General features: G+C 40.8%; 1 protein-coding gene across 1 annotated transcript; it reads right to left on the bottom strand.

The window, feature by feature from the left end:
* Positions 1-19,335: 19,335 nt before the first annotated feature.
* Positions 19,336-39,639, bottom strand: SDR16C5 (short chain dehydrogenase/reductase family 16C member 5). The gene is made up of 7 exons (XM_032758435.2): positions 39,523-39,639; positions 35,167-35,513; positions 31,323-31,454; positions 28,278-28,377; positions 26,003-26,147; positions 24,919-25,044; positions 19,336-20,903 (listed from the first exon to the last, which is right to left on the bottom strand). Exons 2-7 carry the CDS (start codon positions 35,497-35,499, stop codon positions 20,810-20,812), a joined length of 930 nt encoding a protein of 309 aa, XP_032614326.1. The 5' UTR covers positions 35,500-35,513; positions 39,523-39,639; the 3' UTR covers positions 19,336-20,809.
* Positions 39,640-72,089: the final 32,450 nt, after the last annotated feature.

The following is a 72,089-nucleotide window of genomic DNA, read 5'->3' as shown; positions in this document are numbered from 1 at the left end:
CATAAAACTGGGCAGCTGTTCAGGCAGCCACTGAGCTAGCTGCAGGAGTTTCCAGTGGTGCCTGGAACCCCAGTGAGACAGAGCCGTTCACTGCCCTGGAAAGGGGGCTGAAGCCAGTGAGCCAAGTGGTCTTTCTCAGCAGGTCCCACTCCCATGGAGCTGACCAAACTAGGAAACACTGGCTTGAAATTCTCGCTGTCAGCACAGCAGTCTGAAGTTGACCTGGTACAATCAAGCTTGGTAGGGGAGGGGCACATCTGCCATTACTGAGGCTTGAGTAGGCAGTTTTCCCCTGACAGCACTAAGGAGGCCTGGAAGTTTGGACTGGCAGAACTCAACACAGCGCAGCAAAGTGGCTGTGGCCAGACTGCCTCTCTAGATTCCTCCTCAATGGGCAGGGCATCTCTGAAAGAAAGCAGCAGCCCCAGTCAGGGGCTTAAAGATAAAACTCACATCTCCCTGGGACAGAGCACCTGGGGGAAGGCGCAGCTTCAGTGGACTTAAATGTCCCTGCCTTTGTGCTCTGAAGAGAACAGTGGATCCTAACAAGGAGGGTTCTCCCAGTACAGTGCTTGAGCACTGCTAAGGAGCAGACTGCCTCCTCAAGTGGGTCCCTGACCCCAGTGCCTCCTGACTGGGAGAGACCTCCCAACAGGAGTTGACAGAGACATCACAGAGGAGAGCTCTGGCTGTCATCAGGTCAGTGCCCCTCTGGGATGAAGCTTTCAGAGGAAGGAGCAGGCAGCAATCTTTGCTGTTCTGCAGCCTCTGCTGGTGATACCTAGGCAAATAGGGTCTGGAGTGGACCTCCAGCAAACTGCAGAAGAGGGGCCTGACTGCTACAAGAAAAACTAACGAACAGAAAGCAATAACATCAACATCAACATCAACAAAAAGCACCCCTACACAGAAACCCCATCTAAAGATCATCAGCCTTAAAAATCAAAGGTAGATGAATCCAGGAAGATTAGGAAAAACTAGTGCAAAAAGGCTGAAAATTCCCAAAATCAAAATGCCTCTTCTTCAAATGATCGCAGCTCTTCTCCAGCAAGGGCATAAAACTGGACAGAGAATGAGTTTGACAAATTGACAGAAGTAGGCTTCAGAAGGTGGGTAATAACAAACTCCTCTGTGTTGCAGGAAGTCAGGGACCCTGAATGGAGGGACCGGCTGGAGCCGAGGCAGAAGAACATAAATTGTGAAGATTTTGTGGATATTTATCAGTTCCCAAAATTAATACTTTTATAATTTCTTACACTTGTCTTTACTGCAATCTCTGAACATAAATTGTGAAGATTTCATGGACATTTATCACTTCCCCAATCAATACTCTTATAATTTCTTATGCCTGTCTTTACTTTAATCTCTTAATCCTGTTGTCTTTGTAAGCTGAGAATGTATGTTGCCTCAGGACCACTATTGCACAAACTGATTGTAGAACATGTGTGTTTGAACAATATGAAATCTGACTGTAAAACATATGTGTTTGAACAATATGAAATCAGTACACCCTGAAAAAGAACAGAATAACAGCAATTTTCAGGGAACAAGGGAAGATAACCATAAGGTCTGACTGCCTGTGGGGTCGGGCAGAATAGTGCCATATTTTTCTTCTTGCAGGGAGCCTATAAATGGATGTGCAAGTAGAAGAAATATCGCTGAATTCTTTTCCCAGCAAGGAATGTTAATAATTGAGACCCTGGGGGAAGGAATGCGTTCCTGGGGGTAGGTCTGTAGACAGCCGCTCTGGGATTGTCTGTCTTATGCAGTTGAGATTAGGACTGAAATATGCCCTGGTCTCCTGCAGTACCCTCAGGCTTACTAGGATTGGGAAATTCCAGCCTGGTAAATTCTGGTCAGACCAGTTGTCTGCTCTCAAGTCAGACCAGTTGTCTGCTCTCAAACCCTGTTTCCTGTTAAGATGTTTATCAGGACAATGCATGCACAGCAGGACATAGACCCTCATCAGTAATTCTAATTTTGCCTTTGCCTTGTGATCTTTATAACCCTTTGAAGCATGTGATCCTTGTGACCTACTCCCTGTTTGTACACCCCCTCCCCTTTTAAAATCCCTAAAAAAGTCTTGCTGGTTTTACAGCTCGAGGTCACCATCACGGTCCTACCAATATGTGATGACACCTTAGGAGGCCCAGCTGTAAAATTCCTCTCTTTGTACTCTTTCTCTTTATGTCTCAGACCAGCTGACGCTTAGGGAAAAATAGAAGGAACCTATATTGAAATATTGGGGGCTGGTTCCCCTGATACCTCTGAGCTAAAGGAGCATGTTCTAACCCATCGCAGGGAAGCTAAGAACCTTGACAAAAGGTTACAGGAACTGCTAACTAGAATAACTAGTTTAGAGAAGAACATAAATGATCTGATGGAGCTGATAAACACAGCACAAGAACTTCGTGAAGCATACACAGTATCAATAGATGAATTGATCAAACAGAAGAAAGGATATCAGAGTTTTAAGACCAACTTACTGAAATAAGGTGTGAAGACAAGACTAGAGAAAAAAGAATGAAAAGGAATGTACAAAGCCTCCAAAAAATATGGGACTATATGAAAAGACCAAACCTACAATTGATTGGGGTCCTTGAAAGTGACAGGGAGAATGGAACCAAGTTGGAAAACACACATCAGGACATTATCCAGAAAAACTTCTCCAACCTAGGAAGACAGGCCAACATTCAAATTCAGGAAATACAGAGAACACCAAGATACTCCTTGAGAAGAGCAACCCCAAGACACATAATCATCAGGTTCTCCAAGGTTAAAACGGAGGAAAAAATGTTAAGGGCAGCCAGACAGAAAGGTCAGGTTACCCATAAAGGGAAGCCCATAAGACTAGCAGTGGGTCTCTCTGCAGAAACCATACAAGCCAGAAGAGAGTGGGGGCCAATATTCAACATTCTTAAAGAAAAGAATTTTCAAACCAGAATTTCATATCCAGCCAAACTAAGCTTCATAAGCAAAGGAGAAATAAAAGCCTTTACAGGAGCAAATGCTGAGGGATTTTGTCACCACCAGGCCTGCCTTACAAGAACTCCTGAAGGAAGCACTAAATATGGAAAGGAAAAACTGGTACCGGCCACTGCAAAAACACACCAAAATATAATGACTATCGACACTATGAAGAAACTGCATAAATGAATTGCAAAATAACCAGCTAGTGTCATGATGACAGGATCAAATTCACACATAACAATATTAACCTTAAACGTAAATGGGCTAAATGCCCCAATTAAAAGGCACAGATTGGCAAATTGAATAAAGAATCAAGACCCATTGCTGTGCTGTATTCAGGAGACTCATCTCATGTGCAAAGACACACATAGGCTCAAAATAAGCAGATGGAGGAATATTTACCAAGCAAATGGAAAGCAAAAAAAAGCAGGAGTTGCAATCCTAGTCTCTGATAAAACATATTTTAAACCAACAAAGATCAAAAAAGACAAAGAAGGACATTACATAATGGTAAAGGGATCAATGCAACAAAAAGAGCTAACTATCCTAAATATACATGCACCCAATACAGGAGCACCCAGATGCATAAAACAAGTTCTTAGAGACCTACAAAGAGACTTAGACTCCCACACAATAATAGTGGGAGACTTTAACGTCCCACTGTCAATATTAGAGAGATCAATGAGACAGAAAATTAACAAGGATATTCAGGACTTGAACTCAGCTCTGGACCAAGCAGACCTAATAGATATCTACAGAACTCTCCACCCCAAATCAAGAGAATATACATTCTTCTCAGCACCACATTGCACTTATTCTAAAATCGTCCACAAAATTGGAAGTAAAACACTCCTTAGCAAATGCAAAAGAATGGAAATCCTAACAGACAGTCTCTCAGACCATAGTGCAATAAAATTAGAACTCAGGATTAGGAAACTCACTCAAAACTGTACAACTACATGGAAACTGAACAACCTGCTCCTGGATGACTACTGGGTAAATAACGAAATTAAGGCAGAAATAATGAAATTCTTTGAAACCAATGAGAACAAAGAGACAACTTACCATAATCTCTGGGACAGAGCTAAAGCAGTGTTTAGAGGGAAATTTATGGCACTAAATGCTCACATCAGAAAGCAGGAAAGCTCTAATATCAACATCCAAAAATCACAATTAAAAGAACTAGAGAAGGAAGAGCAAACAAATTCAAAAGCTAGCAGAAGACAAGAAATAACTAAGATCAGAGCAGAACTGAAGAAGAGACACGAAAAACCCTTTAAAAAATCAATCAATCCAGGAGCTGGTTTTTTGAAAAGATTAACAAAATAGATAGACCACTAGCCAGACTAATAAAAAAGACAAGAGAAAAAAATCAAATAGACACAATAAAAAATGATAAAGGAGATATCACCACTGATCCCACAGAAATACAGTCTACCATCAGAGAATACTATAAACACCTCTATGCAAATAAACTAGAAAATTGGCCAGGCATGGTGGCTCACACCTGTAATCCCAGCACTTTGGGAGGCCGAGATGGGCGAATTACATGAGGTTGGGAGTTCAAGACCAGCCTGACCAACATGGAGAAACCCTGTCTCTACTAAAAAATACAAAATTAGCCAGGCATGGTAGCACATGTCTGTAATCCCAGCTACTCGGGAGGCTTAGGCAGGAGAATCACTTGAGCCCGGGAGTCGGAGTTTGCGGTGAGCCGAGATCGTGCCATTGCACTCCAGCCTGGGCAACAAGAGGGAAACTCTGTCCGCCCCCTCCCCCACAAAAAAGAAAAAGAAAATCTAGAAGTAATGGATAAATTCCTGGATGCATATACACTCCCACGACTAAACCAGAAAGAAGTCCAATCCCTGAATAGACCAATAACAAGTTCTGAAATTGAGACAGTAATTAATAGCCTACCAACCAAAAAAAGCCCAGGACCAGACAGATTCACAGCTGAATTCTACCAGAGGTACAAAGAGGAGCTTGTACCATTCCTTCTGAAATGAATCCAAACAATAGAAAAAGAGAGACTCCTCCCTAACAGGTGCGATGTCATACCAACAGAAAGGAAAGATGCCCCAAAAGGATAGTTGCTGAAGCAAATACTGCCATGCAGTGCCTTCTGATGACTTGAGTAAGAATTGTGTGTGTGATGTGTATGAAACCTCTTGAGTTTTAAGGATTGGCCCATTTTCTTCAGACAGGGTTCAGGTCACATTCAGCAGTGTGTGGCAGCCTCAGTTCAGAGGTGTGCACTGAACTCTGTGCTGTTTGGGAGCAGTCACAGAATGCTGTCCTCACACTCAGAAGCCTCATATGCTGCATGCAGGTGATAGATTAAGAAATCAGGTTGTACAATCACAGCATCTGGGTCTCTAATCTTTTAATCTCAGTACTTTCTGAATTTTGGCCCTATCGAATCATTCTTGCAGCAGCCTTAGCCCTTACCTCAGCTTCAAATTAAGTCTCAGGACCTGGCTACGCTACTTGCCTTGGGAAGGTCAACAGTGAACATCCCTGTTGAAAAGGCAGCCTCTTTAACAAGGTCAAGCTTTATTTTTTTTTTTCTAGAAAAAAACTATGTACATGTTAAAATAAATACGGGAACGTCAACTTCTAATAAGGGCAATATAGTGTAGAAGAAAGAGCTGCATTAGCCATCATTTTCAATACAGAAGAAGGGGAAACAATTACAGAAAAAAGAGATTTAAAATTAATAAAAGACTATTATAAATAGCTATATGATAACTGAAAACTGGAATGAAATTACTACATTCCTAGAAAAATATACAGTTTAAAAATTAATGCAAGACAACAAAAGAAACTATCAACAGAGTAAACAGACAATCTACAGAATGAGAGAAAATATTTGCAAGCCATGTGTCCAGCCAAGAACTAATATCCAGAATCTATAAAGAACTTAAACAAATCAACAGGAAAAAAACAAATAACCTCACTAAAAGTGAGCAAAAGATGAAAAGACGCTTCTCAAAAGAAGACATAGAAGTGACCAACAAACATGAAAAAATACTCAACGTCACTAATCATCAGAGAGATGCAAATCAAAATCACAATGAGATACTATCTCATACCAGTCAGAATGGCTATTATTAGTCAGCAAAAAACAGATGTTGGTGAGATTGCAGAGAAAAGGGAACACCTATACACAGTTGGTGGGAATGCAAATTAATTCAGCCATTGTGGAAACAAGTTCTGAGATTTCTCGGGAACTAAAAATAGAACTGCTATTTGAGCCAGTAATCCCATTACTGAGTATATACTCAAAGGAAAATAAATCATTCTATCAAAAAGACACATGCACTCATATGTTTATAGCAGCACTATTCACAATAGCAAATACATACCATCAACCCAGGTGTCCATTAACAGTGGATTGGATAAAGAAACTGTCGTACCTATACACCATGCAATACTACGCAGCCATAAAAAAGAGCAAAATCACGTACTTTGCAGCTGGACGCCATTATTTTAAGCAAATTAATGCAGAAACAGAAAACCAAATACTTCATGTTCTCACTTATAAGTGGGAGCTAAACATAAGGTACATAAGGACACAAAAATGGGAATAATAAACACTGGGGATTCCAAAAAGGGGGAGGCAGAGAAGGGGTAAGGGTTGAAAAACTATCAGGTACTATGTTCGCTATTTTGCAACAGAATCATTTAGAAGCCCAAACTTCAGCATCAGGCAATATACCTACATAACAAACATGCACATGTAACCCCTGAGTCTAAAATTAAAAAATAAAATTTATGCAAGAGAAAATAGAGAACTTGAATCAACCAATGTGAATTAAATGAGTGAAAATAATGATCAAAGTACCTCCCTCTCAAAAGCCTACAAGCCCATGCAGTAAAGTTTGCCAAACTTTTTATGTACAAATTTGGTAAATTTGTCCCAATTCCAGTTTTATACAAGTTATATCACAAAGTTGAAAAATCGTATTTATAAGTTTAGAAACCCTTGGAAAATTTGGACTGGGAGGAAACTTTCTTCATTTGATAAAGTTTATATAGCAAAAGACCTATAAAAAAGTTTAAACTTAATTAAGAAGCTTTATGCACATTTCTTTTAAAAACAAGAAGATACATATGCTCACTATTACCACTAGTGAAGATCCTAACCAATATTGAAAGGAAAGTGAAATAAGAGATGTAAAGATTGGGCCAGGCGCGGTGGCTCATGCCTGGAATCCCAGCACTTTGGGAGGCCGAGGCCGGCGGATCACCTGAGGTCGGGAGTTTGAGACCAGCCTGGCCAACATGGAGAAACCCCGTCTCTACTAAAAATACAAAATTTGCCGGGCATGGTGGTGCGTGCCTGTAATCTCAGCTACTCAGGAGGCTGAGGCAGAAGAATCGCTTGAACCCAGGAGGCGGAGGTTGCCGTGAGCCGAGATCATGCCGTTGCACTCCAGCCTGGGCAACAGGAGTGAAACTCCGTCTCAAAGCAAACAAAACAAAACAAAAAGAGAGATGTAAAGATTGGAAGTGATGCAGATGATATGATCACCTACCTAGAAAACCTGACATGTTCAACAGATAAACTATCAGAACTAATGAAAAATCAGCAATTTTCTCAGATACGAGAACAGCCTATAAAAATCAAAAGCATTTCTCTAATAAGTAATAATCAACTTGAAAAAAATTGTTAATAAGATTGTACTCACAATAGCAGCAAAAACTGTAAAGATATCTAGGAATTAACCAAGGATGCACAAGACCTCTATGGAGAAAAAATTTAAAACTATTAAAAGACATTAAAAATCATTCAAATAAATTATCACTCTATTCTTTTGCATAGGATGAGGGGGTGATTTAATATCATAAAGATGTCAAATCTTCTTGAAAGAACGCATAAATGTGTTCAATACCCCTAAAACCCAGATTTTTAAGTGAACTTTTATACACGTAAAAATTATATGATGGAATTAAAGTCTAAAGTCCGTTTAACTCAATCTTAAAAACAATGCCTTTTCTACGAGACATTAATAAAACTACAAAGCTCTACTTAGAAAAACCATTGGTACTGGTGCATGGACAGACAAGACCAATGGAACAAAATAGTGAGTCCAGAGACAGACTCACATAGATATAACAACTTAAAATATGATGAAGGAGGACTAATGAGGAACAAACAGATAGGCTCAACATGCGGAGAATATCAAAAATAGATTAGTACTCAATGCCACATATAAAGGTGGAATCTAGATGGATTAAAAGCCTACATGAAATATAAATTAAAAGCAGAAAAATATATTATTATAACCTATGGGCAGGGTGGAACTTCTTTTTTTTTTTTTTGAGATGGAGTTTCACTCTTGTTGCCCAGGTTGGAGTGCAATGGCATGATCTTGGCTCACCGCAACCTCCGCCTCCCGGGTTCAAGTGATTCTCCTGCCTCAGTCTCCTAAGTAGCTGGGATTACAGGCATGCGCCACCATGCCCGGCTAATTTTGTATTTTTAGTAGAGTTGGAGTTTCTCCATGTTGGTCAGGCTTGTCTCGAACTCCCAACTTCAGGTGATCTGCCTGCCTCGGCCTCCCAAAGAGGGAGGAACTTCTTAATCAAAACTTAGAAAACAAACTAGTGGCTTGATTCCATCAAAACGACAGAATTAAGAAGATGGTAAGCTGGGAGAAGATATTTGCTGTATGCAATATCAGATGAGATAGGGTGCATTCAGGGTGGTATGGTCATAGGTGGCTGTATGTAATATCAATAAGCAGTTAGTGCCTGGCATAGAGAAGGAACTGCAAATGAACAATCCTAGCAGACAAAAAGGGAAAGAATATGAACTGGCAATTTACAGAAGAGGAATCACCAAGGGCTAATAAGCATATCAGAGATGCTAAAAAATTAGAGAAATGTTAATTTATTTAAACAATGATATGACTTGACCATTATTAGACAGAGTAATACTGAAAATCAGGATAATGGCAAGTGTGGGGTTTCAGGTCTCCTCCCACACCCCAGATCCAGCATGTACAGTTCATCCTCATTATTCATGAATTTCGTATTTGTGAATTTGCCTACTTGCTAAAATTTATCTATAACTCCCAAATCAACACTTGTGGTGCTTTCATGGTCATTTGTGGACATGCTAAAAGCAATGAAAAATTTGAGTCTCCCAACATGCATGGTTTTAGCTGAGGTTGAACAAGATTGAACTCTGTGCTTTCTTGTTTGTGCTCCCATACTGTAAACAACTGTCCTTTTTACAATCTATTTAGTATCACATTTTTTGCATTTTTGGAATGTTTGTTTGGTGATTTTGGTGTTTAAAATGGCCTCCAGGTGAAGTGCTGTCTAATATTGCTAAGCCAAGAGACTGTGATGTGCCTTGCAGAGAAAATATGTGTGTTACATAAGCTTCCTTCAGGAATGAGTTACAGTGTATATGTATCAACTATACATACATATGTGTGCATGTGTGTGTTTATGTGTATACATATATACATATATAATATAAAATAAGGTACCTTTAAACAGAAACAGACATAAAACAAGGTTGAGTACTGATGGGTTGACAAAAGTATCACCAGAGGCTTTTAGGAACCTAAACTCGTATTTCCTGTTGGGAGCAATGGTTCAGTATTCACAAATTCAGGGTTTGTACAATTTTCTAGAACTTAACTACTGTGAATAATGAGAATCAACTATGTGATAGCTACAGCCCTTGGTTTTCAGATGTCCAACTCCCTCTACTATTCTTTAAGCAATGATTGGTAACGTGATTATTTAGTGGCTCCACTCAGTGGGACAGGTCAGCAGACAGCTGCCTTTTCTTCTCACTCCTGTGTTCTGCCGGAGCACCCTTTCCCAACTTTTAATAGCATAATTAGCAGATCTCATGGTTTTCAGTCATTTTTAATCTCATTTTTGGAGATTTTAAAGTTGAATCCACTCTAAATCAAAGACTCTTTAAGATCTGTCCTGGAGCGGGTGGGTGGGGAGGTATGATCTACTTTTTCTCTTCTTATATCTTGTTCTGTTGATGCTTTCCATGCACGCTTCAGTGGTGAGGAGGAAACAAACAGGCAGGAATAAAGTCATAAGAACGGTGGGATGGCTGCTGATGTGACGCAGCTGTCAATGTCTGCAATAACAGGTGTCCAAATGCTCTCTCTCTTAGGGGCTCGATTTTGGCAGTCTTGGGAAGCCCTGCCCCTTTATGCCATCATTCTCCAATGAGGTAAGATTTCTCATTGAGCTGCATGCATATCCCATCTCCTGTACACCAGTAGTAAATGTTTACAAATTCTTTCTGCAGGGGTCTCTTTTACCTGGCTGGCAACCCTCTTTGCTTTAAGGAGGCTTAAACATCCATTTGTGCTTCTTGACCCACCACATTACATTTCTGCTTGACCAACTGCTGAATCGCTTCCCAGGATCCTACCATACTGAGCAGCTCTAATCAGTCTTCTGGAGTTAGAATTCTTCAACCAAGAGGCAAGAACCTTTTTCATGTAGGCCTGAAACCCCTGTGGACACATGTCAAGTTCTCTCAATAGCATTTCTACCCAAATGCTGCCCATGATCCTGGCAGCTTAGCAAGCCTCCAGCTGGACCATGACATTGTAAATTCCCTATCTTCATGGACATCTCCTAGTTTGCCACCAATAACCTGTTTGGAGAATATGCCGTCAGAACGTGGTGGTGGGGAAGGACAGTGCAGGAAGTGGTGGGGAAGAGAAATGTAAAGTGCTCTCTGATCTGAGGAACTCACACTTCAAAGTGCCTCTTCATTCAAGCTCCTTTTAAAACTCCAGTTCTCTTTTGTGGTTGCTGAGAAGAGTAGTTGCTGAACTGGCTTTGCTGTCTTTGATTATCCTTTTAATTTCCACAGGATTAGTAGTGATGACTCCTTTTTCATTTCTGACATTGGTAATTTGTGTCTTCCTTTTTTTCCCTTAATCTGGCTAGAGGACAATCAATTTTATTGATCACTTTTTCTGCCTTCTCTGGTTTTAATTGAGCATTTTATATGATACAATTTTATCACTTAGCATTTCATTGATTTTAAAAAATTGTTTTCCTGTTTTCAATTTCATTGATTTCTGTTATAATTTTTATTATTTTTTTTTCTGTTTGCTTTAGGCTTAAATGGCTCTCTTTGTATGGTTTCTTAAGGTGGAGGCTTAGGTTACTGGTTTGTGAGCTTTTTTCTTTTCTATTCAATACATCTAATGAGATAAATTTCCTTTTAAGCACTGCTTTTCTTGGATTTCATACATTTTGGTAAGTTGTATTTCCATTTTTATTTAGTTTGAAATATTTTTAAGTTTCTTTTGAGAGGTCTTTGATCCATCGGTTATTTAGAAGTGTGAGGCTAACTTCCAAATATTTAGGGTCTTTCCAGCTATTTTTCTGTTATTTGTTTCTAGTCCAATTCTACTGTAGTAAGGATTTGGTGTATGCCATTAATTTTGGAATGTTCTCAGCTATAATTACTAAGTATTTCTTCTGCTTCCTTCTGCCTTATTTTATCTTTTGATATTCTAATTACACATCTGACACAGCTTTTGAAGTACAGTTCTTAGATGTTCTGTTCTGCTTCTTTTTAAAAAAAAATTCATTATGTTTTTCTCTTGTGTTTCACTCTGGGAAATTTCTATTGACCTGTCTTCACTCTCACTGAGTTTAAAATTTTTCCTCAGCTGTATCTAGTCTATTGATGAGAATATCATCAAAGGTATTCTTCATTTTTGTTATGGCATTTTCGATTTCTAGATTTTTTTCTTAGCATTGCCATTGCCCTGTTTTCATTATCCATATGCTTGTGAATATTATTTACTTTTTCCATTACAGTCCTTAAAATACAAATCATAGTTATTTTAAATTTCCTGTCTGACAAATCAAACAATTGTGTCATATCTGAGTTTGGTTCTGACAATTTATCCCTTGAGGCTGTACTTTTTCTTGGTTTTGGTATGCTTTGTAACTTTTTCTTGAAAGCTGAACATGTTTTATTGGGTTATAGGAACTGAGGTAAATAGGCCCTTGGTGTGGGGATTTATGTTAATCTGGCTAGGAGTTGGGCGATATTTAATGTTTGCCGTAGCTTTAAATGCCAGAGGCTTCAAATTCCTCTTGGGTGCTTGTTTATGCCTCCTGTATTGTCTTTGGGTTTCCATAAGTGTTTCTTTTCAGAGACAGCCTATGTCTTGTAGCTTTTGCAGCTGTAATCCACTGTTATACTGGAGCTCTGTTGGTGAAGAGGCAAGGTGCAGGGGGAGGGATAATATTGTATTATCTTTTGTTTAAACCTTAGCCTTGGAGGCCCTGCTTCTGAGAGCTGACATTCACAAGTGTTTGTCCAGGTGTATAGCTTTTCCCATCTCCTCTTCCTCTCCTGAAGCCCTGGCCCATTTTGAATCTTGTTTCCCCTTAGGTGAGACAGCAGGGCTGGAGAGAGCCAGCAGGGAGGAATACCCTTCCTGCAGCTGGGCTAAGGCTGGCAGACTCCTTTTTCCTGGAGGGTAAACCTTTGCATGGGGAAGGTTCTGGCTCTATTTCACAGTGATTGCTCCAGAGCCAGGAGGGCATCTTTCTCAGAGCTTTCCTGTGAGAACCTGCTGGGATTCCTGGATGTGAAGCCCACATTTTTGTGGAGGTCCTACTAAGACTTTGATCCCAAGAGCTTCTCACTCTTATGCTAATTCACACTCCTCCAGCAATTTGTTGAAATCTTCATGTCAAGGCTCCCACCAGTCAAGAGCTCCAGGCAGCTTCTGCTCCAGATGAGCAAATCTTGGCTGTGTGTTTCTAAACAAGCCTGTTTCCCCAGATTTTTTTGGTTGGCAGTTTGTCCTATGGCCTCTATTCTCTGATGGGTCCAAGAAAAGTGATTTATTTTCCATTTATTCAGCTTTTTATTATTGTAAGGAAAGGAGTGGGACTTTCAAGTCCTTTACATGTTGGAAATGAAATCCGAAGTCTGGTTTTGATATGTTTTTCACAAGCTCTACACAGATAAGTAACCCAAAGGTGACTGAAGCAAACCTCAGTCGATTTAGAAATTTATTCTGCCCAGTTTGAGAATGCAACCAGGAAAAAGAAACACACACAGCACGATCTGTGTCCCGGGCTTTTTCCAAAGAGAGTTTTGAAGACTTCAATATTTAAAGGGGGAAGAGTGAGCAGAGGGGAAGGAGGAAAGGAAAAAAGAGGTGAGTAGGCAATGACGTCAATGATTGCATTCTTGTGAGGCTCTGATTAACACTCAATGGACCTACAGTTTACATGTGAAAAGAACGGAGTTGGGAGGGGGGTGTCAATTACACATTCATCTTGCACTCAGTAGATCTATATTTTAGGTTAGATAAAGTAAGCATGTGAAATCACAGCTGTTTGGGAACAAAAGGAAGACGGTTTTTGCATGACTCAGTTACAAGCTTAACTTTCCTTTTGGCAGAGTTTGGGGTCCTCAGATTTTTATTGTCCTTTCTCAGATATGTCTACGACTTTTTTTTTTTTTTTTTTGCTCTGTCGCCCAGGCTGGAGTGCAGTGGCGCGATTTTGGCTCACGGCAACCTCCATCTCCTGAGTTCAAGCGATTCTCCTGCCTCAGCCTCCCGAGTAGCTGGGATTACAGGTACATGCCACCACGCCCGGCTAATTTTTGTATTTTTAGTAGAGATGGGGTTTCACCACATTGATCAGGCTGGTCTCGAACTCCTGACCTCATGATCCATCTGCCTCGGCCTCCCAAAGTGCTGGGATTACAGGCATGAGCCATCGTGCCCGGCCAGCACCATTTTTTAAGAACATAAAAGTACTTACCATCCATATTCTTTCTCAGCTTTGTGGCTTCAGCCAAAATTTCAAGACATCGAAAAAGTTCCATTTGACATCCTGTAACCTATATTTATATACCTATTTTGTAACAAGTGGTAAAGGGACTGAAACGTAACAGGCACTCACTGCATATTTTTGAATGGAAAAATAAGGAGAGGAAAAGAGACAGGGCAGTGAGAAGGGAGCAGGTGAGGAAGAAATGGAGATAAAATAGGAAGCATAAGGGCAAAGAGGGCCAAGATTCAAAATTTATCAAAAATTGTGTCAACGTAAATGGCATACATAGAATATGTTGAATAGCAGCATAAGCAGAAGTTCAAAGTGAGGCATTATGTTTTCTCTTTTTTAAATAAACATACTAAAAAAAGAGTGAGGCAAACACTTTTCTATTAAAAAGAATTAAAATCCATAGCTTTAAGCAATTCTACTTCCCACAGTGAAATATCAAAATATTCTTAACATATAGAGGGAAAAAGTGAATAGATATATAAATGTTAATATAAAGAGATTTCAAATGATACCAGAAGTTCAAGGTCAGAGTTTAGATAGGGGACACAGTAGATACTGATGTCTGTTGAGCATTAGCATGTGTCAAACCCTGCATTTGGCAATTTACAATTCTCAACTCATTTAATCCTTGGGACAGTCATATGAAGAACTGCAGCCAATTACAGATATGGGAAAAGGGTCTCAGAAAGTTCAAATCACTTGACTTCAATCAGTTTAGTTGCAGCTAAACTGATTTGAATCCACGTCTGTGACTTGAGAGAGCCCATGGCCAAGATTACTAATGCCTGCTTTCCTACTCTTAGAAATCTTCACAGTCATTCGACAGAATCATGGCTACTGTTCTAGAGACTACGATCACCCGTCTCCCTCGCATCCTTGCATCTCAACTAATAGTATTTGAGGAGAGTGTTGTGTGAGCTTCTAGAAATAGTCTTTTTATTGTGTTTATTTTTTTTTTTTAATATGGGTCTGCTTTCTAGGGAATAGAAATATTCTTAAAAGGCAAATCGGTGCCTTGATTGCTTTCATCTTTATCCTTTCTTAGGTCTGCTGCTGTCTTGACCCTAATGATGATGGTCACATTCTTGGGATGGCAGAGCGAGGAGCTGTCAGTAGCCTGGGTTCCTTCTTCTTATAGCAGAACCAACATAAAAGACATGGTTTGTCTTCCTCTGGACTTTCGCCTGACAAGAGCAGACTTTCATAGCTCTTACATGGCTGTTTACTTGGGGCCACAGTTATAGTGAATATAGAACTTAGTACCATACAGGAAGTGCTGCCCATAATGGAAATGGAAATATGTGATATAATGAAGGTCGTGTCGTAGGTGAGAGGTGGTAAGTGTTCAGAATCTTCCAGATTCTGCAGAAATCTGGGCATACTTGTTTGGCAGTGGAAACATTTGGCTCAGATGGATCCTGCTCTACCTTGGAAAATGTATTACCTGCTGAGTATGACTGTAGCATGAAGGGAAAAGGTAAGACAAATTCAGAATTTTTCTGTGGCTTGGGTGCTCTGCAGCTTTGAGCAGAGACTCACAGAAGGGAGCAAAGTCTGGAGAGCATAGTGTGCGAGCAGAGGAGGGAGGGAACCCAGCCTTCTCTACCTGCAAGCCAAGTTGACTGAGAGCATGGCAATTTGGAGCCTTGGAGGGTTGAAACAGCCAACACCCTCTGTGCCTGATGGGAGGCCCTCAGAAGTGTAGATCCCAGACAATGGCCTTAGGGGAAGAAATACTGTGGTCCTAAGTTTTTCCCCAGCACATTCCATTAAGGATTGACTGCCAGACCTGGGATCCAGTCAGCAATAAACATCACACCATGGGTGTGGCCTTTCCCCTTAACCTTTCCCACCACATCCACCAAACAGAGACAGAGGCAGGCATGGGCAGAGCACAGGTGCCAGTTACAGAGCAGCTTTCAGTCTTAAATCTTCATCCAAGCAAGATCTGTGGCATTGGTTTAAATGGCCAATGAGGAGGATGAAATAAATACACAAGAAGCCAATTGAGTTATTGGAGGCAATTGTATTGCAAAAGTGAAGACAGCCTTGACACAGGCTATAATTCTTCTTCCCTGTAGTTTGAGACTATACAATCTGTGTAGCCTTGAGAGAGAATATAGTCTGCAAAGCTCACCTCAGCTGCGGGGAAAATGTTAAACAACCAAGAACCCTCTAGGTTCATGGAGGACAATGGACAAGATGGCATATCACAGAGTAGAAGCAGGCAGGGCTGCCTGTTTAAGGAAGCACTTGTGATTCCTGCCCAGCAAAATCCCATCATTGTGGACCATCACTGTGTTTCTTCTGTCCCCTTCCTGGTTTTGAAGGCCTCCCTTCATTCTACTCCCCTCCCTCTTCCTTCCCCCTCCCTTTCCTCCTCTCCCCTTCCCTCGAATCCCCTCCTGTCTTCTCCTCTTTTCCTTCCCCTCCCCTTCTCTTTTCTCTTTTTTTACCCCTCTCCTCCCCTTCCTTCCCCTCCCTTTCTCTCTCTTCCCGTCTCCTTTCCTTCTCATTTCTGACTCTAATCGTGGCTATCCTGCTTCTCATGCACCACTGTATGTAGAGTGAGATGGGGGTGAATCACTCACCTTGTCTCTTCTTGGTCATTCGACCATGAGGAGTCATATTAGGATCTGATGGAGGGTGCTGCCTAGCGCCATAGGTTCTGGACTTCTGGTGACCTGCAGTGACTGAGCAGATCTTTACAGTGGAGAGGGTCTGTGCGTTCTGTCTGATTAGAAGAGAATACATAAATGTATGGGGAAGACTGTGGCAGAAACTGTAAGTTAACATCCAACATCTGGATCTTATCTTTTCCCACAGTAATAGGATCCCTGGTGTTTAGGTGGCTCAGGGTGGTGCAAAATAAAGACCATATTTCTCAGTATCATTTGAGGGCTGCTTTAGTCAAGTGATGAATTCTGACCAATAGGATGTGGTGTTTTGGGGTGTGCAATGCCCACAGATTGTACTGAAAGAGTGCAGGGGTGCCTTATGCCCTCTGGGTTCTTGCGGGCTGGAATGTGAGCATAATGGCTGAGGTTTCAGTGGTCACTGTAGACCATACTTATCACTGATGTTCAGGACGTGAGCTTGCATAGCCGAGCAAATGCACAGGAGCTTGGGTCCCTGACTCTGTGGATCACCCTACCAACCCTTAATGGCTATCCCAAGGCTTTTAAAGATCAGGGAGAAACACACTTCTGCTTTCTTCAAGCCTTTATTACACTGGAGTTTTCAGTTACCCCAGCTGAATGAAATCTTCGCTGACAGAGCAAGCAAGCCTTGATGCAGAAAGAGTGGCCAGGAAGCTATTGCCCCGGCAGGGACCTGACAATGAGAGCCTGAACTAAGGCAATGGCAGTTGGGATGGTGAGGACAACATGCTAATGAGGTTGGGAGGTAGCACAGACTGGATTTAATTACTAATTGGACAAGGAGATGACAGATAAAGTAAAAGTAGAGCATTATACCTGGGTTTCTAGCTTGGATGGTGTGGAGGAGCAAAGGGCATGGTTAAGAGTCCTCGGAAGGAATTTACAAAGTCAAAGAAATCCAAAGATAGAAACTTGAAGAACACAAATAATTTAAGGAATGAACAGCAGAAGAGACCAGTAGGTAGAGGTGTCACCAGGACCACCTGGTTGAGAAATAAATAATGTCAGTCATGAGAAATAAAATCTCGTGAGGAATGAAATCCCTGGGGATCTTTTCATAACAATCACCATGACATGGTAGACATGAAAGCTGGGTGGCTTAGAAGCCAGTGTGAATCAAAGAGATGGACAAATTACCTGGGGCTGCATTTTACTTATTTTTTATTTAATATTTTAGAGACAAAGTCTCACTCTGTCACCCAGGTTGGGGTACAGTGGTGTGATCATAGCTCACTGCTGCCTTGAACTCCTGGGCTCCAGCAATCCTCCTACCTTAGCCTTCTGAGTAGCTGGGACTACAAGTGTGCACCACCACATCCAGCTAATCTTTAAATTTTTTGTAGAAACAGGGTCTTGCTGTGTTGCCCAGGCTGGTCTTGAATTCCTGGCCTCAAGCTATCTTCCTGCCTTGGCCTCCCAAAGAGCTGGAATTACATGCATGAGCCCTGCTCCCGGTCCAACATGGTTCATGAGGCTGGAATGTTGAGGGTGTCTAGCACCAGATATGTTCGTCCCAGAGCTGCTCTGCACGGGACGTCTAGCTTCACAACAGTTTTTGTCTGGTGGCCCAGATTCTCAGTCATGTTTTTCTCAAGTGCTGACTCTGGGAGGTTGGAATTAGTTTCTTTCAGGCATTCTCAATTCACTCTGCCTCCAAGATTCAGAATTATTTCATCTGATGAACTGTGACCATCTCAGCATGAGGACTCTAAGGAGTGTAAATGTCATTTGTGGTCTGGTTTCTTTTTCTATCTTGGCATCTGTTATGGACTGCATGTCTGTGTTACCCCAAAATTCATATGGGATGATGTGGGACTTTGGGAGGTAATTAGGGTTAGATGAGGTCAAGAAAGTAGAGCCCTTATGATGGAACTGGTGTCCTTAGAAGAAGAAATAGGTCTTTCTCTCTCTCTCCACACACACACACCAAGGAAAGGTTCTGTGAGGACACAGCAAGACGTTGTCCACAAGCTAGCAAGAGAGCCCTCACCAGAAAATGAATCAGCTGGCACCTTGATCTTGAACTCCCAGCTTCCAGAATTCTGAGGATTAAATTTCTGTTGTTTAAAGTACTCAATTTGTGGCATTTTGTTATGGTGGCCCCAATGGACTAAGACAGCATCACAATGTAAAACCACACACACACACACACACACACGGCATGACACACATTTTTACCCAGCAAAACTCCATCTTACACCAAGAATTCTTCTCTGCTTTGGAGCAGCTTAGTGAGTAGAAGATACTGGAAGATGCGCCCTGCAGGGCAGAATGCCCAGGCATGGGGCACAGCCCTGGCCCTGTGTCCTTCCGTTTCTTCAGGCTGGCTTAGGTGTTGGGCTCTTGGTCATGGCTTCATTAGGACTAAATTTCAGATGGAAACGGGCATGACACACATGCCAAGAGCACTCCTTGCTCCCCAGGGCATTAAATCACCTTGTTATTTAGTGCCCTCTAGAATCCACTAATTTATATGTGGTCTCTTCTCATAGAAGCATCTCAAGTAAATCTGAATTTGTTTAGACAATTTTATGGGTATTGTAAAACCACAATTGAATTTCAGGCCTTTGTCACAGTCCAGCTAACATGCACTCCAATTAGAAATAATTGCTGTTAATGCTGTTATGATGTGGGGGATGCCTGCAGTGCTCCTGGACCTTTGTTGTACTGAATCGCCGAAGAGTCTGAGCTTTATTCTGTAACTAAATAGACGGGACCCTAGAAGATACGCTTCTGGAATTGTAATATTACAGCAAAATTGTGCTTCTCTCTTAATTAACCTTGTTAACCAAGGATTTGGAACATCAGTGGGTGACTCTAAGAGGGCCTTTGATCCTCTCAGTACACATCTACAGTGGAATAAGATGTCACTCTGTGAAATGAAACGCCTTTATTCTTTGGCATACACCAAATACCTTCATCATTCTTTGAGTAATGATTGACAGTCTTGTTTAATGAAATAATGTTTGTCAAATACTTAATTTGCTGCTGGGCACAGTAAATGTTAGTCATGATTGTTATATTATCATAAAACAAGTTTTTTTTTTTTAAGGCTTTCTGAATGGAAAGGAGATACAGGTCAGGGCTGTCATGTTTGTGCAGGCCACTCAAGGTAAATCAGACTACAGTGGATTCCAGAGTTTACACTGCCTGAGACCACTGCCCCTATGACAGTATCTTACCCCCAAGATAGTCAAATTCTCAATTCTTTAGACTTTTCCAGGGTCTCCCAAGGTACCGCTCATCCCTTCCTTGCTCCCCACAAGAGGGAAGAGACAAAGGCTGCTGTTTCTCTTGCAAGGCTGCCCCCACCAGCCTGAGAAGGAGTTCCAGGGATATGGTAATTAACATATTTTTCTTAATCTTGCTTTTATAGTTAATCTCCAAAGCATGAAAGCACTTTGCCAGTTGATTAAACTGTAAGAATACAATAGATGCAAAGTGAGGGCAGCACTGATGAATATAAATGCATAAAATTGCCCATTCTGCAGGAAAATGCCTCAACCTGAATCCCAACTTGAAATACTAAGTTGAACACTTAACATTAGTTGCACGAATATATTTTTTGGATCAATAGATAGCAAAAAATCTAACTTGGTAGAATTTCATCTTCAAAGTAAGAAGCAACCACTCTTTGATCTCTTCTAGGAAACAAAAGTGATTCTATTTAAGAGTTTGGTCTAGAATCACTGCCTATGAGGGGGCTTCAGGGAATGCCCAGTAAGGCTCTTGGGCACAACAGTGCTGGATGGGCCTTTAGCCAGACTGCCACTCGGTCTGAGTATCCAGGGCATTCAGAAGTATTTGTGTAGCTGTTTTGGAAAGAAGGGCACTGGAGGCGGGCCTTTTCTACATTAGGTGGTACAGGTTCAAAAAGGCCAGAGAGGATAGCAAGGGGGTAGGAGTCCAGAGCTGTGTGTCCTCTGGAGAGAGGGCATTCTGGCTGGATACCCACATGTCCTCTTCATCCCTCAGCCCTGCTCCCCAAGGCAGGTCAACCACAGCCGCTGGCTCCATTTGAGCCACCTCCCCAACGACCAAAGCTCAGGGCAGCTCGTGACCATGGCTTATCACTTTCTTACATCTGTGGTAATGGAAATGACAAAAATGGGCTGTCTTTATTTTTGGAAAAAAATAGAAAAAGAAAAAACCAAAACTCAACCAAACAGGTGATAGCAACATTATTTTCAAACACATTGGTTGAAAATTCTAGTCCAGATAACAGAATAGGAGTGGTACTTGTGGTCTCCAGATATATTCCACCGTCAGACAAAAATACTATTCTTCACTGAAGTACGCGTTATGTAACATTGTGTATCAGATGGCCTTAGCCATAGAGTTGGTCTTTAGAGTTTCTTCTTTTGGTCAGCAAAGCCATCCATTGCATGAAGGATGCCCAAATAGTCAGCTATAAGCAGTGCTGTCTTGAAGGGCAAAAAGCTAAAGAGAACACAAGAATAAACTTTCTTTATTATCATTCGTGAAAGCCTCTTTACCACCTCTACTGAAAAGCAGTGTCACCTCTTGTGGCAGATGAAGTCACTCACTCATGCACACACTATGCAGCCTGAGTGCTACCCGCCTCAGGGTCACTGGGCCTTGTTCAGTATATCGGAGGACACTTGCCCAGGGCCTTGACAGGTCTTGTGGCTTAAGTTATTCAATTCACTTCTCATTTTGGTTTCCAAAGCATCACTCCACTGTACAATGACACAGAGGAAGCAGTGAAGTCTTGTCGTGTAGGCATGGGCTTTGGGGGCAGATAAGCCTGGCTGGAATCCTAGCTTTGTCATTTGCAGTGCTACCTTAGGCAATCGACTCAGCTCATAGACCTCAGTTTCCTCAACTGTAAAATGAGGTCATCAGTCTGCCTTTCTGGCACTACTGTGAGGATGAGATGCAATAGCTCCTCAAACCTTGGGCAAGACCCAGCTAACACTCTCCATCCACGCCTGCTCCTCTGCAAAGCCATATACATGCATGATCATCATCCCAACAGAGCACTCTGCTCCACTGGCCTTTGCATTCAGTACTGCAGAGCAAGGAAACAAAGCAGGCACAGGAAACCTGAGACTCATCCTAAGGTGGGGGTAAAGGAAAGGACCCCATGCTCCTTGTTTCCCTGTTTGGGCACCCCAAGATCTCCAGGTGGTTCATCCCTTCCACAGCTTCAAGTCTCTGGTCAAGTACTACCTTCTTTATGAGATTCCCTCCACCCACCAAACACCATTCTTAAAATTAAATCTCACCGGCCAGGCGCAGTGGCTCACGCCTGTAATCCCAGCACTTTAGGAGGCTGAGGTGGGCAGATCACAAGGTCAGGAGTTTGGGACCAGCCTAGCCAACATGGTGAAACCCCATCTCTACTAAATATACAAAAATTAGCCAGGTATGGTGGCGCACGCCTGTAATCCTAGCTACTCAGGAGGCTGAGGCAGGAGAATTGCTTGAACCCGGGAGGTGGCGGTTGCAGCGAGGCATGATCACGCCACTGCACTCCAGCCTGGGCAACAGAGCAAGAGTCTATCTCAAAAAAAAAAAAAAAAAAAATTAAATCTCACTTAGATGTGGTGGCTCATGCTTGTAATCCCAGTGCTTTGGGAGGCTGAGGTGGGAGGATTGCTTGAAGCCAGGAATTTGAGATCAGCCTGGGCAACATAGCAAGGCCCCATCTCTAAAAAAATAAAAATAAATTAGCTGCGCATAATGGTGCACAACTATAGTCCCAGCTATTTGGGAGGCTGAGGTGGGAGGATGGCTTAAGCCTGGGAGTTTGAGGCGGCTGTGGGCTATGATCATGCCACTGCACTCTAGCCTGGGTGACAGAACAAGAACTTGTCTCCAAAAAAAATTAAAGAAGTAAAATAAAAAAGAAACAACAACGTAAATCTTGGCCAGGCGCGGTGGCTCACGCTTGTAATCCCAGCACTTTGGGAGGCTGAGGTGAGTGGATGACCTGAGGTCGAGAGTTCGAGACCAGCCTGGCCAATGTGGTGAAACCCCATCTCTACTAAAAATACAAAAATTAGCCAGGCATGGTGACGGGCACCTGTAATCCCAGCTACTCGGGAGGCTGAGACAGGAGAATCACTTGAACCTGGGAAGGCGGGGGTTGCAGTGAGCCAAGATTGCGCCATTGCACTCCAGCCTGGGTGATGAGCAAAACTCCATCTTAAAAAAAATAAAAAAGAAAAAAAAAAAGTAAAACTCAACTTGCACCCATCCACCTCCCATTGTGGGGTTTCCTTTTTTCCCTTTCCTGCTTTATATTTCTTCAGAGCACTTATGGTCTTTTCTTTTACCTTACTTTTTTGTTTGTTTCTTTTCTGCCCCCTCACCCCACAGGAAGTGATTTCCACATGGGCAGGGACCACTGTTTGTCTTGTTCTTTGTTGTAACCTTAAGCGCAGATCCTTGGGTGCTGGGTGATTCATGACACACACAGCACTCTCTGAATATTTGCTGAATGAATGTTTGGTGGAGTGTTTGATATGATTGCCTTTACTGAGCTTCTTCATCTTGCCTTTAGCTTACTCAGCAGCTATCTAGCCCTCTCTCAAAACATGTCCCATAACTAGTATGTCATAAAACTAAACATAATCTCCACAGTTATTCAAAGTAGAAAAATTAAGTTCCGTGTTCTTACCATTGGCATTACTATACTATAATCTGCTATCTATTAAGCAAAAAGAACTTAGTGTGTTGTGAATGCACACCCTGCCCAATAAACAGTGCATTACACGAATCTACAAGCTATGACAAACATTGTCTCTACATTGTAAATGAAGAAGCCAAGACCTGGAGAATAAAGGGCACGCTCAGAGTCACAGACTTAGTGAATAGTGGGATCATAAGCCTGAATTTCGAATTGCTTGTCAAGATTCCTTTGCTCTGTCCCACATAGCCTCAGTCAAGCATTCTGACCCGTCCTGTGCCACATGAAGCCTGGAAAAATGATAGTATGCAAGAATGACATTTGGTTCATTGCACAAAGTAGATATAATTAGCTAATGAGAAAAGAAATTTCTGTACACAGGATGGGCAATGGCTGCTGGCCATGTAGTGGATGTGAGGTATAATATCTATTTTCAGATAACTAGGAATTGTCATTGGCAAGACTGATGGAATTGCACATGGAGCTGGGGGAGAAGCACAAACCAATGAGGGGAAGTTCAAATGAGGCAGATTTCAACTCAAGGTGCTTCCTCACATAGCAGAAAGCCCAGTGAGGAAAGATTTAATTAGATGACCTGTTACAGTCTAGAAAATGAATTGAGATAACAGGAATCAGCAGCTCACCACTATCCTTGTAACTGGGTCAAATGTTCATTCAGTGCCTATGAATTTCAGCACTGAAACTCCACAGAGAGCAGGGAAGGGTGCACAAGAATGCTTTTTGAACTTTTTATTTTTGAGACGGAGTTTTTGCTCTTGTTGCCCAAGTTGGAGGGCAATAGCGCGATCTCAGCTCACTGCAAACTCTGCCTCCCTGTTTCAAGCGATTCTCCTGCCTCAGCCTCCTGAGTAGCTGGGATTACAGGTGTGCGCCACCATGTACTTTTTTTATTTTTTAAGAGACAGGGTCTCACTCTGTTGCCAAGATGGAGTGCAGTGGTCTGATCATGGCTCACTGCAGCCTCAAACCCCTGGGTTCAAGCAATCCTCCTGCCTCAGCCTCCTGACTAGCTGGGACTATAGGTGTATACCAGCCTCAAACTCCTGGGCTCAACCAATCCTCCTGCCTCAGGCTCCTAAGTAGCTGGGACTACAGGCATGCACCACCATGCCTGGCTTATTTATTTATTATTTTTGGAGAGATGGGGTCTTGCTTTGTTTCCCAGGCTAGTCTTGAACTCCTGGCCTCAAGCAATCCTCTCACCTTGGACTCCCAAAGTGCTGGGATTACAAATGTGAGCCACTGCTCCCAGCCCGTTCTTTTGCTTTTAAGAGGTGGTTTTAAGTTTTTTCCCTCAAATTCTTTAACCATCCTAAGAGCTCAGATTTATTATGTATTGTTAATTGTACCCATGCCACAAATTTCTATAGCACTTGGCTTACTGTCTGGCCTTGACTTTGGGACCCTGTACTTGAGGAGGCATGGATACAATATCTATTCCAACAGGATTATTTTATCATGAGCACAAGAAAATCTCTCCTAAAAAAATCATTTCAATCTTTCCATCTATCATTACATCCACTTCTTTTTCAGAATAATTCGATACTAAGGTGGCAGGAAGGGTTAGACCCCATTTTCTTGACTGACGGTGGGCACTGCAACTGTGTAAATTTGGTATTGTGTCAGCAATGGGCACAATGATAGGACTAACAGGACTTAATAGAATTAAATTAATGAATTTTAATTTATCAGGTATTTTTAAAGTGGCTTCTCCTGGTGGGATTTGGAGTAAACTGTAGACTGGCATGTTAGGGAAGTAATAGAAGCTGATGTAATTACCTTTTAAGAAACATCAAGAAGTATAACGACTTTGGCATATACAAGTACATTTTTTCTTGTAGAATAGCTTCTACTATTTTTTCAACTGCATATTTTGGTTCCAGAATTGGCAACAGAGAAGGACAGCTAGGATATAAAATGACAACAATTAAAAAAAACCCCAAAGGCCAAATTCACAAATAAAGATAATTTTTCAAATTAGGAATAAAAGGTTTTAAGATGTTATCACTTATTTCTTTCCCTTTCAAATTTCACTTATTTTTATATTTACTCCTTTATTATCAATGTGTCAATGCAGTAAGTAGTAACATAACTAAAATATGAAATGAAAAATGATTCTTATTAATACACTAATATTACAATATACATATACGTGAAACCATATTAAACAAATATTCCAAATATTTGTAAGGCAAGTTGTTGAAAACACATTGCCTGTAGTCTCCATGAGATACAGAATTGGGCATCTGTGACTGCTATGGACTGGGTATTTGTGTCTCCCCAAAAATTCACATGTTGAAGCCTAAACTCCCAATGTGATGGCATTTGGAGGTGGGGCCTTTGAGGTGTAGCTAGGTCACCAGTGTGGAGCCCTCACGAATGGGATTAGTGCCTGTCTGAGAAAAGCCTATCAGTACTTTGGTCTTGGACTTCTAGCTTCCAGAACTGTGAGAAAGGCATTTTTCTTGTTTAAGCCACCTAGTGTACGATACCTCATTATAGCAGCTCCTTCTATATGACCAGGACAATGTCTCTCCAATTATCTCTAGTCCTCCTGGAATCAGAGAGGGAGCAGAATGGGATTGGATGGCAGGAAGGGGATGTGGCCCTGGAGAGCCTGGGAAATGGAGGAGCAGACCCAGGGCCTGGGGGGCTGAGAGACACTGCCTTGATAAACCATTCCCATTCAACTTGGTATCCTTCACACAAACACATACTAAGAAAGACAGAATTCTAAAACCATTTATAGATCATACTGAATCCCAGAACAATATATTTTAAACAACTTTAAAAAAAAGAACAAAACAAAATAGCAAAACATTTTTAAGAGTGTAGATTCTTTGAAATTAAAGGACATACTTACCCTGTAGTACAACCTTCAAACATTCCAGTTTTTATAAAAAAGGGGCACACAATCGTGGTTTTGATCCCCTTTTGTTTTTGGACAAATGTTTCCAAAAAAACAGATTCAGCAAACCCAAAGGCTGCAAATTTACTTGCACAATAATCTGAAAAAGACAAAGCATGATAATGTATATTCCAAAGTTTTAAAATGGCATTACATTAAGGTTTACCCATAATGCTAAGAGCGACAGAAAATAAGACAATTTCAGAGTTCTCCTTTTGTGTAATCTTGGTCTACTCCCACTGGAAGAAGTGTGCAGGGAGTGGGAAGGGACATGGTTAACTGAAGATCAGGGTCAGTTGACAATGACTAAGTAGAGCCCAGCACAAGAAGGGCTGCAGAGATCCTGTCTCAGGTCACACTGCTGGACTTTACTTACAAGTCAATGCATTATGAGCCCCTGTGCTAGTTCTTACATGGGGCCTTGTCTCAAAAAATTGCAATCCCATTGGGGCATGAAGACATTCAAAAGAAGAAATAAAACACTAGCTGATATAGGAATCTAGGCAAGAGAGGCCAGCATGGGTTGTGATTCTCAGATCAAGTTTTTTCTTCCAACTATAACTCTTTCCTTCACTTCCAGAAAAAAACCAAAAAAACCAAAAAAACAAAGGGCTTGGTAGCTTCAACCTCCACCTCTTAAATATCTTGAAAATGTAGGGTGGGGGCAGAGGGAGGAGTGGAAAGTGGCATTTGTGTCCATTTTGAGCTTTTTGTCTTTAATCACACCTGTTTTAACAAAACATCTGACTATTCAGTTGACTAAGTGAAAAAGTTTGGAGAAGAAATGGCATTGAGGTGCATTAACACTTTCCTTTGTCCCACACATTCAGAGGAGGCATATTTAAACTTGCTATGTTATGGTGCAGCTACTGCAACTGGCAAGAGCCAGTTTGTAAGTGCCAGGCGTGGGGTTGTCCAGCCCTAGTGCTGTCCAGACAGTGGGGTCAGAGGCTAGAGACTGGGAAGGGGGACGAGGAGTCCAGAGCAGCTTCTAGGGTCACTGGAGTCATCAGGTATAAATGCAGCTGAGTCCCTTGATCCCTGAGATTCTGATGAGCAGATATGGCCCATGACCCAAGGAATCTGCATGCTAAACTGGCACCCCTGGTGGTTCTGACGTATGGGGAGTAAAGACTCACACGGTGGGAAATACAAAAGGCTTATACTTGTTTCTAAGATGAGCTGCGGGTGCGAGAGTCCTGTATCTCAAGACAGGAATGTTCTGTCTGAAAAGGATTGATAAGGAGCTGTAAATATACCTGAATGATTTCAAAGGCCCGTGACCACAGATATATAAGAGGGAGGTAAGAATAATACCTGATAAGTTCTAAGAAGGAGAGAGGAAGGGAAGTTCTGGGTCATAAGGAGGATAGACTGGTGATATTTGGGGTGACTGTGGTCCTGAAAAACCTATTCATGTAATAGATATACTGAGCTAAGACTGGTTTTGTGAATCTTGAACTACGCCACTCTGCTTCAAAAGCATTAGGAACCACCCAACTGGCAAACTGGCTTATCTGTTATCCGAACGTTGCTGCTACAGTTCTGTTGGATGAGTTTTTGCAATCCTTGTAAGCCAGGACCTGGGACATTTCCTCTAGAGGATGCTGTGGTAGGTTAGGTCAAGGTTTCTGTTCCTTCTAGAGCCAGCTCCCAAGTTGGGCCTCCTTGGTTGAGCGTCTTGAAGGATCTCTTTGCCCCCTCCCCACTGCTATTGTCAAGTCAGTTGGCTGTTGCAAGGGAGATGAAAATGCCCACCACTTCCTGCAGGTCTTCAACCAGTGGAAAAACAAAGCAGTTAACTTTAGGTTTCTTGAGGTGTAGAAACTTTATCCAAACTCACAGCAGTGGGGAGACCACTTAAAGGAAACTTCAGGAGAAGACAGGGTCATCCTCCTTACCATCCTGTGACAGTGTCAGTGTGAAGTTTGGGGGACAGTTGTCATGTTGATCACTTGTGCAAAAAATTTATCAGTGAGGCCTCTCTCTCTTTTAAACACAGGGGGCTGCATAAGACCTGATGATTCCAAAGGGCATAGTCCAATTTCATGTAAGTCTATCTGATGTGCAGTTTTGCTACACGATGAAGTTATCAACCACTTATTGACTATACTTTTTAGTTTATTATCCTTTATCTTAAGGCATCAAGTTAGTGCTAATTATTCAGAGCTATTATGTAAATTAAAGTTATAGGGAATTTTGCAATTGTAAATTGCTATGTTTTTCTTACCTGCCAGCCCATTTACTCCATTTAATCCAGCTGAACTTGAAATGCAAACCAAATGTCCATGGTCATTAGCAATCATAGCAGGTAGAAAGGCTTTGTAAGTCTAAGGATACAAAGAAAAACTTTTAAGGTTTAATGCCACATTGTATAATTTTCTCAGATATTTATAATCACAAACTCATTGTGATTAAAAAATCTTTTTTTTTCAGCCTGTAAAATAGCTGAAGGTATGGGGATATAAAAACTTAAACATCTGGAAAGTAATCAGTTTAACTTATTTAACCTGTTAAATCAGTTTTTTATGGTAATTCCAGTATTATTAAAATAATTTATTCAGACTTACGTTTTTGCTCATATTTGACTTTTAACAACACAATATTAAGACAAGAATTGAAGGAGTAAATCTTTGTTGTGGCAGCCACAACCCCCAACCTCACAAACATGACGCTTTAGATTTAGATTGCCTTCTCTCTCCTTAGCTTGATTTTGAGTTTCAAATTTTCCCTGAACATTGTTCACAGGACATCTGGCTGTTGACTTCAATTTTAAAAGAGTACTTTGTTTTAAACTCATCTCTTATTTTTGTTCCATTTCGTAAAACAGAATATCTATTAGAAAGAGGGCACATCTATATACTGTCCAACACCTTCACCCTTGATTGGGGGCCTGGAGAAAGAAGGTAAAAGAGACAGAAATGAGCTTTTAAAGAAGATATCTTCTGCAACAAAGGAGTAACTAATCACACCAAAGACAAGGAGGTGAGAAAAGGGATCTCTTACAAAGGCCAAACCTCACTTGTTTGCCTGCATTGCAATAAGTCTCAGAGAGAAACTAACAGGTAGAGAGAGGTGGGAAATCAAAGCAAAGCAAAAGGAAGCAGTGCAGCGAACAATCTGGGGTCTGCCATGAGTTGGGACACTTCTCAGTAGGGACACTGCCTTTGAGAGCCCAGCCTTCAGGTAGCTCTCAGACGCTCTAGCAGTTAAGTCACTGTCTTTGTGCCTGGCAATGTGCAGATGCTCAAAGAATGTACGTGAACTTGCCCAGAAGAAGTAAAGGGAGTGAGATGACATGAGGAGTGGTAAGAGCAACGGAAACACCAGCATTGAAGGAGGAGGAGGAAGAGGAAGAGGAGGTAGAGGAGGAGTTGGAGTTGGAGGAAGAAGAAGAAGGGGGAAGAGGAGGAAGGAGGAGAAGGAGGAAGGAGGAGGAGGAAGAAGAAGAAGGAAGAAGAAGAAAAGAAGAAGAAAAGAGAGAGAAGATATACAGACAGATACCATGAAGGCACCTGGGGAAAAACAGAGAGGTAGGAAAAGAACACAAAGCCAGGCTGAGTGCAGTGGCTCACACCTGTAATCCCAGCACTTTGGGAGGCTGAGGCGGGCAGATCACAAGGCCAAGAGATGGAGACCAGCCTGGCCAACATGGCAAAACCCTATCTCTTCTAAAAATACAAAAATTAGCTGGATGTGGTGGCGTGTGCCTGTAGTCCCAGATACCTGGGAGGCTGAGGTAGGAGAATTGCTTGAACCCGGGAGGTGGAGGTTGCAGTGAGCTGAGATCGCGCCACTGCACTCCAGCCTGGTGGCAAAGTGAGACTCTATCTAAAAAAAAAAAAAACACACAAAGCCATGGGAGTGGAGACTTCCAGGGACCATGGTCTTTATCTTCATTCCAACTGTATATGAGTATAAGCAAGCACCAAGGAGAGGGACATTTGGGACAAGAAAAATCATTTGCAGTAGTTCCTGTAGGAACATGGTAGCCACTAAATTCTGAATCTTTCCATTTTTCTCCTGAAAACTTTACAAAACACCAAGAATAGCACCAGCACCATTACATTTTTGGTGAAAATAGGGGACAGAAAATCTACAAATTCCAAATTCCAAATTACATTTGAAGGCTGCTAAAGAAGAGTTGGATGGAAAGTTGTGAGGAGAACAGAGGAGAAGCTCAGAAATCTCCAGCAGACTCCCAGGAGAGAGCCTTGCCCAGGAATGACGAGCTACAAGCAGGGCTGGAACCAAACAGGTCAAAAGTCCTGTGATCCCAGCACTGTGGGAGGCCGAGGCAGGCAGAACACATGAGGCCAGGAGTTCAAGACCAGCCTGGCCAACATCATGAAACCCTGTCTCTACTAAAAACACAAAAAATTAGCTGGGTGTGGTGGCGTGCACCTGTAATCCCAGCTACTCAGACGGCTGAGGCACGAGAATCGCTTGAATCCAGGAGGTTGGAGGTTGCAGTGAGCTGAGATCGCACCACTGAACTCCAGCCTGGGAGACAGAATGAGACTCTGTCTCAAAAAAATTAAAATAAAATGATAAAGTAAAATAAAAATACAACTTTTAATAAAAGCTGGGAGAGGCAGCAAGAGGGTGCATGCATAGTGTGGGGAGGCCTGAGATGGCTGGTCTCAGCAAAGGCCAGAAACATGCAACTTCTGGAATTGAGTGGGTGGCTTTAGAAGTCAGGACTGTGCTTTTAGCGCTGGTAGCAGGTGGTAACTCAGGTTACTGGTGGAACCTCTAATTTCTCTGGTTGGGTACTAACTAAGGTAACTATAGGTTTTGGTTTGCCCATAACAGACCTGATTAACACTTGCTCATTAATAATGCTGAATTTCACTTCCAAAAGTGTCCCAGCTTAGGCAAATTACAAAGCTACCCTGGTCCTGTCTAAGTGCAGTTACTCGCTATGTAGCCTGGAGCAAATCTTTTAAGTTCTATGATCCCTTATCTCACCGAGCTGTTTTAAGGAAAATATGTGAGCCACCTGGAGTATTCCCTAACATTTGCAGCTAATCAATACATGGTAGCAGGATCATGAGGACAGTTCTGTCCTTGTAGAATTCCCTAAGCAGAGGTCCGGGGGGCTACTGTAGATTAAGTGGCATCAGAAGAGGACAACTGCGTAGACCAGGACAAGTCCAAAACTGAGAAGTCTCTGCTTTACTTAGAGGCTAACAATATTGTAAAAAAGCAAGAGGAAAGTACTTCTAAATGCCAGAGTAATTTTACATTTATGATGAGAAGAAACAATTATTACCCACAAATGTGCTTTGAAATTCACATCAAATGACTTTTCCATAAGCTCATCTGGACAGTCAAGGAAGTTTTTGCCTGTTACGATTCCGGCATTGTTGATTAGGATGGAAACATCGCCGACTTCTTTTTTAACCTGAATTGAATAAGAGCAACACCACCAATGTAGAAATTCCTTATATGATCTAGGTTTTATTTTCCCAGAGTTTTATGTTTTTTTATCCTGGTTAATTCATACTGAGTTTATGCACTCTAAAAATACAGCTTGGGGCCAGGCGCAGTGGCTCACACCTGTAATCCCAGCACTCTGGCAGGCCGAGGCAGGGGGGTGACTTGAGGACAGGAGTTTGAGATCAGCCTGGCCAACATGGCAAAATCCTGTCTCTATTAAAATTACAAAAATTAGCCAGGCATGGTGACGTGTGCCTCTAGCCCCAGCTACTCAGGAGGCTGAGGCAGGAGAATTGCTTAAACCAGGGAGGTGGAGGTTGTAGCGAGCCAAGATCATGCCACTGCACTCCAGCCTGGGTGACAGAGCAAGACTGCGTCTAAATAAATAAATAAATAAATAAATACAGTTTGGTTTATTTCCGTTGCTGAGTCTACAATGCGCCACAGATCAAGTTTTTTTTTTTTTTTTTTGGAGATGGAGTCTCGCTCTGTCGACCAGGCTGGAGTGCAGTGGCACAATCTCAGCTCACTGCAAGCTCCGCCTCCTGGGTTCACACCATTCTCCCACCTCAGCCTCCCAAGTAGCTGGGACTACAGGTGCCTGCCACCATACCTGGCTAATTTTGTTTTTGTATTTTTAGTAGAGACGGGTTTTCACCATGTTAGCCAGGATGGTCTCGATCTCCTGACCTCATGATCCACACGCCTTGGCCTCCCAAAGTGCTGGGATTACAGGCGTGAGCCACTGCGCCTGGCCTTCAGAGATCAAGTTTTGATGTGCTTTTCCCATTTTTCTCTTCTTAAAATGAGTCCATGTTCAAAATGCTACTTTCTGTTTACAGTTAGAGCTGTTCTTCTACTCAATGGTTAGTAACTTTGTTCTGTGCTCTGTATGTGGCATTTCATTTTAATCAATATGATGGGACATAAGAATAGCTTCATTATAGCCAAATGTGACATAGATCAAGACCTCGCACACATGGAGAAGGGGCTGGGTTAGGGAATAAATGGAGGAAAAGAGAAAATACAGTCATAAATCACTGAACAATGGAGATACATTCTGAGAAGTGCATTGTTAGGTGACTTGGTTGCTGTGTGAAGATCACAGAGTGTACTTAATAAACCTAGATGTGCGCCTACTACACATCTTAGGCCATATGGTAGAGCCTATTGCTCCTAGGCTACCCACCTGTACAGTGTGTTACTACACTGAACACTAGGCAACTGTTAACACATTGGTAAGTATTTGTGTATCTAAACATAGAACATTGGGACAGTAAAAATACTGTAATAATCTGTCCCATAAGGTGGGACCACCATTTTGTATATGGTCCATCATTGACCAAAATGTCATTATATGGTGCATGACTGTATATATTTTAAACACACAGCACAGATTAGAATCTGCCTGTCCTGTTTTCATCAACTGGCTGGTTTTCTTCTTTCCAAGGGAGAAGAAATCTGGCCTAGGGATACAAGCTTTCAAAGTTATCGGAGACTCAGCAGAGACAAAACGCTGTCATATCACTCTGAAAGCTTTCTCTTTGATTGCTTGTCTAAGGGCTACTTCTTAAAAATTCTCTGGTATTGGCCGGGCGCAGTAGCTCACACCTGTAATCCCAGCACTTTGGGAGGCCGAGGTGGGTGGATCATGAGGTCAAGAGATGGTGACCATCCTGGCCAACATGGTGAAACCCTGTCTCTACTAAAAATACAAAAATTAGCTGGGCGTGGTAGTGTGCGCCTGTAGTCCCAGCTACTTGGGAGGCTGAGGCAGGAGTACCGCTTGAACCCAGGAGGTGGAGGTTGCAGTGAGCCAAGATCATGCCACTGCACTCCAGCCCGGTGACAGAGCAAGACTCTGTCTCAAAAAAAAAAAATTATCTGGTACTTTCCTTTCTATCCGGAATAAAAAGTGGAAATGGTGGGTTTATAAAGATGTGGAGTAATTTCCTTCCCCTGAATTCAGAGGAGCACATAAGTAATTCCCTCCAAGACCCCACAGTGATAAAACCCGAATAATAAGCTAGTAATATGACACGTTTGGCTATTTCTGAAGTCAAGCACCTGGGGCAGAACTAAATCACAGTTACAAGGGAAAGGGAAGTAATTATTTATAGAGTGCTTCATACTAGTTTATCCCATAGCTAACAATCTTCATTGTTTGAATATCAACCGGTTATTGCTTAAGGCTGGCCAGATAAATTGTAGTCAGTGTAAGTCAACATGCCAGGTGATCAGTGCTTAACTTCTAAGTGGCTGAATTTGTGAAATCAGCTGTGCTTGGAAGAGTGGGCCCAGCGTAGGCCCAGGCAAACTTGTCAGGTGTGGATCTCCAGCCTGTACTGGGCAGCCTGTGTTTGGAGATGGTGGTGGCAGAGAGGTAAAATGTAAAGACAAACTTGAAAGTCATAAACTTACCTGCCAGGGACCTGCAAACCTTAGCAAGGAAATCCTGGTTGAGCCTAGAAGCTAAGGAGCAACTTTACAATGTAGTCAGGCTGGTCACAGCAGGCTTGGTTGGTTCTTCCCTTCTCAATAAGTTGGGCAATTCTGGGAGGCACAAAGTGTCCCAGGAGAGTGATGAGTGAAGTACTCAAGCCAATGTGAGGACACAGAAATCCTTAGGCCGGGCACAGTGGCTGATACCTGTAATCCCAGCACTTTGGGAGGCCGAGGTGGGTGGATCACCTGAGGTCGAGAGTTCGACCAGCCTGACCAACATGGAGAAACCCCGTCTCTACTAAAAATACAAAACAATTAGCCAGGCACGGTGGCACACGCCTGTAATCCCAGCTACTCGGGAGGCTGAGGCAAGAGAATCGCTCGAACCCAGGAGACAGAGGTTGCGGTGAGCCAGGATGGTGCCATTGCACTCCAGTCTGGGCAATAAGAGTGAAACTCCATCTCAAAAAAAAAAAAAAAAATTCCTTGTGAGGGATGGGCACGTGCCTCTATGATGGCAAGAAAATCCCTACCATCTTCATGTCGGAGCTTTGGTTTCCTGAAAGCTTTACGTGTGTATCTGTATAAACCCCAAAGAAGAAAATGTAGCTGAGTCTTTAGGATTAATAAAAGATTCTGATTGTCTTATGACTACTTAAGAGCAATACACATTCGAACGTAGGGTACTGTGATGGAGTGGACACAGCCTAAATTTAAATCAGACAGAATATGGATTCAAATCCTGCTTCCATCACACACCAGGTCTGTGACCCCGGACAGGTTATTTAATGTCTCTGTATCTCGATTCTTTATCCTTAAAGAAGGATGCCTCTATCCTTCCATTAACTTATACTGTAATAGGGGCCGGTATGGTCAGTGCAGTGTAATGTTAGAAGCAGGTACTCAGGTGTCAATAGACGCAAGTGGCAGCTATAGTCTTGCTGCTTACTAACTGTGTTTCTTAGGGCAGCTACATACCTGCCCTAAGCCTTAGTCTCCTTACTTGTGAAATGGGGATAATAATGGGTTTTACTTTATAAGGTTATAATACATACATGGTAGTTAGTACAGTGTCTTGCATACAATAAGGATTCAAAAATCCCAATTCCCATTCTCCCATAATCTTGTTTACATTAAAGGGACACTGGAGACAGGCTAATGGGCACTGAGAAAGGCAAGTGAAAAAGGGCGTGATGTATGTCAAATTATAATAGTAAACACACAAGAGTTACCTGATCGGCTACTCTATACACTTCTTCCTTTTGGCTGCAATCGCAGGTATAGGCGTGCACTCTTGTGGCCCCAGCTTCCCGAGCCATCTTACATGTTTCCTCATTCCCCTCCTTATTGATATCCCAGAGAACAAGAAAAGATCCCAGCCGGGCAAACTGCAAGGCTAAGAGCCTTCCGAGTCCACTTCCAGCACCTGTGATGAGGACTATTTCACCAGCAACGTTCTTCCGTGGCGTTGGGAGTACGGCAAAAATCGAAGCCTCCAGAAGACTAAACAGTGATTTTCCTAAGAAAATGAACAGTTTCTTTGAGGATTGCAGGTTGAAAGACATGTTCTGGCTGACACCTATGAAGAAAGACAGATTCACATGAAGACTTATTTGTCCATTTCCTCTGAGTTGTTTACTCCACGGAGCTCCTACTTTCTGAAACAGTGAAAGTAACTGAGATATGTGATTTAAACAACTCTCCTGGAGGCAGACTCCGAATTCAGAAAGGGGGAGCAGGAAGCCACAGGGACTATACTTATTCAGCTTTCTTACTTGGCCCCAAGCTCAGCATGTTATCTGCATGCCTGCTATGTGCAGTACACAACAGAAATGTTTGTTAACCAGGAACTGTAACCACCACACCCAAATTTAACACAAAGAATAAGTTCATTATTCCTCATAGTTAGCCTTTCTTCATAATAATCATGAATCCTGTTGGCTGATTTTATGTTCAAAGTCTTGACCACATCACAATGTTTATAACATCATTACTACCTGTCTGGCTTTATGTTTCTCTCCTTTGATGTTTGTGCTTTCTCATTTGCATTCTCGTTAATTTTGCATTACTATTTAAAATCTGAGATTTGAAGAGGAAAATGTAAAGTCCTATTTGTAGAAAGCATTTGACAGGAAGTAACCAGGTGTTCTAGACCTTTTCCGACAGATTTGCAATCAGCACCAGATAGCCCTTCCCTAGGCTCTGAGGCCCCCACACCAGCAGCTCCATATCACTTACCACTCTGTGTGATTAAAGGTCACAGGGGAGGCAGACCTGGACTCCTGTCCTGCACTGCCTCTGCCCACCTGTGAACCCCATGGGGGGGCCTCTTGGCCTTACACTGGGCCTTGGTCTCTTCATCTATACTGGTCCCATGGCATAGGGTGTTTTTGCAGATGAAATGAGAATGTTCCACATATGACCACAATGCCTGGCTTATAGTCAGTGCTTTACAGACGTTATCACATTTCTCAGATTCATAGTGCTGCCCAGCAAGAAGGCATCCACTAGGCCTGCTGAATGAATAAAAGGCCTCCCCTTGACAAACTCATACAAAGCTTAGTGCTTACATCCTGCTACCAGTTACTCACACTTTAGTGTGAATGAGTATATAAGATGTGCTTTACTAACCACTAGCTGAGAAAGAAGGGAAGGTCTTATTTCCTTCAGGATGAGAACAGGAGGCATATTTAGCAGAGAACATACTGTGCTGGGGGTGGGAACCTTCTCTGAATGGGGTGTTTAATTGAGGGGCTCAGACGAAGGCACAGGAGTGAGGAGACGGGAGGGTAGTAATGAAAAAACAGCAGGTCTTCACAGTTTGGCTGAAGTCAGCCTAGTTACGGTTAATGAGTAAGGGTGGATAGATTCATCTACAGGAGGACTTGGTATGTGGTCACACCCTTAGGAAATGTCAAGAGTCGATGCGACCCAGGCTGTTGTTCCTGGTTTATTGTACAGATGAGACTGAGGATCTGAGAGAAGATGTATGTGACTTTTTCAGGGTCTCTGTGCTGGTTAGGTGGTGCGGGCCAGATTGGTTCATGTGTTATGTTTATTGAGTATCCACCCTGTGCTGGCTCTACCTGGGCACTGGGGCTGAGGGGATGGGCAGCCTCTCATAATCTCTGTGCAGGTGAGCCAAGTAATCTAATTGAAGAGACATATTCAACAAATAAATAGATCGTTATAAGCCATAGTGTTCTAAAGAAAAGTGCAGTGTGCTATAGAGAGGATGATGGGAGAGCTGATTCAGATTGGGCTTGGGAGAGGAAGAAACAGGGGTCTGCTAGAAAGTGACCCTTTGAGTGGATATCCAAATGATGATGGTGGGAGGTAGGGATATTGAGCAGTAGCTTTCCTGGCAGAGGGGCAAAATAGTTTGTTTTAAGGCAGGTTTGACCTGTGTGTCCAGGGCTGTCCAGAGAATAAGAATTCTTGCTCTAAGGAACATGGACGCTCTGGTCAAATGAAGAACATTTTCATCCATGCTTTGATGAAATAGACCTCAACTCTCTGTGATCTTTGCTCTGATTTACATTCACAGAGTAACTTTTGGGCGATTGATCAGGCCTCCCAGGCACTGCAGAATTTGGAAAGAAGGTGTCCTGAAAGAGGACTCTCATATCAAATACACAGCCATGGAGCCTGTACCTGTGGATCTGCAAGGATGAGGGTCAGACTGTGAACACAGTAATGGGAAACCCTAGGCACCCTTCTCAGACAGCCGCCTGGGCATCGCCAACTTTGGAAAATCCACACCAGGAGTAGTTGGTTAGACCACCACACTCCCTTTTATATCACTATGTGAATTCACACAGAGGGACAGAGGTCTACTTCTCCCATCACAGGGCTCCAGCACCTCAGCAGTGGCCAGACGTCTCAACACTGACCTGGGTGACATGAACGCTCTTAATGTCAGGACATTCTAGATTTCAGTGTTCCACTGTCTCAATGTTGGCTTGATGCAAGACCTAAAATATGTCCACCTTTTAACCCTGTCTTGGCAGATGCTTACTAGATTTCTAAGAGCTTGTCAGCCTGAGTTACCCCCAATCCCCAATTGAAGTTTAGGGTGCCTGCTGGGTACCCACATAGGCAATGAGGTCTAGAGATTAAAGTTTGGGTTGGAATTCCAGATATATCACTGATTTTCCCTGCAACTTTGGTAGCAATGATTTAATCTCTTGTGCCTCAGTTTCCTCCTCTAAAAAAGAGAGTTTCTAATAGTACATACGAATATGTACTATTACCACACAGAGGAGCTGTGAGAATTAAACCAGTTTATATAGGTAAAGTATTAAGGAGCATTATGTGGTCACTACTAGCTTGTGTGAAACCTTTGAACAAATTAGAAAAAAAAAAAAAAAAAAAAAGGCATTGCCCTGCACAAAGTCCTCTGTGGGGTGCACAGGGTTGGGGAGGGGTGCAAGAGGAGCTGTTTGGATTTCAACACCGCCAGCTTACATGTCTCCCCCTCTGCTCCTCAATCCCCATAATAATGTGGCACAGCCATAAAACATGGAGGCCTTTCTAGAAAAGTGCCAGGCACAGAATGACAGCAAAATAATTAATGGCTAGAACTTCCACTGGCGTTCCTGTTAAGCATATGAATTAATCCCTGGAGCCGGGCGCGGTGGCTCACGCTTGTAATCCCAGCACTTTGGGAGGCCGAGGCGGGCGGATCACGAGGTCAGGAGATCGAGACCACGGTGAAACCCCGTCTCTACTAAAAATACAAAAAATTAGCCGGGCGTGGTGGCGGGCGCCTGTAGTCCCAGCTACTTGGAGAGGCTGAGGCAGGAGAATGGCGTGAACCCGGGAGGCGGAGCTTGCAGTGAGCCGAGATCGCGCCACTGCACTCCAGCCTGGGCGACAGAGCGAGACTCTGTCTCAAAAAAAAAAAAAAAAAAAAAAAAAAATCCCTGGCTATACCAATGAAATATGGTTATAGTATACTTACAAACAAGAGTGAATGTACGCTTCCATTTTACTGCAAAGACTTTCCTAGAATGTTACGGAGCGTATATAATTTAATCTGGCAGAAGGCTTCTAGGTGTCCCTATCTCGCGGCCTACCCAATCCAAACAGGCGCCCTCGGCTTCCCAGGCCAGTGCGCGGCAGCAAGTCGGCTCTAGTGAGGGCACCCGGACGAAGCGGGAGGGCAGACAGACTGACAATCACAGCTTGGGTTGAAAGGGGTGATATGGGGGTGGTGGGGAGGTGGATGCACTGAGCGGCAGAGGGCAGGGAACCTGGGCAGAACGGACCGAAGAAGAGGGTCCAGGGAGGCATCCTGCCCTCTGCTCCGGGTGGGGAGGGAGGCTGGCAGCTCACCTCCGAGGGCGAGGGGTCTGCGTTAGCCGTAGCCACGGGAGCCTGAGCTTCCGGAAGGCTGCAGCCGTGCGCTACCCGGTGGAGCTGCGTTCTCACCAGCTAGCGGGTGGGTCCTGCCGCGGGTCGGCGACCCGCGCCCCCTTGCGCGCGACCCAGCGTGAAACCAGCCCAAAGGGCCGCCTCGCCCGACCCCCGCCAGCGCGACCTCCTCCGGGAGCCAGCACCCAGGACCGACGACCTCGGCAACTCACCCAGGACACTCTCCCTAGCTGCCCGCGGAGAAACCGGCCTCGTCTGCCCCAGGCACCAGAGTCCCTGGCTCGGAGCTCAGTGAGGTTCAGGTGTTTATCCAGGCGCCGCCCAAGTCCAAGGGCGGGACGGCCGTGGCAGCGCCGGGGGGTGGGGCCGGCCGTAGCCCAGCGCGCGACGTGGGCAGCACTCCTATCTTCTTTTTCTGGACCGGCCGATTTAAGAAGCTGGAAATTCGGTGGTGGAAACTGGATGCGTGCGCCGGATTTCTCTTAGGCTTAACGTTTCAATGCCTAGGCTGTACCCCCGATTATTAGATGGGAATTTCTGGGTTGGCAGGGGCCTAAGCATTAGCTAGAAAAGTTTCCCAGGTATTTGCAAGGCACAACCCCGAGGCTGGGAACCTTGGAGTTAGAGAACAGAGCAGTGTAGGCGTCCATGGGGGAGGGGCCAGGTCGTGTGTCTGGAGTCTGCAGTGCGGGGAGTTCTCCAGCAGCAGCTGATTGCTCCACGTGGGATCCTAAGTCAACAGCTTCCTTGCCCCTTGGAGGTAAGGGATGTGGGCGTGGGCTCGGGAGTCCCCGGGAAGTGGGTGGGGTGCAGGCAGGGGCGGGAGTGGGTGCGGCGCTGGCAGGCAGCCTAGAAGAAGAGGGCGAGGAAATTTGTTCTAACAAGATGAAGTCGAGAAATGAGGATAGCGTAAGAGTCACCAGGCGCTCTGACCCAATCAAGATATATTAAGCACCTGGGTGTACAGCGATCCAGAAGATACAGCGATGATATATCTGTCAAGAAAAAAAAAGGATAAACATTCATTAATAAATCAATAAAAGAGTTAATATAAGCACAAGACACCACTGAGATGCTAATAATAGAGGGTGAACTTTTCTGGGGGCAATGAGGAGCAGAAATGACAATAAATTATGGGATGTTGAAAGAAAAACAGGGGAGTCAGGATGAGATTGGGTCTGAAATTTATCCTGGGTCTGAGAGGACAGGAAAAGTAGCGAGGGGTCGAAGAGCAGCCTTAGCCAGCCTATATCTGGGCAGATCTGGAGTAGAGGAACTGCACATTTGTTCTTTATTTGGGTGACAGAAGAAACAGGCAGGTCGTATAAGCTTGGAAAAGTAGGTGCAGGGGAGACCCTCGACTGTCTTTTCAGTACTGAAGAGGTTACTTGTGTGCTTTAGGCAGCAGCAGCGAGCTGCAGCAAGCTATGCGAGGCGTGTGGGAAGGTGAGTGGGGTAAATGTGTGTGCATTGGTTTCAGGTCAGCCGTCACCATCCAGCGACTCTGCTGTGTGGGGCTCTGGGGAGTTGCAGGGCTTCTGAGGGAGAAGGGAGACACATTCATGAACAGTGCGGGTGATAGACATGCACCCCAGGTGCCTCCAGAGTCCACAACCAGCCTGCAGGAGGAGAGGCAGTTGGACTCAAAGGGCCTTCTAGAATGGGCTAAGGTGTGGAGGTGAGCAGCACTTGGGAGTGAGAGTGAACTGAGGCAGAGAAATGTCGGGTAATGGGCCCTTGATGGTGCAGCCTGCCTGCAAGAGTTCAGATGAGTGGACACTGGGAAACACCAGCCTCCTATTATCTTCATGGCTTCTCTGAGCAGAATCCTGGGCTGTCACTCTTCTTTCTGGTCAGAAGCCCTGGGTGGACCTCAAGAAAGAAATTTGGAGCATTATTAGAAATCTCATCAGTACAAAAGATGAGAGTGAGTAGTGGGGGATGCACCAGTGATGCAGTGAAAGAAGCCAGAGGCCCTGCTGGTTGGAAAGGGTCCTGCTTTGACTTGATGTGGGGGAAACTCAGAGCACTGACCATAATCCTGAAAGCTGGGAAAGGATTTCTAAAGGGTCTCTTTTGGCAAAGGCTAGGAATGGACAGTTTATGATAGAACATGTGTCATGGGCTAATAAACATGAAAAGTTTAATCTTATTCTCAATTTCTTTGATCTTAGAGCCAAAGAGATGCATATTAAAACATTTCTTGCTTTGCAAATTGGAAGTTTTTTTTAAAAGAATACCTTCATATTGGGGTATAAATTATGCATTTCTGGAAAACAAATATGTATCAGGAATTAGAAAGGGATATACCCTCTGACCCAATTCCACCTTTATCTTTACCAAATACCCAGATATTGTCTGTGGCCTTTCAGGAAGGGAAACTGGGTCACTGAGAGTCAGGGATGGGAAAGAGACTTTCCACTCCACTGAATCATGTAAAGTGGTACCTTTTTAGGAAATAAGTATATTAATCAAAATAAATTGATCTTTAATTCCTAAGAAGTATGTGCAGATGGAGTACTCTACAGCCATCTTTATAAAATCATGTTTTTCAAGGGTATGAAGTACACTTCACAGAATATGAGTTTAAAAAACACAGTACAAGACTAAACATATATGCTATGATCCTAATTTCTCAAAAATTTTATGTACATGCATTGGAAACACTGGAAGTGAGTTCACCAACATCTTAACATTTTTTGTAATATAGTAGTGGAATGTTGGTTGAATTTAATTTATTTCTTTGTATGTTTTTGTATTTTCCAAATTTTCCATTATGTGTATATCTTTATCTCATAATAAAAATGTTTCTGTGGCCATGCATACACAGATGCTTCCATTCCAGATAGCACAGTGAGTATATGCATTCATATCCTATTTTCTTCCAAAATTCCATTGAAATAAAAGAGAAAATATAAAAATGCAAATAAACACATGTTTGTGCTAGAAAAAAGAAAGGAGCTACCAGTGAGGGTTGACTTCGTTAAGCAGATGGATCCTATTTCCAGAAACCAGAGCAAAAGATACCTTAAGCTATGACACACGGAAGGTACTGCAAAAATGAGTCATTCTTCCCAACAGAAAGCCTGAGTAACCACAATTCAGTAAACAAACACAGAGTGTAAATAGGACATGGGACACTCAGATGGAATAAGAGTGTTAACATAAAAAACAAAACTCTGAAGGTATTGAAATACAGTATTGAAAAATTGTTTTGAAATTTGGGACCAGGCAAGGAAATATCATAAGCGAAATAAGATGATAAACAACAGACTAGGAGAAAATAGTTTTGCATAAAGAGTTGACCATTGATAATTGGCCATAATATATAGCATTTCTATAAACTGATTGAAATAAGACAGTGGGAAAAATTGATAAAGAAATTAATGGGCAAATAAATATAAATTACTGAAAATGCCTAAAAAGATGCTAAATTTCACTCATATTCAGGGAAAGGAAATTAGAAAAGGAATAACCTTTTTTTCATTCATTAATATCCACATATTAAAAAGTCAGTTAAGAATTCAGGATTGGGGCTGGGCATGGTGGCTCATGCCTGTAATCTCAACACTTTGGGAGGCCAAGGCAAGGCGGATCACCTGAGGTCAGGAGTTCAAGACCAGCCTGGCTAACATGGCGAAAACCCGTCTCTACTAAAAAATACCAAAATTAGCTGTGGGTGGTGGCGGGCGCTTGTAATCCCAGCTACTCGCTAGGCTGAGGCAGGGAGAATTGCTTGAACCCGGGAAGCGGAGGTTGCAGTGAGCAGAGATTGTGCCATTGCACTCTAGCCTGGGTGACAGAGCAAGACTCCGTCTCGGGAGAAAAAAAAAAAGAATTCAGGATTGGCAAGGGTGTGGGAACACAGGCATTCTCACACAATGTGGGGATATTCATCTTTGAGTCTTTTATGGACAGTAATTGGGCAGTAGCTATCATAACTTTTGACTGCTATTTCACATCTAGGAATCTATCACATAAGAATATTGACACTTCCAGCACTCTGGGCGGCTGAAGCAGTGGATAATGAGGTCAGGAGATCGAGACCATCCTGGCTAACATGGTGAAACTCCATCTCTACTAAAAATACAAAAAATTAGCTGGGTGTGTGGTGGCACACACCTGTAGTCCCAGCTACTCAAGAAGCTGAGGCAGGAGAATCGCTTGAACCCGGGAGGCAGAGGTTGCAATGAGCGGAGATCACGCCACTGCACTCCAGTCTGGGTGACAGAGTGAGACTCTGTCTCAAAAAAAAAAAGAAAAAAAATATTGACGCTTTTTTATTGAAGATTGTTGGTGATAGCAAAAAATGAGAAGCTACTTGAATGCACAGCTATTCCATTAATCATGCTATAGTCATGTAATAGAATTCTCTGAAGCTGAAAAAAAGAATGAAGTTAGAAATATATTTACTGGCAGGAAGAAATCTCCAGGCTGTGGTCAGTGAAAAAAAAGTACAGAATTATTCCACTGAAATTAAATTGATGATTACTGTGCATTGTGCATGCGCATGTGTGTTCACATGTGTGTAAAACAGATGGAAATGCACAGAAGAATGGATCTGGAAGGCTACACACCAAACCGTTGGCAGTGGTTACCTCTGGAGGGGCACAGAATTGAGTAAGGGGCAAGGAGAGTTGCCTCTGTTATATACTTCTGTGTTGTTTGACTTTTCATAAATGGCATGCAATATTTTGTTATATTAAAATTAAAAAAAGATGAAAAAAATGCCTACTTTTAAAAAACTCGTTTAAAGAACATGTTGTCTTTGGGGATTACTTGGTAAAATATTAGAATAAGTACAGTAAGCAGATGACACTTTCACAAATATATATGTTTAAACAAATGCATTATTTGGCAGAAGGAGATTGTGAAATCCTCAGAGAAGTACATGATTAGTGTAAAGGTAGACATATTTGTTCAATGACAGGAAGACATCAGGGTTAGGCTGGAACAGAAGTAGTAAACAAACATGTGAAAGAGCAGGATGAATAATGTATACTGATAATAAATCCAAGAGTTGAAGGAGAAAGGGGACGTGTGCCCTGTCACTTTGTTGGGGAAAGTAACTGCATACCAAAGAAATGCAAAAGTTTCAGAAAGCCAAGACTCAAGGAAGACAGTGATAGGACTGGGCACATGACTGAAATTCCCTGTTTACTCCATTTTTCAGAACAACTAGGCATGAAGCCCGACACTCCTCATTCCATCTCTCGCTGAAAAGACAAAAGGATGTGTTGTTTTATGTTTGTTCTTGCTCTTCTATTTATCCTATGGTCATTATCACCTCTAACAATTTTTTTCCCCTGAATAATCATAGCATGAGCTACCACTCGTTTATGTAGATTTGACCTGGCTTGTTGTGCCAAGGTTACTTACAGCCAGAGACTTACAGGCCCAGATAAATTTTCTCCTCTTTTCATTTTCATTCTGCTTTTCTCATCAGGAATTTCTCTTCCTTTCTGATTCTCTCTGGATCAGTGGAGATACTATTTGCGAAGGGCATTTTTTGCTTATACAGTTACAGAAAAAAACTTTTGGTGGATACATGATTAGGATGAGGAGTGTGACAGGCATACTCTCTCCCTTACTCTGTTTTACTGAAGTATAATTTATATGCTGTAATGTACCCATTTTAAGTGTATAGTCTGTGTTGTAGTAAATTTACAGAGTTGTGCAGTTGTGCATTACTTGATTCCAGTTTCAGAATGCTTCCATCACGCCTGGGAATATTTTTAACAAAATATTTGACTTAGATTTATTGGAGAGTGGAGGTAACCCCACTCATGGCCCCCATGGCCCCAACCCATGTGGTAACAAACTTGTGGTTAGGTATTCTCCAAGTATTCCCACCTCTCATTTTTATTTTTTATTTAGATCTAAAGATGATAAGTAAGTTTCTCCATTGTTTTCTCTAGAACCCTCCTTCCTGCCCTCACTTACCACCACTTCCCAGGTCAAGCCTCTGACAGTGCAACCTTTCTGGGATTCTAGTGTCATGTGGTTTTCCAGTCCATCCTCTTGGCTTCATGTTTTTGTCTGTTCTCCCCATCACATGAGCATCTGGGATAAAAAATATACCCCCTGTCACTACCTCCTGACAATGAGGAGGTGTGTCCTATACGGATGGCAATCTGGCATTAGCTAATAATGCCTTAACTTTCAGGATTAACTCTCAGGATGTTTAGTTTCTTATTATCTAGGGTACAGATCTTACTTCTTTCCCCAACAGTTCATTGATTACTTTAGAGGATTAAACAAAAATTCTTATGCATAATTTTTAGATCTATACTGAAACACTTTCTCTGAACATCTAGTAATTCCTACAGCCAGAAATGGCTGTCATCATAGTCATCTTTGTAAACATTTTCTTTGAGCTTTTGTTTTATTTGTTATAGAGACAGTTCTTATTCTGCAAAACTTTTTCACCTAGCCGGAAACTATGAAAAAAAATTAGCGGAGGGCATATCCAGTTGCCAAATACAATAAAGCTATGGTTAGAAATTAGTTCTGAGTTGAAGGAGGCTTTAGTAATTCGGGGTCCACTTCATTTGAATGACTTATACGAAGTGCTAATTTTGGCATTATTTGTAATGGCCCAAAACTGGACTGAATACCCAGTCCAGTGGGATAATCTATGTGGAATACCCATAGATTTCCACAATGGAATACTATATAGCAATGAAGAGGAATGGACTACTGCTACACACAATTTGTAGATGACTCTCACAAACATATTACTGAGCAAAAAAAAAAAAAAAAGACACACCTAAGTACATACTGTGTGATTGCACTTACATAAAGTTCAAAAACAGCAATACTAATAATCCATGTGATAAAGTCAGAACAGTGGTTACCTCTGAAAAGTTGTGACCGAGAGGGTAAATGGGAAGTTTCTGCGGTGGCATCCATGTTCTACATCTTGACCTGGGCAGTGGTTACACAGTTATGTTCACTATCTAAAAACATATCTAGCTGTATACATTTCTATGCACTTTGTTTGAATGTATGTTCTATTTCAATAAAACTTCCCATATTCCAAGTCCTTCCAGCCTCCCGACTGTGAACTAAAGAAAAAATCAGGCTTTCAAACAATTAAAGTTCATTTTGTTCAGTCTTACTGAGGACTGCAACCCAGAAGTGTTTTACAGAGGGTTTCTACGTGGCTCCAAACCAGTGTTTCAGTCCATAGCTTGTATATTAGGTGGTGGAGATTCTGTGTGTGCTACGAAGTTACATTACAGCAAAATTTCATCAAAGTTTGGGTGCAAGAGTACATCTGGTTATAGATTACAGAGGTGTAATCGTCAATCCTGTCAGATATTATGTACAGAAAGAGTGAAAGGCTAGGACCATTGAACTTATCATTTTGTTTTTGTTTTTCCTTGAGCTACTATATTCATTTTCTTTCTTTTTTTTCGCATAAGTTATTGGGGTACAGGTGGTATTTGGTTGCATGAGTAAGTTTTTTAGTGGTGATTTGTGAGATTTTGGTGCACCCATTACCGGAGCATTATACACTGCACCATATTTTTAGTCTTTTATCCCTCACCCCCGTCCCACTCTTCCTCCCAAGTCCCCAAAGTCCATTGTATCATTCTAATGCATTTGTGTCCTCATAGCTTGGGTCCCAGATATCAGTGAGAACATACAATATTTGGTTTTCCATTCCTGAGTTACTTCACTTAGAATAATAGTCTCAGATATCATCGAGGTCAATGGAAATGCTGTTAATTCATTCCTATTTATGGCTGCGTAGAATTCCGTCATATATAAAAATATAAATATATAAATATTTATATACAAATATATATAAATATATAAAATATATATAAATATATAAAAACATAGATATAAATATATATAAATATATATATAAATATATAATAGTAATGTATATATATATATATAATAGTATATAATATATATAATATAATATATAAATATATATAAATATATATATAAATATATATATATATAAATATATATAAATATCATTTCATTTGCAGATGACATGATTCTATATCTAGAAAACCCCATTGTCTCAGCCCAAAATCTCCTTAAGCTGCTAAGCAACTTCAGCAAAGTCTCAGGATACAAAATCAATGTGCAAAAATCACAAGCATTCTTATACACCAATAACAGACAAACAGAGAGCCAAACCAGGAGTGAACTCCCATTCACAATTGCTTCAAAGAGAATAAAATACCTAGGAATCCAACTTACTAGGGATGTGAAGGACCTCTTCAAGGAGAACTACAAACTACTGCTCAATGAAATAAAAGAGGATACAAACAAATGGTAGAACATTCCATGCTCATGGGTAGGAAGAATCAATATTGTGAAAATGGCCATATTGCCCAAGGTAATTTATAGATTCAATGCCATCCCCATCAAGCTATCAATGACTTTCCTCACAGAATTGGAAAAAACTACTTTCAAGTTCATATGGAACCAAAAAAGAGCCCGCATTGCCAAGACAATCCTAAGCCAAAAGAACAAAGCTGGAGGCATCACGCTACCTGACTTCAAACTATATTACAAGGCTACAGTAACCAAAACAGCATGGTACTGGTACCAAAACAGAGATATAGACCAATGGAACAGAACAGAGCCCTCAGAAATAATACCACACATTTACAACTATCTGATCTTTGACAAACCTAACAAAAACAAGAAATGGGGAAAGGATTCCCTATTTAATAAATAGTGCTGGGAAAACTGGCTAGCCATGCTTTTTTTGACTTTTTAATAATAGCCATTATAACTGGTTTAAGATAGTATCTCATTGTGGTTTTAATTTGTATTTCTCTGATGATTAATCATCTTGAGCATTTTTTATATGTTTGTTGGCCATTTGTATGTTTTCTTTTGAAAAATATCTATTCATGTCCCTTGCTCAGTTTTTAATGAGGTTGTTTATTTTTTTCCCATTGAGCTATTTGAGTTCCTTATATATTCTGGATATTAGCTTTTCTTTGGATGCATAGTTTGCAAATAATTTTTTCCCATTCCGTAGGTTGTTTACTTTGTTGGTTGTTTCCTTTGTTGTGCAGAAGGTTTTTAGTTTAAGTCCCATTTGTCTATTTTTGTTTTTGTTATGCTTGCTGTTGAGGACTTGGTCATAAATTCTTTTCCTAGGACAATGTCCAAAAGAGTTTTTCCTGTTTTCTTCTAGGGTTTTTTATAGTTTCAAGTCTGACATTTAGGTTTTTAATCCATCTTGAGTTAATTTTTGTATATGGTGAGAAGTATGGGTTAAGTTTCACTCTTCTGCATATAGTTATCAAATTTTCTCAGTATCATTTAGGAAATAGAGTGTCCTTTTCCCAGTTTATATTTTTGTTGATTTTGTCAAAGACCAGTTGGTGATAGTTGTGTGGCTTTATTTTGGGGTTCTTTATTCTGCTCCATTGATCTATGTGTCTATTTTTATACAAGTGCCATGCTATTTTGGTTGCTACAGCCTTGTATTTTAATTTGAAGTCAGGTACTGCAGTGATTTCAGCTTTCTTCTTTTTGCTTAGGATTGCTTTGGCTATTTGGGTTTTTTTTAGGGGGGGTTCCATATGAATTTTAGGATTGTTTTCTCTAATTCTATGAAAAATAATGTTGATAATTTGATAGGGCTTTTGATGAATCTGTAGAATGCTTTGGTTAGCATTGATCATTTTAACAATGTTGATTCTTCCACTCTATGAGCATAGGATGTTTTCCCATTTGTTTGTGTCATCTACATTTTTTTCACCATTGTTTTGTAGTTTTCCTTATAGTGATCTTTCACCTCCTTGGTTGAATATATTCCTAGGTGTTTTTCTTTTTTTTTGGTAGCTATTGTAAATAGGATTGCCTTATTGATTTGGTCCTGACTAGATCATTATTGGTATATAGAAACCCTGCTGAATTCTGTATGTTAATTTTGTATTCTGCTACTTTAATGAGTTTATCAGTTCCAAAGGTTTTTGGTGGAGTCTTTAGGGTTTCCTAGATGTAAGATTATATCATCAGTGAACAGGGATAATTTGACTTCCTCTTTTCCAGTTCGTATGCCATTTACTTTTTTCTCCTGCATGATTACTCTGGCAAGGACTTCCAGTACTATGTTGAATAGTGGTAAAAGTGGGCACCCTTGTCTTGTTCCAATTCTTAGATGGAATGCTTTCGATTTCTACCTGTTAAGTATGATGTTGGCTGCGGGTTTGTCATAGATGACTCTTATTATTTTGAGGTATATTCCTTCTATGTCTAGTTTGTTGAGGATTTTTGTCATGAAGGGATGCTGAATTTTACCAAATGCTTTTCTGTTTCTATTAAGAAGATTATATGGTTTTTGTCATTAATTCTGTTTATGTGATATACCACATTTATTTATTTGCCTATATTGAACCATCCTTGCATCCCTGGGATAAATCCACCTGATTATAGTGTATTATCTTTTTGATGTTCTGTTGGATTTGATTTGCTAGTATTTTGTTAAGGAATTTTGTGTCCATTTTATTAGGGATATTGGTCTGTAATTTTCTTTTTTGTTGTGTCTTTCTCTGGTTTTGTTATCAAGGTGATCCTGGCCTCATAGAATGAATTAGGGAGAATTCCTCTGGTTTGATTTTTTGGAATAGTTTCAGAATCATTGGTATTAGTTCTTTGTATGTTTGGTAGAATTCAGGTGTGAATCTATCTGGTCCTAGGCTTTTTATTGTTAGGAGATATTTTATTACTGATTCAATCTTGCTACTAATTATTGGTCTTTTAAGAAGTTCTGCTTCTTCTTGGTTCAATCTTAGGAGGTTGTATGTTTTCAGGAATTAATTTCCTCTGGGTTTTCCAGTTTGTGAGCACATACTTGTTCATAATAGTCTCTGATGTTTTTTTGTATTTCCGTGGTATCAGTTGTCATGTCACCTTTATCCTTTCTGATTGTGTTTATTTGGATTTTCTCTCTTCCTTTCTTAGCTAGTCTAGCTAGTGGTTTATCAATTATCCTTAACTTTTTGAACACCAACTTTTCATTTTGTTGATGTTTTGTACTTTTTTTTTTGTCTCTATTCTATTCAGTTCTGTTCTGATCTTTATTATTTCTTTCCTTCTGCTAACTTTGGGCATTGTTTGTTCTTGTTTTTCTAGTTCCTTGAGATGTGATGTTAGGTTTTTAATCTGTGATATTTATACTGGCTTGATGTAGCCATTTAATGCACTAAACTTTGTTTTTAGCATTGCTTTTGCTGTGTCCACAGGTTTTGGTGTGTCATGTTTTCATTTTCATTAATTCCAAAAAACTGTTGTTTTCATTTTAATTCTTGACCCAGTTATCATTTAGGAGTGTTCTGTTTAATTTCAATGTATGTGTATAGTTTCCAAAGTTCCTCTTTGTATTGATTTCTAGCTTTATTCCACTGTGGTCTGAGAATATACTTCCTATGACTTTGATTTTTAAAAATTTGTTAAGACTTACTTTGTGGCCTAACAGGTGGTCCATCTTGGAGAATTTTCCATGTGATGGTGGATAGAATATATATTCTGTAGTTGTTGGGTAGAATGTTCTGTAAATGTCTGTTAAGTCCATTTGGCCTAATGTACAATTTAAGTCCCATGTTCCTTTGTTAATTTTTTCTTTTGATGATCTGTCTAGTGCTGTGAGTGAAGTCCCCCACTACTACTGTATTGCTGTCTATCTCTTTCTTTAGGTCTAGTAATACTTGTTTTGCTAGGTTGCTGCTGGTTTTTATTATCTTCTTTATGTGTTGTCAATTTTTTTTCTTTCCAACATTTATTTTAGGTTCAAGGGGTACCTATGCAGCTTTGTTACATGAGTAAATTGCATGTCCCTTGGGTTTGGTCACCCAGGTAATCAGCATAGTACCTGAGAGGTAGTTTTTTATTTCTTACCCTCCTTCCACCCTCCATCCTTAAATAGGCTCCAAGTGCCTATTCTTTCCTTCTTTGTGTCCACGTGTACTCAATGTTTGGCTCCCACTTATAAATGAGAATGTTTTCTGTTCCTGCATTAATGTGCTTAGGGTAATTGCCTCCAGCTCCATCCATGTTGCTGCAAAAGACATAATCTCATTTTTTTATATCTGTGTAGTATTTCATGGTGTACATGCACCACATTTTCTTTATCCAATCCACCACAGATGGCCATCTAAGTTGATTCTATGTCTTTGCTATTGTGAATAGTGCTGTGATGAACATACATATGTATGTGTCTTTATGGTAGAACAATTTATATTCCTTTTGGTATATACCCAGTAATAGGATTTCTGGATCAAATGGTATTTCTATTGTAAGTTCTTTCAGAAGTCTCCAGACTGCTTTCCACAGTGGCTGAACTAGTTTATCTTCCCACCAAAAGTGCATAAGTATTCCCCTTTCTCTGCAATCTCTCCAACATCTGTTGATTTTTTGCTTTTTAATAATAGTCTGACTGGTGTGAGATGGTGTCTCATTGTGGTTTTTATTTGCATTTACTTAATGATTTGTTTCTGTCATCCCTGATTTCTTTCAGCAGTGTTTTATAATGCTCATTGTAGCAATTTTTCACCTCCCTGATCAGCTGTATTCCAAGGTATTTTATTCTTTTTGTGTCCATTTTGAATGGGATTGTGTTTTTGATTAGGCTCTCAGCTTTGACATTGTGTATAGAAATGTTACTAATTTTCATACATTGATTTTTTTATCCTGAAACTTTGCTGAAGTTTATCAGATCTAGGAGACTTTGAGAAGAGACTATGCGGTTTTCTATGTATAGTATTATATCATCTGTGAATAAAGATAGTTTGACTTTCTCTCTTTCTATTTGGATGCCTTTTATTTCTTTCTCTTGCCTGGTTGCTCTGGCTATGACTTCTAGTACTATGCTGAATTGGAGTGTTGAGAATTGGGCATCCTTGTCTTATTCTGATTATCAAGGGGAATGCTTCCAGCTTTTGCCCATTCAGTATGATGTTGGGCATCAAAATAATAAGATAGCTCTTATTATTTTTGATGTATATACCTTTGATGCCTAGTCTGTTGAGGGTTTTTGACATGAAACGATGTTGAATTTTATCAAAAGCTTTTCTGCATTTATTGAGATGATCATGCAGTTTTTGTTCTGTGTATGTGATGATTAACACTTATTGATTTGTGTGTGTTGAACCAACCTTGCATCCCAGGGATAAAGCCTACTTGATTGTAGTGGATTAGCTTTTTAATGTGCTGCTGGATTAGTTTACTAGTATTTTGTTGATGATTTTTGCATCTACGGTCATCAGGGATATTGGTCTGAAGTTTTCTTTTTTTATTGTGTCTCTGCCTGGCTTTGGTATCTGAGTAATGCTGGCCTCATAGGATGAGTTAGAGAGGAGTCTCTCCTTCTCAATTTTTTGGAATAGTTTCAGTAGGATTGGTACCAGCTTTTCTTTGTGTGTCTGATAAAAATTTGGCTGTAAATCCCAGTGGTCCAGGATTTTTCTGGGTGTTAGATTTTTTATTACTTACTCAATTTCACAACTTGTTACTGGTCTTTTTAGGGTTTCAATTGCTTCCTAGTTCAATCTTGGGAGGTTGTATGTTTCCAGGAATGTATCCATTTTTTCTAGATTTTCTAGTTTGTGTGCATAGAGGTGTTTATAATAGTCTCTGAGGGTTTTAAAAAATTTCTTTCTGTGGGGTCAATGGTAATGTTCCCTTTGTCACTTCTGATTGTGTTTATTTGGATCTTCTCCTTCTTTGTTAGTCTAGCTAGAGGTCTATCAATCTTATTTATTCTTTCAATGATCCAAGTTTTGGTTTTGTTGATCTTTTGTATGGCTTTTCTCATCTCCATTTTGTTCAATTCAGTTCTGATTTTGGTTATTTCTTTTCTTTTGCTACCTTTGGGGTTGGTTTGCTCTTATTTTTCAAATTCCTCTATGTGTGATGTTATGTTGTTAATGTGAGATCTTTTCACTTTTTGATGTGGATGTTGAGCATTATAAACATTCCTCTTAACATTGCTTTAGCTGTGTCCTGGAGATTCGGGTATGTTGTATGTTTGTTTTCATTCATTTTATAATGAAGTTGGTTAGTTGCTCCAAAGTTTACTGGACTCAGCCATGAAACAAAAGGATGAGCTGAGGGATTATGTCTCCTGGCTCCAGAAGCACATAACTTAGCCTCAGTTTTTAGGGGTGCCCTGGATAACAGTCTTCTTTTCTGTAGATAAAGGGCTGAAATCGCTGAAAATCAGACACAAGCTCTTATCATATGAGTGGCTAACCAGCAACAAAAGGTGGACACTCAGCCTTGCCAGGTGTCTACTGTTAAAGTGACACCAATGAGTTAGATTTGGTCTATTTACATAATCCCATATTTCTCAAAGGTTTTTTCATTAAAATTTTTTTTTCTTTACTTTTTTCTGACTGAGTTAGTTCAAATAACCAGTCTTTGAGCCCTGAGAGCCTTTCCTCAGCTTGCTCATTTTGCTGTTAGTACTTTCGATTGTGTTATGAAATTATTGCAGTGAGGTTTTCAGTTCTATAAGCTTGGTTTCTTTCTTTCTTAAAATGGCTATTTCATCTCCTATCTCTTGAATAGTTTTACTGGATATTTTGGAATGGGTTTCAATTTTCCCCTGAATCTCAATGATCTTTGTTGCTATCCTGATTCTGAATGTTATGTCTGTCATTTTAGCCATTTCCTTCTGGTTAAGAACCCCTTACTGGGGAACTAGTGTGGTCATTTGGAGGTAATGAGACACTCTGGTTTTTAGAGTTGTCAGAATTCTTGAACTGTTCTTTCTTATCTGTGTGAGCTGATGTTCCATTAACTGTGGTGTAATTTGAGTATAGTCATTGACTTTGATTCTAGATATTTTCAGAGGGCCAAGACTTTGTCCAAGACCTTTATTTGTGGTTGAATTCTTGTTCTTGGTTTCACGGAAGGTATATTAGCAAAGTATTTTTGGTGTTGAAGCTTGGGCTGTGATCTAGTACATGGCACTTGAGCATAATGGCTGGTAAGTAGGTTCTTGTTTAGCCATGTGGCTCCTCTGTATTTCTTTGAATTTGTAGCCATGTCCCCTCTCAGTATCCTGAGAGTTTGGGCCCCTTTCCCACTTGAGGGCTGGAAGATCTTGGCTTAGGACTTTCTGGCATGAGCTAATGCTCTTTGTTCCCTCCCCAGCTTGGGGCCGGCAGGGACAAGAACCTTGACAGCCACGGTAGCAGAGGACCTTTCACTTTTCTCTTGGGACTCCAGAGAAACACTGAGCTGCTGTTAATTGGAAAGATAAGCCTGGGATGGGGCAATTGTTGTGGGCCCAAGCCTGAGGGCTCCATCTGGTGATGAGACAAAAGGATGGGGGACTCACAGGGAAGACAGACCAACCTCTTCTTTCTAGGGTGGCTGTGGCATGCTGGAGATGTGAGTATAGCACTTAGTGTCTTTGTTGCTTTCCAGGTCTGAGGTCAATAAGTGCAATACCACTGCAGTGACAATGACAGAGGGTCTTTCAGTTGCCTCTGGGAGCACCAGCCCAGAGAAGTGCAGAGCTGCTGCCAATGTGAATGTTTATCTGGGTGGGGGGCTGCTGAACTGCAGGCCTGAACCAGGGGTTCTGTCTGGTGAAAAGCAGGGACCTAGGGGCTCACAGGGAAGAGTAACTGGGGTTCTTTCTGTATGGCAGCTGCAGCATGCTGGAGGTCCCAGTGAGGCAACCAGGCCCTTCCTTCCCTAGTCTGAAGGCAGTAAGGACAGTATTCCTGCAGCTCCAATGACAGAGGAGCTTTGGGTTGTCAATGGGATTTCCTTCTCAGAGAAATGCATAGCTGCCAGTGACTAAACTAATTTGGTGGGGGCAGGGTAGTTGTGCTGGAGGCCCAGGTCAACAGGCCCTGTCCAGTGAGTAGTAAGGTCCAGGGACCCATATGGAAAACAGTCTGGCCACTTTTCCATAAGGCAGCTGCAAATATCTTTTTCCACCCCTTTACTTTCAGTCTATATGTGTCTTTTCAGGTAAGGTGAATTTGTTGTAGGCAGCATATAGTTGGATTTTATATATATATATATGGAGTCTTGCTCTGTTACCCAGGCTGGAGTGTAGTGGTGTGATCTCGGCTCACTGCAAGCTTCACCTCCTGGGTTCATGCCACTCTCCTGCCTTAGCCTCCTGAGTAGCTGGGACTATGGGCACCTGCCACCATGCCTGGCTAATTTTTCATATTTTTAGTAGACATGGAGTTTCATCATGTTAGCCAGGATGGTCTCGATTTCCTGACCTTGTGATCCTCCCACCTCGGCCTCCCAAAGTGCTGGGATTACAGGCATGAGCCACCGCTCCTGGCTGGATTATATTTTTTTATCCATTCTGCCAGTCTGTATCTTTTAAGTGGAGCATTTAATCCATCTACATTAAAGGCTAATATTGATATTGAGGCCTTGTTCCTGCCATATTGTTAGTTGTTTTCAAGTTATTTCATAAATTCTTTGTTTCTTTCTTTTTCTCTTTTTGTCTTTGTGGTTTGATGAGATTTGTTGTGTTGCCATTTGATTCCTTTCTCTATGTCCTTTGTGTGACTTCTTTATAAGAACTGTGAGTTTATATTTCGCTGTGTTTTCATGGTGGTGAATATCAACCTTTCTTTTCATGTTGAAGACTACTTTGAGCATTCTCATAGAGTCAGTCTGGAGGTGACAAAGTCCTTCAGTATTTGCTTGTGTGGGAAAGACTTTATTTCTCCTTCATTGATGAAGGTTATTCTGGCAGCATATAAAATTCTTGGCTGACAGTTTTTTTTTTTCTGTTAACATTTTGAAAATCGCATCTTATCCTCTTCTGGCCTGTATGGTTTCTGCTAAAAAGTCCACTGTTAGTCTAATCAGGTTTCCTTTATAGGTAACTAGATCCTTTTCTCTTGCTAATTTTAAAATTCGTTTTTCACTTTGACTTTAGACATTCTGAATATAATATGCTGTGGTGAAGTCTTTTTTGCAGTGTATTTTACTGGGAATTGTTGGGTCTCTGTATCTGGATGTCTGACTCTCCTGCTAGTCTTGGGGGAAGTTTTCATGAATTATTTTCTTAAATAGGTTTTCTTAACATTGTGATCTCTCTTCATCCCCAGGAATACTGATTATTCATATGTTCTGTCACTTTATGCAATACCAGATGTAGGGAGACCACCTGAAACTAGTGCTATGGAATAAAAGATGAAATGATCCTGATTATTATAAATACAAAGTTGCATGCAGGATTGTGTAAAGACAATGCCAGGTTGGACTGCCAGAATGAGCCAACAGCAAGCGATGTGCTTCCCCCTGCAGAGAGCCTATGAGTGGACGTGCAGTCAGGGAGGTTTCACATCACCAAGATTCCTATCCCAGAAAAGCAGATGTTCATAGCTCTGGGAATGGAATGCGACCCTTGTGGAGAGCCTATAAATGAACGCATGGGGGGTGCGCCTGTCCATATGAGTAAGATAGGGCTATAAATGCCCTCATCTTGCCACGGCTCTTCTAGGCCTCTTCAGGGTTAAGGCATACTCCCTTCTGAGAATTTCTGGTCTAACCAGTTGTCTACCTTCACGTCCTGTTTCTATGGATTGTTTGTAACCAGCTTTTGATGCAACTGTTACTGCTGATTAATATCTTGCTAATCATAGGTTATGGAAAGACTGTGTTTCTGTTTTAAGGCTCTGTTAGAAATTACTGATGCACACACTATATTGTAAATTCTTATCCCTGTATACTGTGCTTCTGCATACAGATGTTATGTTAAAGAATTACTTCATCCCCATGTGACCATCTCACCTCATAATCAAATGACCCTAAACCCCTCACTAACCTACCCCCACCCTCACTAAACTTAATAATAAATGCTGGTATATCCAGTGCATTGTTGGCACTGTGGGACCAGAAGGTGGTGAGCCCCCTGGACCCAACTTTTGCTATCTTGTGTGTGTCTATTATTTCTTGACCTGCCAATCTACTTGGGAACAAAGAGAGAGCCCCACTGCATTGTGGGCTGCTGGCCAGATCCTGCAATAACCAGACATCTGAAAGTCTTTTTAATTCCTTTTATCTTATTTTTGTCTGGCTGAATTATATCAAAAGATCTGTTTTCAACTTCTGACATTCTTTTGTCTGCTTGTTCTAGTCTATTATTGAAGCTTTTGAATGTATTTTGTTTCCTTTTCAATTAATTTTTTTAATTCCAGAATTTCTCCTTGTTTTTAAAAAATATCTGTCTCTTTGGTAAATTTCTCATTCATTTTCTGAATTGATTTTCTGACTTTGTTTTATTTGTTTTCAGATTTCTCTTTCATCTCATTGGGCTTCTTGAAAATCAATATTTTGAATGATTTATCTGGCATTTCAAGGAATTTTTTGATTGGGATCTGTTTCTGGACAATTGTGGTCTTTTGGTGGTGTCACATTTCCCTGCTTTTTCATGTTTTCTATTTCTTTCTGTTGATATCTGTGCATTGGTTGTAGTAGTCACTTGTTCCAATTTTTTGAAATTGCTTTTGTAGGGGAGAATTTTTCTTGAAAATGTATGTGGGTTGGTTGAGTAGAATACTTTGGCTTTGATTTGGTTGCCTGCAATAGTGTGATCTTTGTATGACTTCTTTGCCAATACACAGGTCAGTGGTATCTTGGTATCTGTAATTTCCTTGGTGGCTTAGGGTTAGTTGAGATTGTGGTGAAGTTTTGCTGGGAACTTGGATGCCAACTGTGACAGCCTTTGGGCCCAATAGTGGAAGCAATGGGATGAATATGCCTGTTTTTAAGCCACACAGCAGCTTATACTGGCTCCATTTTTAGTGGGTCCTAGAGGGCTTATTCTTGGGTTTCTAGATGGTTTGCTTAGAAGGTAGTATGGGGATTGGTGGGCCAAGTGTGTAGGTAGGTTCTGAGGCTGCTGGACAGCTGTTGTGACAGGAGTAGTGGTGGAGAAACCCATGGGTATCCAAGTGGTCCATGTTGGTGTTCCTCGTAGCTGCAATGGGTTGGGTTGGGCAGGCTAGTCCTCTGTTCCAAAGCTGTTCATAGTAGGGTGATGAGTATTGGTCCTAAGTGTGCTTAGGATAATTTCATCCCCTCTCTCCTTGAACTGGCTAAGTGATGGCTGCAGCTGCATTAGCTTGAACTTGGTCCGTGGGTGTGACAGAGCCCAGCATTAAACTCTCAAAATGGTGCCAACTGTGGGCTTGTGACCAGAAGAGGCAGAGCCCCCCTTACCTGAGCAGCGTGGGCAAGAGGCTGTGGGGATTGTGGTTGCTCGAGTCTCACAGCAGCTTGTGGCAGGGCAGTGGGTATTGTCCTAGATATGTAAAGAGGAGCTTGATTTTTCTTTTCCTTCCTTGGCTGGGTGGTGGCTGTAGCCATATCAATTCAAACGACATGAAGAGGGGGTGAAGCCCAGCCTTAAATTCTCAAATTGGCACCTTGGGCCTGTGGCCAGGGAGGGCAATGTCCTCCTCAGCCAGGCAGCATAGGCAAAAAGCTGTGAGTAGTATGGTCTGCTCATTTTTCATTCTCACAGCAGCCTGTGGCAGGGCAGTGGATACTGTCCTAGATATGCATATGATAGCCGTGTTCCATGTTCCCCTTTGGCCAGGCAGCAGCTTCAGCCATGTCAGCCCAAACGCAGCCCAAGTGTGGGGTGCAGCCCAGCATTAAACTCTCAAAATGGCAGCTTGGGCCTCAAATCAGGGAGAGTGGGGTCCTTGCCAGGCAAGCATGTGAGCAAGAAACTTTGGGGAGTGCAGTCCACTAATGTCTTTGTTTCAATAGGAGCCTATAGCAGGGCAGTGGGGACCCTCTTAGGGGTACATGGGAGCCCCCAGTCTCCCCTCTACTTTCTTGGAGCAGTGCATCAGCTGCAGCCATGTCTCTAGATCTTCATTATCTAGGCTGTAAAAATGGCATCTTTTGGAGGCTGGTCTAGTCACAGATGCCTGTAAGATTGTGTGTTGATCCCCTTTCTGAATCAATGTCTCTGGGCAATCTTTAGAAAGCTTTGTATAATCTTTAGAAAGCTCTGTATTTCAAGCCCAAGGCCCAGTGGGCCAAGAGTTTCCCCCATAGCTAGATTATACAAGCGAAGGGGGTTTCTCTCTTACTGTACCTTTGCATCCAGGAGACTCTTTTGGCTCTCAGTCGGTCCGTGGTTGGGCAACCTGCCTTGAACCCTTTCCTTCCTTCCTTCTAGTGCTTCCTGTCTCTTTTCTGGTAAATCTTAGTGTTCTCTCCTAGATAATATGTCCGAAATGTGAGTATCTATTTACTATTCTGGTTTCTCTTTATGGAGGAGGCACATAGTACCTGTGTCTAGTCAGCCATATGGATCCTCCTCTGTCACAAAAATATTATATACCATGATCAAGTGGGATTTATCCTGGGGATGGAAGGATGTTTCAACATATGCAAATCAATAAGCATGATAAATCACATCAACAGAAAAAAGAACAAAAACCATATGATTATCTCAATAGATGTAGCAAAGCATTTGATAAAATTCAGCATCCCTTCAAAATAAAAACTCTTAATATAACTAATTTATATAACTAATTTATTAAGAGTTTTATGCTTGTAATCCCAGCACTTTGGGAGGCCGAGGCGGGCGGATCACGAGGTCAGGAGATCGAGACCACGGTGAAACCTCGTCTCTACTAAAAAATACAAAAAAATTAGCCGGGCGTGGTGGCGGGCGCCTGTAGTCCCAGCTACTCGGAGAGGCTGAGGCAGGAGTATGGCGTGAACCCGGGAGGCGGAGCTTGCAGTGAGCCGAGATTGCACCACTGCATACTCCAGCCTGGGCGACAGAGCGAAACTCCGTCTCAGGAAAAAAAAAAAAAATAAATAAAAAATAAATAAATTAGTTATAGAAGGAACATACCTCAACACAAAAAGGGCCATACATGACAAACTCACAGCTAACATCATACTGAATTGAGAAAAGCTGTAAGCTTTTCCTCTAAGAACTAGAATAAGACAAGGACATTCACTTTTATCACTATTATTTAACATAGTAATGGAAGGTCTAGCCAGGGCAATTAAGCAAGAGAAAGAAAAGGGCATCTAAACTGGAGAAAAGAAAGTCAAATTGTCCCCTCTTTGCAGACTACATGATCTTATGTATAGAAAAACCTAAAGACTCCATCAAAAAACTCTTAGAACTGGTATACAAAATCAGTTAGTTGCAGGATATAGAACTGACATACAAAATTTAGTGATGTTTCTATACATCAATAATGAAATAGCTAAAAAAGAAATTAAGAAAGCAATCCTACTTATAATAGCTATAAAAAATAAAAATATCAAGAAAAAATTATCTAAGGAGCAAAAGATCTCTTCAATGAAAACTACAAAAATACTGATGAAAGAAATTAAAGTGGGCCAGGTGCAGTGGCTCATGCCTGCCCTCATGATTCAATTACCTCCCACTGGGCCCCTCCCATGACACATGGGAATTATGGGAGCTATAATTCAAGATGAGATATGGGTGGAGACACAGCCAAACCATATCACTCCTCAAAAAACTAAAACAGAACCACCATATGATCCAGCAATCCCATTACTAGATATTAGCCAAAGGAAAAGATATAGGTATGTCAAAGAGATATCTGCACACTTGTGTTTATTGCTCCTCTATTCACAGTAGCAGAGATATGGAATCAGCCAAAATGTCCATCAGTGGATGAATGGATAAAGAGAATACATAATGGAATACTATTCAGCAATAAAGAGCAATGAATCCCATCATTCCCAACAATGTGAATGAGCCTGGAGGACATTATGTTAAGTGAAATAAATCAGGCACATAAATTAAATACTGCATGTTCCCATTCATATGTGGAACCTAAAAACATTGAGCTCATTGAAGTGGAGAATAGGATCATAGTCATTAGAACTGTGAACCCCAAAAATCTGAGGCAGGTCTCAGTTAATTTAGAAAGTTTATTACTTTGGGAGGCCAAGGTGGGCGGATCACAAGGTCAGGAGATCGAGACCATCCTGGCAAACACGATGAAACCCCGTCTCTACTAAAAAAATACAAAAGAATTAGCCGGGCATGGTGGCAGTCACCTGTAGTCCCAGCCATTCGGGAGGCTGAGGCAGGAGAATGGCATGAACCCAGTAGGCAGAGCTTGCAGTGAGCCGAGATTGTGCCACTGCATTCCAGCCTGGGCGACAGAGCAAGACTCCATCTCAAAAAAAAAAAAAAAAAGGAAGTTTATTTTGCCAAAGTTGAGGATGTGCACCCATGACACAGCCTCAGGAGGTTCTGACTAAATGTGCCCAAGGTGGTTAGAGCAGTTTAGTTTTATACATTTTAGGGAGATGACATCAATCAACATATGCAAGATAAACATTGGTTTGGTTTGGAAAGGTGGGACAACTCAAAGCAAAGGCTGGAAGACTGAAGCAGGGAGGGGGCTTCCAGGTTATAGGTAGATAAGAGACAAATGGTTACATTCTTTTGTATTTCTGATTAGCCTCTCCAAAGGAGACAATCAGATATGCATTCATCTCAGTGTGCAGAGGGGTGAATTTGAATAGAATGGGAGGCAGGTTGGCCCTAAGCAGTTCCCAGCTTGACTTTTCCTTTTAGCTTAGGGATTTGGGGCTCCAATATTTATTTTCCTTTCACATTTCCCCCCTTTTCTTTTAAAAAGTCTTTTGGAGAAAGCATTTTAGAAGAAAATGAGTCTCTGGTCTCAGGTTTCATCTGATCTCTCATAGCTAGGATGGTTTATTTCTAGATGGGCAGTTTCTGAGTTATTAGGAAAGCTCATTTTTAGCAGGTTGTGAAGTCTTATGTTCTATAAGAGAAAATAGGAGGAGGAAAGGAGAAAAACAATAAGGAAGAAAAGAACAATTCCGGAAAATCAATGTAGGTCACATTGCTCTGAAGTCCATACATCAGTAGGTAGGTATGAAAGTGGCTTATGTATGTAAATAGGTTGCTGTTATTTTTTTCTGAAGTTTAAGTTGGCTAGCTTTAGTTTGCAAGACTTTACAAAAGCACAACTTAGTTTTTGGTGACTCCAAATTAGGAAAAATGAAGGAAAAGAGAAGAAAAAAATGGAAAAAATTATTTTGCAGACTTGTAGCCAAGAAAAATTAGAATTTGGTCCAAAGTGTAGAAAATAATAAAAATTGAAAAACATTAGGCAAGACTAGAATCTAACATCAGGTGTACTATAGTTTTTGAAACATAATTTTTCTCTCTCCAGCTTCCCGTTTTTACTAAAGACAAGTCATGGTAAGACTGATTTGCCTTATTTTACTTGGCCTGATTATTTGTATATAGTGCAGCAAGATTAATTTTTTTAACACAGGTTTTAAAATTGACTGTGATCCAACTTTTTCCGTAGAAGGAATCTCACATAAGACTTTGTAAAAGCTGAATCCAGCCATGGATTTGTACCATCAAATACTTATGAAGGGTTAATTCCTCTTCTCTTTAGGTTCCAAGATAAACTTGGGGTCCTGGGCCTGTCAGAAAGTGACATTTTTTACTTAACATAGGTCAGGAACCCTGTACATGGATTGCGTAGAAAAGATATGAGGCCAGTTTTTCCAAAGGGCTTTTATTGGCTCCATAAGTCAAGTTTGATTCCTTAAAGGAAAGCACACCATTCCAGTCAAAGCCTTGGTAAAATAGCCAGTTACTCTAAGTGTGTCCTGTTACAAATGAAAACAGATTCTTACTGCACTTATGCAAATAACTGTATTGCCATAAGTTAAGAATACTCACAAGTAGTTTCCAAAATCTGTAGAAATCAGGTAGAAAGAAAAAAAAATATGCTCCAAATTTTGTTCATAGGAGTATTCTAAATTGTTAAAAGCTGTCATTAGCTCAAAAGAAAGGTTTTCTTGACTTTGAAAAACAAAGCAAAGGATTAGCAACATTTTAAGCAAAAAGTTTAAAAGATTACTTCAGTCATTTATTCAGTTCATGCAGTTAATTCCCATTCTGCCTGATATTCATGAACATTTCAGCTCTCCAGGGGTCCTGACAATTTTTTTCTTTGTTCTGATGTCACAATCTCCAAAGTTATCAGAAACCTCAATTCAAGAGCATCTGTTAGCTTTTATAGCTCGTTATAAAACCACCTTCTAAAGAGGACATAAACAAGACAATTGTCAGTGGATGACAAAAGTTTTAGGGCAGCAATGGTTAAAGACACAATTGACAAGGAAATTTATTACCTCTGTGGCACACAATAATTTAACATGACAATTATAATAATTATTGTTATTTTGAGATGGAGTCACATTTTGCTGCCCAGGCTTGAGTGCAGTGGTGCTATCTCAGCTCACTGCAAGCTCCACCTCCTGAATTCATGCCATTCTCCTGCCTCAGCCTCCTGAGTAGAGTAGCTGGGACTACAAGTGCCTGCCACCACGCCCAGCTATTTTTTGTATTTTTAGTAGAGACAAAGTTTCACTGTGTTAGCCAGGATGGTCTCGATCTCCTGACCTCGTGATCCACCCACCTCAGCCTCCCAAAATGCTGGGATTACAGGCATGAGCCACTATGCCCGGCCAACAATTTTAATTATTACTAATAATGTAAACAAAGTCATATCAGAATTACAGAAGTTTCTCATAGTTTTGGAACACATACCAATAACATATTTATACAAATACAGCCCCCCCAAAACCAAATACCATTTCATATTTGACAATGCTTCCTATATAATTTTTGTACCAAATAAGCCAAATGATGTTATTTTTGGACTTTAGGGAACCTAATATCTTAAGGGGTTAATTAGGTCAGTAAAAGACATAATTTATAATTTGATTTTGAAAAGTCTGTCAAATATCAAAGGTTTAAAACATTTGATATCACAAAATAGGATCACAGATCACTGTAAAACAAGTCATTCATTTAACCAAAGTCATAACTCAAGGATTTCAAAAAAGGTGAACACTTTCATTTTTTGAGAGAGGAGACTTAATTTTCCAAATGAGAAGCCCTAATAAGAACAGCATGAAGCCAATTAAATTTTTTCTTCAAAATTTTATAAACAATCTATAAAATTTTAATCTTGACCATAAGATATCACTTCCATAAGCCTTTTATAACCTTTATAACCTTTATTAAGGAGTCAGTTAATGCTTCAAGAAAACCTTGTTAATCTGACATAGGGGCCCGTATGCTGGTCTTGCATCAGTGTGCCTTTGACATTAATGATTAATTTATAGAGAAACTGAATTTATTTTATTTATCAAAAATTGGCCCTTAAAATCTCACATGCCCACCTCTTCTGCAATAGTCCCTGGGCCTTGAAGAGTTGAATAGCTTTAATTTCTGGCCCTGTGTCTCAGGAATCCAGTTTATTTTGATTTGCATCTTCTACTGGGCCTGCCTGAAGATGAGGCTTTAATTGCTGTCAGTGTTTAAGATTTAGCAGGACTTGGTGTTCTTTTTAGACCCAGCGGTCAAAGCCCTGTAACTTAATGTCACAAGTACTTTAAAGGCACACACAGAAAGATATGTGGACATAATGACCTTGATTAAATCCTAGCTACTCGGGAGCCTGAGGCAGGAGAATTGCTTGAATCTGGGAGGCAGAGGTTGCAGTGAGCCAAGATTGCGCCACTGCACTGCAGCCTGGGTGTCAAAGCGAGACTCCCTCTCAAAAAAAAAAAAAATTAATCTCAGTTTTTTCCTAAGCAAACCAAAACTTAATAATAACGGCATGGGAATTGTTTTGATACCCTGTAAAATCTGTTAGGCTACTTACCAAAGGCAAAAGAAAAGACATTCTGCACTGCACAGAATATTATGTTGGAAGAAAACATTTCCTTTAGACCTTTAAGAAAACATTGTTAGCATCAGGCCACAAAAAACAGCACTCAAGGAAAAAAACTTACATGAACTGAAAATGAGTAAGGAGAGAGTTACTATTTTGCACCTTTGAAAGGGGGAGAGAAAACTGAAAACACTAAGATACAATAAAAGCTGAACTTTGTTTTTTTTAAAAAAATCTCTTGAGGCTGGGTGCGGTGGCTCACACCTGTAATCTCAGGACTTTGGAAGGCCGAGGCAGGCAGATCACTGGAGGTTGGGAGTTCAAGACCAGCCTGACCAACATGGGGAAATCCCAGCTCTATGGAAAATACAAAAGTAGCCAGGCATGATGGTGCATGCCTGTAATCCCAGCTACTCGAGAGGCTGAGGCAGGAGAATTGCTTGAACCTGAGAGGCAGAGGTTGCAGTGAGCCAAGATTGAGCCATTGCACTCCAGCGCAGGCAACAAGAACAAAACTCTGTCTCAAAAAAAAAAAAAAGCATCTTATAATTTATTAAGAGCAAATCAATCCCTTAAGAAAATTTCATTGTTATATCCAATTATTTAGTGTATAAGTTTTTTTTACATCAAACCCAATCTCTAGAAAGACCTATAATTTCCCTTTAGTTATAGACAACTTGTTTCTTGGTTTTTTAAAAAAATATCTGCTTATTGTGACTTACACAGACCATTCACAACATGCTTGGACCTTCTGGTTCCTCCTGACCATCCCTCTTTCTTAAAAAGCCAGTCATTTTATTCCAGGACTAAATCTGTACAAGATTATTTCTCATATAAAAGTATTTCTCTTTCAGCTTTCTTACAAAAAACTCTTTATTTTTATAACTTTTTAAACATCTCTCTTATTTTCTGGTTCCTTTCATCTTGTTTTATACATAACCCTTAAATAAGCTTTGAGGCTAGGTGTGGTGGCACACACCTGTAATCCCAGCACTTTGGGAGGCCGAGGCAGGCAGATCACATGAGATAAGGAGTTTGAGACCAGCCTGGCCAACATAGTAAAACCCTGTCTCTATTAAAAGACAAAAATTAGCCAAGTGTGGTGGCACACACCTATAATCCCAGCTACTCAGGAGGCTGAGGCAAGAGAATTGCTTGAACCTGGGAGGCAGAGGCTGCAATGAGCTGATATCACACCACTGCACTCCAGCCTAGGGGACAGAGTGAGAATCTGTCTCAGAAAAATAAAAGAGCTTTGAATTAGACAAAAATTGTTCACCTTTTTAAAAAAGGACATAACTTTTTTTTTAGAAAGAATGTTTTTCTACAAATATATTTTATTGGAAAATACCCAAATAATGAAATAGCTATTGTTTAATTTAATATAACTTTAGTTTTTAAATTATGATGTTTTTCTACAAATATTTGTCCCATTTTTACCTACTTATTTTATTTTAATCATTTACCTAGATTATTTATGAAAACTGCCATAGTCATTAAAGTTATGAAACTGCCATTGCAAAATTATAACTGAGACAGTGAAAAAGATTTGATGTAACTGACTTCATCTTGCTTCTAACCTCCAAGCTGTCTTTGTTCATTTCTGGGCAAATTTGGGAGGAACTCGGTTTATAGTTTCGCTTTGAAACAAAGGTGATAACAGTTCCTTCCCAAAACAAACCTTACTGCCTGCAGACTAGACTGCCTAAAGCCACAAAATTAGCAGTTATGGTAATCTTACTAAATTCAAAATGTAGCTATTTTTATTAAACTAATATCAATGTCTTATTTATTTAAGATTACACAGCAAAGATCATTCTGTCTTGAGCTGTGTTTATAGTTTTATAACCCCTATGCCAAATTTTGACACCTTATAGTATTTAGCAGGGATAAGTATGAAATTGCTTAATTGATAAATGCAAACAAAAATGTATGCTGGCAATTCTTAAGACATTTTCTAATATTACTACACTTTACCAATAATCTTAAAGCTAGCTTAATTATTAAAGATTTTATTTAAGTTGCATAAACTTGAAAAAGCATTTGACTAGTCTTTTCTTTTTTCCACACAAAGTATTTGATTCAAGTGCTTTTATTTTCTTAAGCCAATTAATTAGAGCTTTTAAAAGTATATTTTCAGTACTGAAACATTGTGTACACAACACATAAACGCATAGACATATTAGGCATGCCAATAGAAGTACATCTTACAGCTTCAGCTTTACAAGTAGCAGGATACATTCTTGGCTGAGTGAAGCAAGACCTGATATGTCAGGTCTTCTGACACCTGAGTGAGGGGTTGTGGATCAGTTTATTTAGAAGTAAATGGCCCTTCAAAAACCACTGCTGGGTGTCAACTGAGCTAGGCAAAAATATGTTAATGCTTCTACAGCATGAAAGAAAAGTTAAACTGTGTTTTGAATACTCCATTTAAGAAGGCAGACAGATATCAAAATTTTAGAAAGGTTTTACTCACAAACCTGTTAAAAGATAAGTTTCATTTTCTTACAAATATTGCTTGTTTGGAATGTTTTATTTCTGTATTAAAATTTTTTTCTCACTTTTTTTCATCTCAAGTTAAACTATGCTTTTTATTTGCATGAACATAGAAATATTATGTCCCTCATACTAGGATAGATCTGATAAAATGAGTGCTCACTTTTTGGTTAACTGAACACATACTTTAATTTACTTGAAATTTCAGTTTTTGGTGTTACCATTACTCAGTATGTCTGGAGCCCAGTGGAGATAAAACTAGACTATTGTATAGTGATTACAGCTCAAGATTCCCAGACCAGAGATGAGATTATTAGGAATGTTTGCCACATAGGTGGCACATGTTGTGCCCATTTCTCATGAGGATAAAGGATTTTAAAAGAAAGGTTATGTTATGTATTCAAATACATCAGTTAAAATAGCATTTTGTTGAATTAAGTATGAAAATACTTCATTTTCAAACCAATAGTGTATATAATTCTAATGTGTACTTTTTTTAGTGGAGTAAAAGAGCTAAAAGTTTGACATATTCAGATGCAAAAAAAATGATGTTACAGATATGTTTTATCAAATATTCAGGTTCAATCCCACTAAGGGCCTTGAAATGAGCATCAAATTCTATTAGGAATGAATAGGCAACACAAATATGCCTTTACTTTGTGAGGCAAACATTATTTTTCTTAATTATGAAACTAATATGTATCTTTAAAACTGATGTTGAAAAATTATCAAAATAAAAAAACTGACTTACAAGGTCATTATTTATAATTATCTCTCTTCCAAAGGTATTATATATTACCTGTTTTAAAATTAAATTAAGGTCAGCTTGCATTAATATGTTTTTATAAACATATTATGTTCAAAATCCATTGAAAAGACTGTAATGTCCTGATTTATAAAGCTAAAAAATGATAAGAAAAACTGGATAGATAACTTGAATGCTTAGAAAAATAATTGGTGTGTAAACTATGTCCAGGAAACACAATTGACACTTTTGAAAGCTTCAGTAATCCTTGGTAGGCTGCAATCCTTTATGCATTAGGAGGAATTGCGAATAGCTAATCCTTGTAACACTTTTTGATTCTCATGTTTGAGGCTTGAGCTATTGGTGTTTCCCTTCAGTTTCAGTCTAAAGTTCATTTTCTTTCTTTCTCCCTTTGAAAGAAGCCATGCAAGTGTCCATTCCAAAGTACTCACCAAAGGCAATAAACATTTTTGGAGATATTATTCTAGAAGAAAAGCAGAGAAAAAAATTATGATCTTTTAAGAGGAGTCAAATAAACTACTTTGCAAAGAGTAAGTGCAAATTATACAAAGTTCAAAATGTCACTTAATGGGAGGGCTGAAAACTGCTGTGCCATCCCCAAGTGCCATCACCATCCTCAACGCCAATGGCTCTCGACCCTGGCTACACCTTGGAATCACTGGAGCTTTGAAAAGCCCCAATGTTCAGGCGACAATTTATCCCTGTATCACACTCCCTGAGTTCTGTGGAAAGGCTACGTATATCCTTATTTACTAGACTAACAAAAGGTAGCAAAACTAGAAAAAAACTGGACCAGTTAAAGCAGAATCTCTGGAGGGTAGGGCCCAGGAATCTGTAGTTTTAAATGTTCCCTGGGTGATTACAATGTGCACCATTGTACACACATTGCACAATGAAGAACCATTGTTTTAGTTCCTTGAGGATAGAGGCTGTATCTTCAGCTCAGTTATGCTCAATTCAACTCGATGTGGCAAATATTTATGGCATGCTGATTACACATTAGGTATTGTCCTAGGCTGGGGCAAGGAGCAGGAAACAATTCAGACAATGTTTTCTGTTCTTAGGGATCATGCAAGATAGCAAGTAACCACGGGTGAGATGAGTGCACCAAAAACCAGGGTCAGGTGTGATGGAATGTACCATGTAGGACTTTGACCTAGCTAAGCAATCAGGGCAGCTAAGGATGAATAGGAAATATGTTGAATAGATATAAATAGTAAAGAAAGTACTTTATTTATCAGTAACCTAATTTTGTAATAGTGAATCTCTCCTTGTGCTTTCTACTCTGCTACTACTTACAACAGAGGAGTATTTCTTGAGGGTAAGAACTTAAGCTCTGTAATCAAATTGGAAACTTCAGTTCGAAACTTTGTTGCAGCACATATTATTAGTTGTTTAACCCCGCAAAAATTAGTCTTTAAACCTCAGATTTCCTAAATTGATAAAATTCACACAAAGCTATCAGCACAGTAGCTGGCATGTAGTAGTCACCCCATAAATGCTAAATCTGGAACTGGGTGGAATCCATTAACAAATACCTGGAATTCATAGCATGGGCCTTGTATGAAGTTGCTGGAGCTATTTCGCAAAATAAAATGAAGAACTTGTAAAATACCCTTAATATTTTTCTGGCAACATACTTGTGTTTTTTTGTCCCTTGTTTTCAAACTAGAGCTCTACACTAATCAGACTAAATAGTTGACCAAAACCAAAAACATAAAAAACAAACAAAAAACCCCAAATAATTTGTTACTTGTTTGTGCTGAAACAAAAAATGTGTGTTTTGCAAGACCTAAATAATTGTTAAATTTAGTCAGTGTCTGAAGCAACCAAGACAAAGCAATAGTCCGATAAGTTATTTTTGCACTATTAAGGTTCTTCCTCTTATCATTAAGTAAATATATAAATTTGCTTTCTATGCAAAAGAGGTAGCAGTGATTGGACAATTTGTTCACAATAACCAGAATGATAGTGAGGTAATTATTAACTTACTGTTTAAGAATCAATCCGATATATGCAAATTTGGGTATCATTAAATAAACTTGTTCCTCTAAAATAGCATTAAAAATTTTTTTGGCCACATACTCCTGCTCCAGAATTGGTAACAGAAACGGATACCTGGAATAACAATAACAAATAGTGATATCATCAGACTGGTATCTTTTTGCTGTCATCATAGGGCATTGATTATGAAATTTCACATATGGAACTATAACATACAGCTGTAAACAGTCAAACAAAGGCCAGGTGCAGTGGCTCACGCCTGTAATCCCAGCACTTTGGGAGACCGAGGTGGCTGGATTACCTGAGGTCAGGAGTTCTAGACCAGCCTGGCCAACATGGAGAAATGCCATCTCTACTAAAAATACGAAAGTTAACTGGGTGTGGTGGTGGGCGCCTGTAATCCTAGCTATTTGGGAGGCTGAGGCAGGAGAATCGCTTGAACCTGGGAGGCAGAGTTTGCAGTGAGCCGAGATCACGCCCCTGCACTCCAGCCTGGGCAACAGGATGAGACTCCATCTAAAAAAAAAATAATAATAATAATAATAATAATAAAACAAAAACAAACAAACAAAAACTAGTCAAACAAAATGTAAATCTTAGGAATTGCCTTGTGTTTTCTCTTATGATCAATAATAGGACTAGTGCTAATATATTTAATTTCCTGGAGTAAACTTCCTGCTTTTGTTGATTTTCTGCTGTGTGATGGTCTAAACATATGGAAGTAATTGCTTTTAGATTATTATTATTTTTTTTGAGACAGAATCTCGCTCTGTCACCCACGCTGGAGTGCAGTGGCACAATCTCGGCTCATTGCAATCTCTGCCTCCCAGGTTCATGCCATTCTCCTGCCTCAGCCTCCTGAGTAGCTGGGACTACAGGTGCCCACCACCATGCTTGGCTAATTTTTTTTTGTATTTTTAGTAGAGACGGGGTTTCACCGTGTTAGCCAGGGTGGTCTTGATCTCCTGACCTCGTGATCTGCCCGCCTCAGCCTCCCAAAGTGCTGGGATTAGCTTTTGGATTTTTTGCTTCTTTCTTCCCTCTCTGTCCCTCCCAAACATCCCATAGTTGTATACTATTAAGAAGCAAAATTGCAGCCAGGCACAGCCCAATTGCTAATGCCAGCACTTTGGGAGGCTGAGGTGGATGGATCACCTGAGGTCAGGAGTTCAAGACCAGCCTGGCCAACATGGTGAAACCCCATCTCTACTAAAAATACAAAAATCAGCCAGGTGTGGTGGCTCATGCCTGTAATCCCAACTACTTGGGGGGCTGAGGCAGGAGAATCACTTGAACCCAGGAGGTGGAGGTTTCAGAGAGCAGAGATTGCCTCACTGCACTCCAGCCTGGGTGACAGAGTGAGACTCTATCTCAAAAAAAAAGAGACAAAAAAAAACAAAATAGCAAAAATTATCTTCCCCCCAAAAAAAATCTCTTGAACATGTGTGATGTATCAGTTTAGGAGTTTAGGTAGATCACTGTTATAACATTAAGCAGAAATAGATGTTTGTGAAATCAATAGTTTAAATGAATGAGAATATAAATAAATATCACATAAGGTATTACTTTGACACTTTATACTTTTATATTATTCTGCTTAATTAGTTGAACCACACTACCCTCAAAAATTCTGTTTATCTCAGCTGATTTTGGGAATCTGATCAATTTTCTACGACTGAATGTTGACAGTCTTTATATTTTATTCTCCTAAAAGTTTTCCAGAACTATAGCCTAAAGGGCTCTAATGATTATTTAAAAATAGAATCTACAGATCATTGTTCAA

Source organism: Hylobates moloch, unplaced genomic scaffold (genome assembly GCF_009828535.3).
Source record: "Hylobates moloch isolate HMO894 unplaced genomic scaffold, HMol_V3 SCAFFOLD_9, whole genome shotgun sequence".
NCBI classification, from domain to species: domain Eukaryota; kingdom Metazoa; phylum Chordata; class Mammalia; order Primates; family Hylobatidae; genus Hylobates; species Hylobates moloch.
The sequence above is the reverse complement of the archived record's forward strand: the minus strand, read 5'-3'. Positions and strand labels throughout refer to the sequence as shown.

Excerpts from the sequence above, each read along its gene's own strand:
- SDR16C5 (XM_032758435.2), bottom strand. The coding sequence starts at position 35,499 with ATGTCTTTCAACCTGCAATCCTCAAAGAAACTGTTCATTTTCTTAGGA. Across the intron at positions 26,148-28,277 it reads TGGAGTAAATGGGCTGGCAG|ATTATTGTGCAAGTAAATTT; the intron begins GTAAGAAAAACA and ends TGTCTTTTTCAG. Across the intron at positions 25,045-26,002 it reads TTTGAAGGTTGTACTACAGG|CTGTCCTTCTCTGTTGCCAA; the intron begins GTAAGTATGTCC and ends TTTATATCCTAG.